The 72,089-nt window shown below is 45.5% G+C and overlaps 1 protein-coding gene across 1 annotated transcript; it reads right to left on the reverse strand.

The window, feature by feature from the left end:
• Positions 1-9,884: 9,884 nt before the first annotated feature.
• CUNH16orf78 (chromosome unknown C16orf78 homolog) lies at positions 9,885-33,968 on the reverse strand. The gene is made up of 5 exons (XM_017885563.1): positions 33,673-33,968; positions 29,882-30,001; positions 29,126-29,255; positions 12,623-12,878; positions 9,885-10,185 (listed from the first exon to the last, which is right to left on the reverse strand). The coding sequence occupies exons 1-5, from the start codon at positions 33,820-33,822 to the stop codon at positions 10,038-10,040; spliced, it is 804 nt and encodes a 267-aa protein (XP_017741052.1). The 5' UTR covers positions 33,823-33,968; the 3' UTR covers positions 9,885-10,037.
• Positions 33,969-72,089: the final 38,121 nt, after the last annotated feature.

Genomic DNA, 72,089 nt, shown 5'->3' on the forward strand with positions numbered 1-72,089 from the left:
GGGTCCGCAGACAGGCTGCCTGCATTGGTTTGGAAGCCCATGCTCCTTGAGCTGAGAACTGGGGTGAGAGGAAGGCATAAGCCTCAGAAGATAGCATGGCAGTGGCGGGGTTAGAGGGTAGAGAAGTGGTTGTTGTGAGCGGAGACTTTTGAGCTTTTGGGCTGTGACCTGCAGTAACTCAGCAGTGACCAGTGTAGGTTGGCACCAGACTCTGGGAATCCTACACACCCCAAGGTATTGCTCTGTCCAGGACCTTGGGGGTATGAGAGAGGGAGCCCCACTAAGGGATGGAAATTGAATTTCCACCAGTCCAGCTCAGCAGGGACCTGAAATCAGATTTTTAGGGATTTGATTTAGGGGGGTGTGCCTTTTCTCCTATACTCAGGTTTGTGGAGTAAGTCTCAAAGTTACTACAAGGGCAGGAATTTCCATTTTTTGGTCTTTGTTCATTACTGTTTTACGAAGCCTGGTACATTGCCTAAAACACAGTAGGCACTCAATAAATATTAGTGCTTAAAGGCACATGTAGAAAATGAAAATTTCCTGGGTGCCTGCTAAGTGCTAGAGACTCTTGAAACTTCACTTGGATTCTTCTTTTCACACCAACACTTGAAACTTGGTATTTTCTTTCACATTTTATTTCTCCTCCTTTCCTTCCTTCATTTCTTCCTTCTTCCCTTCCCAATCCTTTTCCAGTTGTCTGAATGTATTTGCATGTGTTCTTGTAAGCAGTGTATTGTTATATGTGTGTATTTTCCATCTGTGTTAAGACTAGAGTGTCACTTCTCATCCTATTTCCCATCTTTTTCACTCACCTCATTTTGCCATCCACCAGCACCCAGACACTCCTGCCAGTGCTGGGGTCCTTAAATAGATCTCCTGGATTGGAACTTTGGAATATACGTCCAGGAGTGGGGCTGCTTGCTAGGTCCCTGCAGTGTCCTTGTGTAATTTAACCCAGAACGACTCCAGTGGCCCACACTCCCTACCGCAAGGCATGAAGCTTCCTTCTTTTCCACATCTGTGCCAACATTGGCCTTCCCTAGCTTTCTAACATGTTTCAGTTTCATAGAGTGATACTTTGTGGTTATTTTAACTTGCATTTCTTGCCCTGATTTGGAGGAAAAGAATTGAAGTCTCAGAAAAGTGATGTTAGTGAGTAGCTGGGTTTGTGTCCACCTACCCGAGGCTTAGGCTCGTGGGCCTGGATGGGCTGATGGCTCGCCAGCAGCCGGGCCAGACTGTGTGGGCACCGTCAGGAGAGTAGCCTTCTGCTGTGATCGAGCCCCACCTGGTGGCGCGGGAAGGGAAGGGGAAGGGGAAGAGGAGGGAAAGAAATGGAAGGGGAGAAATTTACCCCAGCAGCTGCACAAGGCCACGCCCTGCCAGTCATTGCACACACGGAGGACATGGGCCAGGCCTTAAGGGACTTAGGTTTAGCCTCTGCCTCTGGAAGGTGAAAGGAACTAGAATAGCTTCACCATTGAGGAGCCTATTGTTTTTAGCAAATGAAACCAGAACTTTGTTTTAAACAAAAGCACTTAGTATATTTATTTTAAAATGTACTTTAAAGTAAAATATACACATCTAAAGGGCATAAATCCCAAGTGTACAGCTCAATGAATTTTTTAAGCTAACTGGCCTCCAGTCGGTCACATACCGCCTTTTCCAAGGACAGCCACCATGCTGACTTCCAACACTATAGATTAGGCCTAGGTCTTTTTTTTTGGCCTGTGTTGAAGGTTGTATAAATTGAACTCTACAGGCGTTCTTTTTTGTATTTTGCTGCTTTTGCACAATATGGTGTGTATAATTCATCGATATTGTTTGGTCATTCTTGTTTTTCTGCAGTATTCCATTGTATGATTATACTGCAAGATATGCTTTCTACTGTTGCCTGATGGATATTTGGGTTGATTCTAGTTCCTGGTTATATAGAATAAAGTTGTTGCAAAATTTAGCACATGTCTATTGGTGCACATTTCTATTGGTGCACACATCCACTGGCACACACATCTATTGGTGCACATGTCCATTGGCGCCCACGTCTATTGGTGCACATGTCAATTGGCACACACGTGTGCACACGTCCATTGGTGCATACGTCTATTGGTGCACAAGTTCATTGGTGCTTATGTCCATTGGCACACACGTCCATGGGCGCACACGTTTGTTGGTTCACACGTCTGTTGGTGCACACGTCCATTGGTGCATATGTCTATTGATGCACACGTTCATTGCTGCACACATCCATTGGCGCACATGTCCATTGGTGCATACATCCATTGGTGCACACGTCCTTGGTGCATACGTCTATTGGTGCACACGTCCATTGGTGCACATGTCCATTGGTGCATACGCCCATTGGCGCACAAGTCTATTGGCACACATGCCCATTGGCACACATGTCCATTGGTGCACACCTCTATTGGTGCACAAGTCTATTGGTGCACACGTCCACTGGCGCACACGTTTATTGGTGCACATGTCCATTGATGCACACGTCTATTGGTGCATACATCTATTGGTGCACACGACCATTGGTGCACACGTCTATTGGTGCACACGTCCATTGGTGCATACGTCTATTGTTGCACACATCTATTGGTGCACACGTGCATGCAGTTCTGTTCAGCATGTATGCGTAGGAAATACCAGACCACAGAGCAGTGTATATTCAACTTTACTGGATGCTCCCAGTTTTCCTAAGTGGTTGTGCCAACCTGCAGGGGCAATGGCAGAATGTGAGAGTTCTGATTGCTCTAGATTCTCACCAATGGGCGTTGCCATTGCCAGTCTTTAGCCATTCTAGTGTGGGTAGTGATTCTGCATCGTGTTTTATAACTTGCATGTCCTGATGATTAATGACTTTTTTTATGTTTATTGGTCACTTGGCTATCGTCTTTTGTGAAGTTTCTATAATAATAGAAGACTTCTGCCTATTTTTTTCCACTGAGTGACCTGCCTTTTTCTTACCAATATATAGGAGTTAAAAATATATCACCTGGATAGAAGTCCTTTGTCAGATATGTTGTCAGAAGATGTATCTTCTCTTGCTTGTGTTGATGGCCTTTTCACTCTCTTAGTGATGTCTTGGATAGGCAGAAATTCTTTTCTTTTATTGAGACAGGGTCTTGCTCTGTTGTCTAGGCTGGAGTGCAGTGGCATGATCATGGCTCACTGCAGCCTTAACCTCCTGGGCTCAAGTGATCCTCCCACCTCAGCCTCCTGAGTAGCTGGGACTACAGGCATCCACCACCATCCCTGGCTAATTAAATACAGTTTTCTTTTGTGTAGACAGGATCTCTCTGTGTTGCCCAGGCTGGTCTTGAACTCCTGGCCTCAAGTGCTCCTTCCACTTCAACCTCCTAAAGCGCTGGGATTACAAGTGTGAGTCACCTGGCCAGAAATAATTCTGAATTCTAATATAATACAATTTATTAAATTTTTCTTTTATTATTGGAGCTTGTTGTGTTGTGTTCAAAATCTTTTTGCCTACCCCAAGGTCATGGAGATTGTCATCCACCAGTCTTCTAAAAACTTCCACAGTCTGCATCCATCTGGAATTGATTTTTGCATATGGTGGGAAGCAGAGGGTCAATATTTTTTCCATATGGATATTTAATTGACCAGCCTGATTTATTGGAAAGAACATCATTTCTCCACTGCACCACAGTGTCACCTTTGCCATAAACCAGGGGATAGTACACGCATGAATCTGTTCCTGGTGTATGTGTTTGTCTGTTTCTGTATCTGGTGGTAACTGTTTTAGAGAGTGCAATAGAATTATACTATTCATAAGGCAATTTCAGAGTCTGTAAAACAACCGTTTAGAGTGTGCTGCAGGTGGTGCTGTCTGCTGATGGACGCTGGCTTGGGGTTGTCTGATAAAAATTACTTTCTCAATGTGACCTGTGAATCTTAGGGTTCACTGTGGGCTCGCCTAGCCGGGATGTCAGGAACATGAATCTGAGGCTTCTTATGTTTGTGACGTCCAAGAATGAAAGGACTCTGCACCCACAGAGGGAGCCGTGTAGCCTCAGCTGTTTTGAGTGGGGCAAGGTCTCTTCTCTGCTTTCATTTTCTTTCCCTTTTCCAGTTCATGCCGAATCCCAGAAAAGCCTTCAGTCCGGTGCTACAGGTGCATCTGGCATCTGAGAGGTGGGCTTCCCACAGCAGTTCCTCCTTGGAGGTTCTGGAGGCATCAGTCAGTCTCTTGAGGATGTGGCATTCAGCTCTGCAGGACTGGGCTAGATCTCTTGCTAACATTACTTCATGACCAGGGTTTTCATGTTGATGTACAGGTCCCCAAACAGGGGCCTTGGAGTTGCAGGGGGAGAAGCTCCCCAGGCCTGGCTCTGAATGTACCACTGGAGGGGCAGTGGGATGGGCCTGCCTCGCAGGGCCATCAGCCTGGGGCTCAAGCTCTGGCACTTTCACTGGGCACAGATGAGCAGCAGGGTGTGGCTCTGGGGGCAGGTCGAGGACAGCGTTAAGCATGTGGCTTCCAGCAGCGACTCTACCATGAACTCGGGGAATCACAAGGGATGCTCCACCCTTCTCTGGGCCTCTAACTCCACCTTTGGTCTCTGTATTATGGGTTGGGTTGTGTTCTTCCAATTGATATGTGGAAGTTCTATCCCCTGATACCTGGGAATAATCTTATCTGGAAACAGGGTCTTTACAGATATAATCATGTTAATAGAGTGGGCTCTAGTGTAATAGGACTGGTGCCCTTAAAAAGAGACAGAGGCACATGGAGAAGAGGGCCTTGTGTAGATGGGGGCAGAGACTGGAGTTGTGCTGCCACAAGCCAAGGAATGCTTGGGGCTGCAAGAAGCTAAAAAGATAAGGAAGACTCTCCCTGAGAGCTTTTGGAGGGAGCATAGTCCTGTCAACACCTGGACTTTGGACTTCTACTCTCCAGAACTGTGAGAAAAATGCCTGGGCTGGGGGTGGCAGCTCACACCTGTAATTCCAGCACTTTCAGAGGCCAGAGCTGGAGGATTGCTTGAGTCCAGGGGTTCGAGACCAACCTGGGCAACATGGTGAAACCCTGTCTCTACAAAACATAGCTGGGTGTGGTGGTACATGCCTGTAGTATCAGCTATTTGGGAGGTGGAGGTTGGAGGATTGCATAAACCCAGGAAGTCAAGGCTGCAGTAAGCCATGATAATGCCACTGCACTCCAGCCTGGGTGACAGAGTGAGACCTTATCTCATAAAAAAAAAAAAAAAAAAAAAAAAAAAAAAAAGAAGTATCTGTTGTGTTAAGCCACCCAGTTGTCGTACTTCATTCTAGCAGCTCTGAGAAATGAATGTACCCTGTCTCTGGGCTTGCTTCTCCAATCTGTCCTTCACCACATCAGTTCCTGCTCCAAACCCATTAGTGGTTCTTCACTAATCCCTGGAACATCATGGATGCTGGCAACATCTCCCATCTAACCAATTCTAACCCAAATCCCGACTCATGCCTTTCTCTCTTTTGCTGTTTCCCACCACATCTCATGGCACACCCGACAATCATTCAGGCCAAAGGATGGCTCAAGGGTCATTCTTGAGTCCTTTCCCTCATGTCCACACCCAACCTGGTGACAAATTCTTCCAGCTCTACCTCCAAAATATCTTCTCAGTAATTTGCTTCTACCATGGTCATCCTACTTTAAGCCTCCAACCTTCTCTTTCTTGAACTGCACACTAGCCTCTTGTGGTAGGCTGATTGCAGAATTGCCCACAGTCTTGGACTACTCCCTGCATCCAAGTTATTTGAAACTCTTTTTTTCTATAGGTACCGGTTATTTCTCCATCCTTGAATTTGACCTGACCTTGGGACTTGTGTTGGGCACTGAAGACTAGAGTGAGGTGAGAGTGATTGTGTGCCATTTCTGAGCCTAGTACTCAGGAGACCTTGTGCACTTCTTGGAGTGCTGCTACCATGAGCACAAGCCCAGGCTAGCCTATTAGAGGAAGATCTGCATGGAACAGAGGCCAGCCATCCCAGACAAGGCCACACTAGATCAGCCAGACCCAGTTAACCCACTAGCTGACTGCAGATGTGTAACTCCAGCCTAGCTCAGCTAAGCCTGGCCAACTAAGATCAGCAGAGATGCTCAAACGACCAGTGGAATCACGATAATTTGTGCTGTTTTAAACTATATTTTGGAGGTTATTTGTTACACAGCTGTAGATGACTGATATACCTCCATAATCATCTCCAGGTTTTCTTTTTCTTTCTCACAGAATATTTTCTTCTCTCAGAAGCCAGAGTACTTTTGCCCTCCAACATGATTTTCTGTTGCAACTAGAATTATCTCCAAACTCAGGACCATAGCCTCCAAGGCCTGACCCGATCAGTTCTCCCGACTCTTTCCTTTGTTCACTCTGCTTCCACCACACTGACCTTCCTGCAAGTCCCATGAACATGTCTTGGCTTTTGCCATCCCCTCTGCTGCAGCTGTCCCTTCAGATCTGCTCATAGTGGCTCCTTCTCATCTTTCAGGTACCAACCCAATCACTTCCTCCAGGAGGCCCGGCCTGACTACAATGACTAAAGCCATCCTCTCCTACCCTCCTTCCAGTCACTTTTCTTGCGTCCCACCCTGTTTTCATTTTCTCATTACTTGCTAAAATCTTTGTCATTACTTGCAAAAAAAAAAAAAAAAAAAAAAAAAAAAGCCTTTTGCTGAAGTGCGTATTATTTGTATCCCCAACTAGAATGTCAGCTCAAATCAAAGCACTGCTTTGATTCACTGCTGTGTCCTTAGTAGTTATAACAGTTTCTGGCACATAGTAGGTGTTCAATAAATATTTGCTAAATGAATGGATAACAAATGAATAACAATAACCTTCAGCAGTGAGGGGAGCCTTTGTCGTGAAGCTTGTAAGCCCTTTGAGCATGTTAGCTCCTGCCACTGTGCTTTCTGTTAATCGTCGCTCCATTCAGACTGACCTACCTGCAGTTTTCCCACCATGCCACGCTGTCTCTGGCCTCTGAGCCTTTGTACATTCTGTTCCCTCTGTCTGCTCTTCCCTCCTATACAAAGATCCTGGAAACTCCTATTTACCCGTAAAAGTGTTATGTTAGACATCTCCTCCTTCGAGAAGCTTTTCCATCATCTGCTGCTCCTAGCCCATGGTGAAGGGCCTCCTCCTCCTGTTCTCTGAGGACATTGGATTCCCTTCATCTCACTCATCACATGGTGCTCTTAAATAGCTGGTTATTCCTCTGTCTTCAGGACTATAAACCCCATGTGGGCAGGACCAGGTCTTCTTAATGATGGCATCCCTGGACTACCATAGGGGCAGGGATGACACACCCATAGGTGGGTGCTTAGCAGTTATGTAATGGCTGAGTGTCAGGATTGAGGAATATGACTGGAGGCCAATGGACTAGAGGAGCTCAAGGTTTGCCCTCTTTCTCTGACCGCACATGAATCAAAATCTGTGAAAATTCAGGGACAATGTGGGCCCTGGGTGGATTTGGAGAAGTGGAGAGTGGATGCAGTGTTTGGGATCACATGCATCCTCCTGCTACTACCAACCTCAACACAGTGAGGAGAGTTCCTGATTGAGGCCAGAATGCTGGCATCTCCCTCAGCTTCTCTGTGACATCAGAAGGGCTGGGCTTCCCTTTTTTCTGAATACCTTTCTACACATTGGGGCTCCTAGTGAGTTGTGGAGGAATGGAACTGATGTATGACTCCAGCTCTTCAGGAAATGATCCAAGGGTCTTAGCGGACCATAAGGGAAGTATAGCACATCAGCCATATAATACAGCTGGTGGAGGAGAAAAATGAATACATAAAATCTACATGTCATCTTGAAGTCAGTCCTTATTACAAAAAAGGAATCCAGCCACTGGCTTCATGCCTTATTCTGGCTCCATTTTTGGCTATTGCATTTTTAAAACGGACACACTAAGGATACTGCAGAGATAATCAAACTGAATTGTATCACAGAAAACTGTGGAAAAAACAAATCTGAAGATGAAATGGTTAAATGGTCACTGTCATATTACATTGCTATGGTTAATATATCTGACATTTAACTTTTTAGGGCCATTTTATCTGTTGTTTAATTTGTTCCTCATCACTAGTCCTGCCTGAATGTGAATATTTACCAGACAATCAAGACTAGGGTCCTCAATGCAGGATAGTGGTTGGCATTGCTCTCTCTGGCTGCCAGATCTGTGATACTGAAGTGAAGGCTTCTGAGGATGCTTTCAGGTTTGATTTTGGCTGAGGTAATATTGACGAAGTGCCTGACACTTGTGATGCTCAGAAAATTCGTTTCCTTTCCCCTTTTTGCAGCACATTTCTACCCAAGGGACCAGTATTTGCTGGTGAGAGGGAGTATCTCTTAATCCTTTGCAGCTGTTTCCTTGGATTCTGGCTTGGGTCTCACTGTAGTTCTGTCTAAACATGGCTTGCTGGATCCCAAGTGTCCTACTTAGTAGCTGTGTGACTTTAGGCAAGTTACATGGGCTCACGCTTCTCTGGGCTGCTCGTTCCTTGGAGGGGTGTTGTATTCCTTAGTGGTGACAGCAACCCTAGGGTGGGCTGGCATGGGGTGGGGGAGGATTGGTCTGGCAACCTCCAGGGCCTCTCTCTGAGCCCCAGTGGCAATGACTTTCAGTGGAGAGAACTACTTACCTTCGAGGGATCACTTTAGAACCTCAGAGTAGGATACGGAAATTTAAAAGTACATGGAAGGAAAATCCCTGCTATTTTAGTATATGGAGTCAAGGAGTAACACCTGCTCGCAAGACTGGCTGGAGTAGTGGCTGCCCAGCGGAGATTCTGTATGGGAGTCTCTCTGGGGTGTGTCCTAGCTCTTGGAGACCCAGAGATCATTAGATGTTTAGGTTTGCCATAAGCAGATGTGGATTTGGTATTAGCAGCTTTTCCATGGGGATTGACATGCCTAGTTTTGGGGATCCCTCTCAGAAAAGCAGCGGCTGGAAAATCAGCTCCTCGTCTACCCCAGCGAACTATGAAACAGCCCACATTTGTATGGAGTTCTCGGTTGTCACTGACTGTGCTCCCTGCTTCACATGCAAGCTCTCACGTGCTCTTCACAGCACCCCTGCTCAGCACATACTGTCATTAACCCCATTCTACAGGCAAGGAAACAGGCACAGAAAGGTAAAGGAACTTTCCTAAAGTCACACAGCTATTAAGTAGAACACTTGGGATTCAGACTTGGTTGAAACACTTGCAGGGACTGGAAGGGCCTGAGTTTGTGACCTTGGTTGGCCAGCATACCCAGATGGGAAGGCTCTGTCTCAAAAGATTTCTGCAGGATTGGCCACAATCATGCAAGAGAGCAGGGCAGGAGACTTGGGGAAGATACTGTTTTCATCTCAACCCTGCCGTTTCTCATCTATGTGACTCTGAGCAAGTTTCTTGCCCTCTGCGGCTTCTTTTCTTGAAATGAATAAGGTCCTGGATTTGCTGATATTGAGGCACCTACCAGTTCTGAAAGGTTTCGGGCCCCTTTTGGGGTCTGTGGTTGTACGCACCCAAAGGTCTCCTTCCTTGCCTCCATATGTTGATAGCATTTCCCTCTCTCACTGCCCCTGATCAGTCCCCCACTCTGCACACAAGAAGGCCAGGTCCCCACAAAGCCAAGTCCTGCTCATGGGCGTGGGGCATGTGTGTGTGTTCTCAACCAGCCCCTTTACACTTTGTCCTTTCTAATTTCCCTCTGAGGACCCTGGACCCCACCCCACTTTTTTTTTTTTTTTTTTTTTAAAAAAAAAACTCCTAAGCCTTCCTTCCTAAGAAGCCCTTTCTAAGGATTCTTCTTTTGGTTAGGAGAAAAACTACAGTTTCTCCTAAGCTGGTTCTGACTTGGATGTCAAGGACCAGTCTTACTGCAGCACAATGATCACACAACCGAGGCTTGTTTTCTGATTGCTTATTTTCTAAAGGGATGCACTAGGTTGGAAGGACTACTTGTAGTATGCCAGAGGATGGCATCTGGAGACAAAGGGTCCCATGACAGAAGGAGACTGAAGGTGGTGGCGAGAGGAGCTATTTAGAGTGCCACACTGCGTATTCCGGGGAACACCTTTTTAGCGTCTATGTCCCCTTCGACCATGTGGGGGTGGATATCCACATTCATTCCTGCATCCTTGCACAGCTTAAGCAAGGTCCGAATGTTCTCCTTGGACAACCTCAGGTATCTGTTCAAGAGAAGGCAAAAGAGGTCAGTTGAAGGTGGAGTCACAGCAGCTTCTAACTTTATTGAAAAGAGCTTAGATTTAAGCAGCAGTAAGTGTGGGTGCTCTGCAAGGGGCTGGCTCTCCCAGTCATCCGTGGAGCTGATAGAGACTTTATAAGACAGTGGGACACCCCACAAAGGAGGTGGGAGTTTGCATTGGTGTAACTCTTTTGGCAGTCAGTTGCCTCCAAAGAAAAAAACATTCATTATCTTTGACTCAGTAACCCCACTCAGGTTCTCGATGTATCCTAAGAAGAGAAGTCAATGGAAAGAAAAGCTATATAAATAAAAGATGTTCATTTTGGGATTGTCAACAACAGGAAAATGAGTAAATCCACTAACAGAGAAATAGTCAATCCGATAATGGACTACCTTATGTCAAGGAGCTTAATTAAAAAGCCATAGTTAGAATGGCATAAAGAAGATGGTGCCACATGGCTGTAACAGTACCAAGTGGTGAGAAAAGGCAGAATGTGAATTGTTACGTGATTTGTCACTGTCATGCGCACATACACTGAGAGAGGCCACGGGCCGAGAAAGACACAGACAGTGGAAATAACCGCAGAGCAAAGTTGCAGGCATAGTGGAGAGCATTTGTTTCTTAATAATATCCACACAATTTAAAAATCAGATCATTGATCTAGAATATTAGCTAGAGCCCCAAAATTCTGATTGATACTGAAGAATGGGATCAATCCCACTTATACTGTGTGATCCAGAGAGCTTCTTATTCTACCAGCAACCCTGACCTTGGTCCCAGCTTTAGTATAGAGTGTAGGCCCCTACTCAGGCTGCCTGCTGGTTGCTTACTTTGCCACAGACTATGGGAGAGGCGCTGTGTGTTGATATAATGTGATTTTCTGCCTGTTAGGAATGGCCACTGTTCTTTAAGGTCTTCCCAGAGCCTACCTGTTCTTATGGCCAGCTCAGACTCCCTCACCAGTTCCCACACTTGGACTACTTTTTCCCTGATCAGCCTATGAGGGTCTCATGCATAAGTATATGGGGACACTTGTTAAGATCTCATCCTGGCCAAGCGCTGTGGCTCACACCTGTAATCTAGTGCTTTGGGAGGCCAAGGCAGGCGAACCACTTGAGAACAGGAGTTCAAGACCAGCCTGGGAAACATGGCAAAACTCCATCTCTACTAAAAATACAAAAATTAGCTGGGTTTGTTGGTGCACGCTTATAATCCCAGCTACTCAGGAGGCTGAGGCACGAGAGTTGCTTGAACCTGGGAGCTGGAGGTTGCAGTGAGCCGAGATCGCATCACTGCACTCTAGCCTGGGCGACAGAGAGAGACTGTCTCAATAATAATAAATCTCACTCTGAACCACTCCATTCTTTTCTTGGTTGTTTCTTAAATGGTTTCGTATGCTATCTCTTCAAATATTCTTTCCGTCTCTTTGGAGGGCAGGAGTCCTGTCCAAATCTCTTTTCCCCCACCATGGAACCCAGGTAGGCTGCTTGTTGCCCAGAGTCAATTAGAACCACATGGTCCATCTGAAAGCCATGGCCAAAGTTATCCAGTCATGGAACCAACCAGCAAGGGCAGTCTGCTGAGGTCTCTGCCTGTTCATCTTGAAGCCAGTTAACCTTCTGCCCGTCAGTGAGCAGAGCAGGACTTTGTGATGGGGTTATTAGATCGCTAGACATTTGAGGCCATCTTAAACCCACAGATGAGTTTACTGATGTCAACCCTACAAGGATGATAACAACTACATTACTCTGTTGTCTTGTTTCCTTATTTGCTAAAGTTTCCAAACTTTGTCAGTTACAACTTTACAGTAAAGGAAAACACTGGGCTAGGGAGAAGGATGCTTGTTTTTGGAGGTGGCGGGGAGTCTGGGCTCCACTGCTGAAACCCAGAAAGCCCTGATAAACAGGACAGAGAGCAAGTGAGAAGGGAGACTCTTTGGGAAGAGCAGTAAATAGCAAATGGTTCCACACTTTGTTCATGATCCCTTAGACAGTCTAAAAGCCCAAACATGCAGCAGGTAGGTCACTGGGGATGGTGGCTACCATCACCAGCAACTCAACCCCACAGTGCAAAGGATCGTAGGGAAATCTTCCTGTTAAGACAAAGCCACATTCTTTCCTTTTTGAGTAATATTGAAACAAATGGAAATATTGGGAGGGTTGTTGAAAGGTGTGGCATCAAAATGACAGCACCTAAATGACATGTCTATTCAGGCGATGGTCTACCAGCAGGTGAGCTGCTGAAGACCCACTGGCTTGAGCCCCGGAGCAGTCCTTTGGGACCAAAGGGCAGAGCTCAGCCACGCCAAGCCCCTACTCCTAGATCTTCAGGTTAAGCCAAGGTGTTTGAGCCGGAGACAGGAGTAAGCAAAGCCTGTTCCAGGATCCCACCCCTCTGCCCAGGGGGTGGCAGCTCTCACCGGCAGCTCAGCACCTCCTCTGGCTTCAGCATCCTTATGTTTTCCATCTTAGGCTCGGTGCTTTTCTCCATGAGGCTCTTTAGCTTGCGTTCGTAAGCCGTGTCAGGCATCTTGTTGGACCAGTCTCTCATGAAGGTTGCCCTCCGGCTGCTAAAGGTACCGTCCTGTAACACGGGATCTAAGACAACGCTTTGTCGACGGAATGGGTTTGGCCGCTGAGTAGACTCTGGGTCGACTGCATCCTTGATATCTGTATCTGAAATTGGACAGATGTCATCAAAGAGTTAGATCATGGGAGGCTTGAGAGGTGGGGTAAGCAGGAAGGGGATGAAGGCTGTAGGGATGCATGGACTTCAAACAATACCTGTTCTGAAATATGAGGTCTTTTCATGGCTTTCACAGGTTCTCTACACCCCTTCCCCACTTTCTTTTTTTGAGACTGAGTTTCCTCACTCTGTGGCCCAGGCTGGAATGCAGTAGCACAATCATACCTCACCGCAGCCTCTATCTCACAGGCTCAGTGATCCTCATGCTTCACCCTCCCGTGTAGCTGGACCTATAGGCACATGCCTCCACTCCTGATAAACTTTTATATTTTTGTAGAGATAGGGTTTTGCCATGTTGCCCAGGCTGGTCTTGAACTCCCGGGCTCAAATGGTCCACCTGCTTTAGCCTCCCAAAGTGTTGGGATTACAGGCGTGAGCCACCGCGCCTAACCCAGGTTCTCCTTCTTTGTTTGTTCAATCCTTTTTCCCCTCCCTCCTTTCTCCTTGCCTTGTTCCAACTCCCTTCCTTTCCGTCTTTCCCTCTTTCTGCTTCTTTCTGTCTGTTCTCTCCATCCTCCCCAGTGGGAGTTCCCCTAAGTGGAATGTGCGTAGAGGAGGTAACCTAGAGGATATCTTCTGATATCCCAGGGAAGGTATCAGAAGAGAAAAGTTTTGAGCTGGGTTTGAAAGGGCCAATAGTTGATCAGTTAGAAAAGAAAGGAAAGGATCACAGGCAGAGGAATAGAATGTGTGAAGGCACAAATACACGAAATGAAATGGTGAGTGTCTGATGTGACCCAAATATGGGGTTTGTACCAAACAAAATGTTGTTGGACTTGCAGGGGTGCCCAATATTTTGGCTTCCCTGGGCCACATTAGAAGAATTCTCTTGGGCCACACCTAAAATACACTAACACTAATGATAGCTGATGAGGAAAAAAAAAAAAAAAAACGCAAAAAAAATCTCGTGATGTTTTAAGAAAGTTTACAAATTTATGTTGAGCCACATTCAAATCCATCCTGGGTCCCATGTGGCCAGCGTGAAGGTTGGACTAGAGCTTGGACACCTTAATATTTTTTTCTTGCTAAATTTCCTTCTAAGTGTTTTATGTATTTTTACTCAGGAGGATGTAATATTTTGTACCCATTTCCATTTCTAACTGGTATGACAAGCATATAGAGAAAAGTCTACCGTTTGTTTTTTTTTTCTTGAGATGGGGTCTCGCTCTGTCACCCAGGCTGAAGTGCAGTGGTGCGATCTCAGCTCACTGCAAACTCCACCTCCTGGGTTCACGCCATTCTCCTGCCTCAGCCTCCCCAGCAGCTAGGACCACAGGTGCCCGCCACCACGCCTGGCTAATTTTTTTGTATTTTTAGTACAGATGGGGTTTCACCGTGTTAGCCAGGATGGTCTCGATCTCCTGACCTCATGATCTGCCTGCCTCAACCTCCCAAAGTGCTGGGATTACAGGCGTGAGCCACCATGCCTGGCTAAATATACTGTTTTTTAAAAACTATATTTGTCAGCTGGGCATGCTGGCTCATGTCTATAATTCCAGCACTTTGAGAGACAGAGGCAGGTGGACCATTGGAGCCCAGGAGTTCAAGACTAGCCTGGGCAGCATGGATTGAGGCCAGGAGTTCAAGACTAACCTGAAAAGACTAACAAAGTGAGACTCCATCTCTACCAAAAAAAAAAAAAAAAAAAAAAAAAATTAGGGGTGTGGTGGCACATGCCTGTCATGCTAGCTACTTGTGAGGCTGACTTGGCAGGACTGCTTGAGCCCAGGAGGTCAAGGCTGCGGTGAGCTATGATCACACCACTGCACTTCAGCCTGGGTGACAGAGCGAGAGACCCTGTCCCAAAAACAAACAAACAAACAAACAAACAAAAAACTATACTTGTCTAGTATACCAGCAACCGCAGTAAATTTTATTACTTTTTAAATAGAATTTCATGAGTTTTGCAGATATACAATCATATTAGGGGGAAAAAATGAATGTATCATTCCTCCAATATTTATCAAAATTATATATTCTTTTTAATATATATTACATTTGACAGACCCTCTAAAACATTGCCGATAATGATGATAGGGATTAAGCCTCATTTTGTTCCGGATTTTAAGTAATTTGGGCATTGCATCTTTTAGAATGATATTTGCCCCTATTTGGGGTATATGTTTTATCATATTTTAGTGGTTTATCCCTGGTTAACATAGAGTTTTTACTGGTGATAATTGCTTGATTCTACTCATTGCATTTTTTTTTTTTTTTGCCATCTACTGATATAATCACATTTTTTCCTTTAATATGTTGATGTAATAAATTGTGTTCTTAGACATCCTCATAATGAACCACTTCTTACCTGCTGTAATAAAGCCCACTTGTTCATGGTGGAATTCATTTCAGACATTGTACATGTGATGTATTTTCATACATTGAGTATATTTGCTAAAAATTTCTAGATTTTCACATTTATATTATTGTGAGATTGGCCAACTTTTTTGGTATAAGTTTTAATATTAAAGTTCTGCATTAATTTAATAGCTTGTTAAATTAGTGCAGAAATGTCTATATTTTAGGCAGTCTGTAATAGTTGAACTAACGTTAAAATTATTTGCTCTTTAAATGTTAAAACCTTGCATGAAACCATTTGTCTTAGTGCCATTTTTTAGTGGAAAATGTTAATTATTTTCAACCTTCCCTGCAGAAATTGCCCTATTCAATTTTTCTGCTCTTTATTGTACCAATTTTGATAATATATAGTATAATAGAAAATCATCCATTTCCTTTAGGTTTTAAAATGTATTGTATATTGTATAGAGGTATAGTATTCTATTACAGTTCTTTTATTTTATTTACATCCTTTCTCATATAAAATCTTGTATATTTTTACTCTTCCTTTTAACAAGGCTTATGATTACTTCATAGCAATTGCTTTCATGTCACTTGCTTTTTCAACTTTTGATCTTGATATTATTCATTAACCCCAGCCAGTATTTAATATATTAATTTTCTCTTTTTCATAATTCTTCTACTTACTAAATTAATAAAAGTGTTGGCAATTTCTTTTATTATGTGTTTTATAAAGAATTATTACCTTTAGTTTTTACTGTACATTTTCTTCTGAGCATACATTTTGCCTTTGTCTCATAGGTTTTGATATGAAACAGGCTTATTTCATTAGTTATTTTCTTTGATACAAGCGTAATTTGGATGTATGTTTTTTAATTTCCAATTTTTAAAGTTGAGGGTTATTTCTAATTGTTGGTTTGAGATGATGTAGGTAGCCCTAAAATCTTTACTTTTGTGAATGTTAGTATTTTCTCCGTGATGAAGCACACAGGTGATTTTTGTAAATATTGTTTGGATATAAAAAAATACATGTTCTCTATTCAGATGTAAAGCTATGGTTTGTTAACTGCATAGTTACATTCTTCTATGTATTTCCTGTTATTGTCTATATGATCTTCTATTTGTTTCTGAAGGAGGTGTATTAAAATTTACCCCCATAGTGGGGAGAATGGGAGGGAGATATGGGTTGAAAGGCTACCTATCCAGTTACTATGCTATGTTAGTCTGTTCTCATGCTGCTAATAAAGTTGTACCCAAGACTGGGTAATTTATAAAGGAAAGAGGTTTCATTGACTCACAGTTCCACATGGCTGGGGAGGCCTCACAATCGTGGCAGAAGAGCAAGAGAGGTCTTACACGGCAGCAGGCAGGAAGAACTTGTGCAGGGGAACTTCCAGTTATAAAACCATTAGATCTCATAAGACTTATTCACTATCACAAGAACATCATGGGAAAGACCCAATCCCATGATTCAATTACCTCCCACCAGTTTCTCCCACAACACTTGGGAACTGTGGGAACCACAATTCAAGATGAGATTTGCGTGGGGACACAGCCAAACCACATCACATGCTCACTACTTGGGTGATAGGATCATTTATACACCAGGCGTCAGCGACACAGAATTTACCCATGTAACAAACCCGCACATGTACTCCTAGAACCTAAAAGTCAAAAAATAAAAATAAAATAAAATGGACCACCATAACTATATCTTTAACAGGTTCTCCCTGCATTTCTAAATGTCTTGCTTTATTTATTTAGCTTCTACATTTTTTGATGCATGTAGGTTTATGGTTATTACTTATTCTAACATTTAAAAAGGTCCCTCTTTTACTCTATGTGTTTCTTTTAGCCTCAGTTCTAACTCATCTACTTGCACTTCCTTGTGGTTTCTTTGCTTTTCCTTTTGTCGTCAACCTTTCTATCTCACCTGGTTTTAAATGTTTATCTAGATTTTGATTTTAAATTACTTGCCAATATGTTGTTTCTAGTCTCTCCTAGAGAATTTTCTGCAGATGAAAGACTGTATGGCTTATAAAAATCCCTAAATATTTCTGAATCTACAAATATAATTCATTTGTTTGATAGTGACTTATGTGAATTGGGGCAGTATTATGGGGGTTTTCATTCTTTGCAATGCATATGTGCTATTCCACGTTGATGGCAGGTTGATTTTTTTTTCCCCTTATAAGTAAATTATTCTGTCTGTAAGCTTGTAAGATTTCATCAACAAAGTTTGGGAATTTTATCAGGATATTCCTAGTCGAAATGCATCTAGACCTCCTACAATTACATAAATGTGGAGACAGTGGCCTGAGGAGTGGGTGTGACCTGCCCAAGATGTCGCAATGAGTTAGTGGCTGAATTAGGACTTTTTATGGCACATGGTGTTCTGGCATCATAGCTGGTCCTTGACAGGGTGATAAGGTCAGGTGGCCTCAGCAGTCCGTTTGCACGTGCAGAAAATTGGCGCTATGCTATGGGAGGATCATGAGCTGCACATTCTCTTTTACACAAATAAGGAAATTCCTTGGAGAAAGGGCAATTGCCTTTCCTGAAACATCTGATCCTCTTCCGTGCAAGGTGGATCTCATGAAGGAAAGAGCAGTAGCAATATAAAAAGTAATGACAATTACACAGATTAGCTGACATGTGTTGAGTGACTCACATACCAGACAGCGTTCAAGGGCTTTCTGGCAGTGGGGGCACATCAGTCTCACAACCACGTCATGTCCATTTGACAAAGGAGAACACTAGGATCAGAGGGATTAGGTAATGTGCTTAAGATGCCACAGATTATCAGTGGTGAACTGAGGACCTGAGCCCACATTGTCAGAGCCTTTTTCTGGAAGCCTGTCCTGGCCACTCTTTTGGACAAAAATGACCCACATTCCTGGGTTTGTGGCTGAAGAGATAGGTTATATTTCTAGTGAGCCATGTTCGGGACACCAGAAGCTCACTCTGCGCTCGTGGAGACAAAAGGGGGTGTGGCCTTCTAGCCCTGTGCATTAGGGGATGTATCCTTGGCCTGGTGTCTACACAATATCCTGGACATAGGTGCCCATGGAGGGAATTCCCTTTCCCAGTCTAGCTACTCACACTTTACTAAGATTTACTTTGGCAAGGTGTTACAGTTGTTTTCCCAGGATCTTTCCCTGGCTCATAGCCAGAGCAAACTTTCTAAAATTTAAATTCAACTTAGTAATTTCCTTCGTAAAACTTTTCAGTGACTTGTTATTGCATTCAATAAGGTTTAAGTTTTGGAAAGGCCAATTTGAGACTTCTGCTTTCAGTCAAGATGGGGTAGCAGGGATTGGATTTATCCTTCCACCTTAAGCAATTAAAAAACTGGGCATGTTATATGAAATAGCAGTTTTTAGACATTGGACAACACGCAACATAGGGCAGTGATCCTTGAGTGAGGGGAAAGAAATGAGGGGAGCCTCATGATTGCCCCAGCCTTCAGTTGGGAGATGCTTCCAGGTTGCAGCATGGGGTTGCAGAGAAGCCTAGACAGAGCCTAGGAGTCCCCTTGAGTTGAGGAGAGAGACCAGATAATTTAGGTAAACTGTAAGAGCTAGAACAACAGGAAAAAGCTGCACCAAGAACTGCAGAGTTATGCAGATTCCCCTCAGCTGAGGACTAGCCAGAACAAGCCAGAAAAGAAAGTACTCCAGTGAAAGAATTGGTAGACAAGAATACGACAACAGCTAGTATGGCATACTCCTGTTATGCCCTCCAAGGCAAGGTCACATTAAGAAGAGACACAGAAGATTTAAAATGACCCAAATTGAAATTCTAGAGATGAAAATGACAGTGTTTGAAATGAAAAATTCTATTGGATGGGATTAACAGCAGATTCGGTATTGAAGAAGAAAGGATTAGTGGACTTGAAAGTATAGCACAAGAAACTGTACGAGATGAAACACAAAGAGAAAAGACTGAAAGATGAAGAAAAACACAAGATGAATTTTGGGACTTTAAATATGTGTAATTTGGGTGCCTGAAAGAGAGGGGAGAGAATGGAGAAATGAAATAAATTTGTGAAGAAATAATGGCCAGCAAATTGGTAAAATTTGATGAAAACTGTAAACCAAGAATTTCAACAAACCTCAAATACAAACACAAGAAACATTAAGCAAATGACATTAAGGCACATCATAAGCTCCTTTCTTACAAGAAAATCTTAGAAGCCAGAGGAAAAAAACACTTTACAGAGGAACAAAAATTAGGAAGAGAGTCAGCTTCCCATTGCAAACAAGCCAGAGGATGGTAGACCAAACTTTAAAGTATTGGATGAAGAAAGGTTGACAATCTAAAATTCTACACTCAGCAAAAGTGTCTCTCAGAAACAAAAGTGAAATAAAGACCCTTCTGGATATACAAAAGCTATACAAATTTATTACCAACAAAGCCACACCACAAGATACATTAAAGGAAAATCTTCAGGTAGAAGGAAAATTATTCCAGACAGAAATCTGGATCCAATGAAGAGCACTGGAAATGTTAAATGCGTGAGTAAACACAAAAGTCGCTTGGAAACGTAATTGCTTAGGGCAAAAATCATAACACTTGTGGGATTTATAATATGGAAAAATACAATGTGTGGCAACAACAGCATGTAGAAGGGGAGAGGAGAAATGGAAGTATACTCTCGTAAGGTTCTTATGCTTTACATAAAATGAAGATAGACTGTGCTGGTTTAAAGATGTATACTATATACATTAACATCATCACTAAAATGATTTTGTGTTTTTTAATATGGAGTCTTGCCCTGTCTCCCATGCTGGAGTGCAGTGGGGTGCAATCTTGATTCACTGCAATTTCCGCTTCCCAGGTCTAAGCGATTTTCCTGCCTCAGCCTCCTGAGTAGCTGGGATTACAGATGTGCGTCACCACACTTGGCTAGTTTTTGTATTTTTTTTTTTTTTGAGATGGAGTCTCACTCTGTTGCCCAGGCTAGAGCACAGTGTCACGACCTCGGCTCATTGCAACCTCTGCCTCCTGGATTCAAGTGATTCTCCTGCCTCAGCCTCCTGTAGCTGGGACTACAGGCACGCACCACCATGCCTGCCTAATTTTTGTATTTTTAGTAGAGACAGGGTTTTGCCATGTTGGCCAGGCTGGTCTCGAACTCCTAACCTCAGGTGATCCACCCACCTCCATCTCCCAAAGTGCTAGGATTACAGGCGTGAGCCACCGCACCCGGCTGCAACAAAGAGTTATAACTAGGAAGCTAATGAAGGAGATAAAATGGAATCATAAACAATATTTGGTCTAAAAGAGGGCAGGAAAAGAAGAAAGAAAAAGCAAAGAATAGATGGAACAAGCTAGAAACACATGCGAAGATATGTGTTGTTTAATTTCCACATATTTTTTAATTTTCTAATTGTTCTCATTTTACTGACTTGTTTTATACCTTTGTGGTAAGAAAAGATAGTTAATATAATTTTAGTCTTCTTGAATTTGTTAAGATGTGTTTTGTGCAGTGCAATAAAATTAGAAATCAAGACCAAGAAAATCACTCAAAACCATACAATTTCGCTGAGCACAAGGGGTATGCCTATAATTCTAGCACTTTGGAAGGCCAAGTAAGGCAGATCACTTGAGCTCAGGAGTTTAAGACCACCCTGGGTAACATGTCAAAACCTCATCTCTACAAAAAAATACAAAAATTAGCTGGTCATGGTGGTGTGCACCTGTAATCCCAGCTACTTGAGGGGCTGAAGTGGGAGGACTGCTTGAGCATGAGATGTCTAGGTTGTAGTGAGCCACGATCCTGCCACTTCACTCCAGCCTGGGTAACAAAGTGAGACCTTATCTTAGGAAGAAAAACCCCATACGATTTCATGGAAATTAAATAGCCTGCTCCTGAATGACTTTTGGGTAAATAATGAAATTAAGGCAGAAATCAAGAAGTTATTTCAAACAAATGAAAATAAAAATAGAATATACCAGAATCTCTGGGACACAGCTAAGGTAGTATTTAGAGGGAAATTTATATCACTGATCACTCACATCAAAAAGTTAGAGAAATCTCAATTTACCAACCTAACATCACATCTAAAAGAACTAGAGAACCAAGAGCAAACCAACCCCAAAACTAGCAAAAAACAAGAAATAACCAAAATCAGAGCTGAACTGAAGGAGACTGAGACACACACACACAAAAACATTTATAAGATCAAGGAATCCAGGAGTTGTGGTTTTTTTTTTCTTTTTAATTTTTTTCTTAATACAGATAGGATCTCACTATGTTGCCCAGGCTGGTCTTGAACTCCTGGGCTCAAGGCATCCGCCCCTCTCGGCCTCCCAAACTGCTGGGATTATGGGTGTGAGCCACCACAGCCGGCCTGGTATTTTGAAAGAATTAATAAAACACATAGACTGCTAGCTAGACTAATAAAGAAGAAAAGAGACAGGATCCGAATAAACGTAATTAAAAACTACAAAGGAGATATTACCACTGACCCCCCAGAAATACAAATAACCATCAGAGAATATTATGAAAACCTCTCTGTACACAAGCTAGAAAATCTAGAAGAAATGGATAAATTACTGGACACATACACCCTCTCGAGACTGAACTGAACCAGGAAGAAACTGAATCCCTGAACAGACTAATAATGAGCTCCAAAATTGAATCAGTAATTAACCTACCAACAACAACAACAAAAGAAGCCCAGGACCAGATAGATTCACAGCCAAATTCTACAAGATGTACAATGAAGAGCTGGTACAATTCCTACTGAAACAATTTCAAAAAATTGAGAAGGAGGGACTCCTTCCTAACTCTTTCTATGAGGCCAGCATCATGCTGATACCAAAATATGGCAGGGACACAACAAAAAAAGAAAACATCAGGTCAATTCCTTGAACATTAATGCAAAAAGCCTCAACAAAATACTGACAAACCAAATCTGCACAAGAAAAGAAACTGTCAACAGAGTAAACAGACAACCTACAGAATAGAAGAAAAAAATTAAACTATCGAGTCTAACAAAGGTCTAATATCCAGCACCTACAAAGAACTTTAACAAACTTACAAGAAAGATAAAACAAAAAAAAAAGTGGGCAAAGGACACGAAAAGACACTTTTCAAAAGAAGACATACATGCAGCCAACAAGCATATGGAAAAAAACCTCAACATCACTGATCATTAGAAAAATGCAAATCAAAACCACAATGAGATACCATCTCACATCAGTCAGAGTGGCTTTTATTAAAAAGTCAAAAAATAACAGATGATGGTGAGGTTGTGGAGAAAAGGGAATACTTAGGTACTGCTGATGAGAGTGTAAACTGGTTCAACCATTGTGGAAAGCAGTGTGGTGATTCCTCAAAGAATTAAAAATAGAACTACCATTTGACTGAGCAATCGCATTACTAGGTATATACCCAAAGGAATATAAATCAGTTTACCATAAAGACACATGCACACATACGTTCACTGCAGCATTATTCACAAAAGCAAAGCATGGAATTGACTTAAATGTCCACATATGGTAGGCTGAATAAAGAAAATATGGTACATATACAGCACGGAATACTATGCAGCCATAAAAAGAACAAAACCATATTTTTTGGAAGAACAGGGATGGAGCAGCAGGCCATTATCCTTAGCAAACTGATGCAGAAACAGAAAACCAAAGACTGCATGTTCTCACTAATAAGTGGGAGCCAAATGATGAGAACACATGGCCACATAGAGGGGAACAAAGGAAACTGGGGCATACCTGAGGGTGGAGGGTGGGAGGAGGAAGAGGATCAGGGAAAATAACTAATGGGTACATCACCTGGGTGATGAATAATCTCTACAACAAACCCCCATGACACAATTTACCTATGTAACAAATCTGCACATGTACTGCTGCACTTAAAAAAAAATGACTTGTGGTCCAACATATGACCACTTCTGGAGAATATTCTACATACATTTGAGAAGAATGTGTATTATGACGGGATGTATAAACATATGTTAGGTCCATTTGGTCTACAGTTTTGTTCAAATCTGCTGTTTTCCTTATTAATTTTCTGCCCGCATGACCTACCCATTGTTGAGAGTGAAGTGTTAAAGCCCCCACTATTATTGTGTTGCTGTTTATTTCTCCTTTCAGTTCTGTTAATTTTTAAAATATATTTAGGTACTCTGATGTTGAGTGAATAAATATTTCAATTGTTATGTCTCCTTGATGAATCAATCCCCTGTTACATGACAACCTTCTTTTTTTCTTGTGACAGTTTCTGACTTAAAATCTGATATTAGTATAGCTACTGATGCTCTCCTTAGGTTACCATTTGCATGGAATATCTTTTCCAATTCCTTCTTTTTCAGGCCGTGTGTGTCCTTAAAGCTAAAGTGAGTCTCTCATGGGCAGCATATAATTGGATCTTGTTTTTATTAAATTCATTCAGCCAGTCTATGTCTTTCAATTGGAGCATTTAATCCATTTATATTTAAAGTAATTATCAATAGGTAGAAACTTACTGTCATTTTGGTCATTGTTTTTTGACTGCTTTGTAGTTTATTTCTTTCTTTTTTTCCTCTCTTGATGTCTTCTTTTGTGATTTAATGAGTTTTTGGAGCAGTATGTTTTTATTTATTTTTCTTTCATTTATTTACTACAGGTTTGTTTTTTGTGGTTACCGTAAGGCTTGTACAAAACATTTTTTTATTTTGAGATGGAGTCTCACTCCGTCGCCCAGGTTGGAGTGCAATGGCATGATCTCAGCTCACTGCAACCTCTGCCTCCCAGGTTCAAGCAGTTCTCCTGCCTCAGCCTCCTGAGTAGCTGAGGCGCATGCCACCACATCTGGCTAAATTTTGTATTATTAGTAGAGATGAGGTTTCATCGTATTGGCCAGGCTGGTCCTGACCTCGTGATCCACCCCCTCAGCCTCCCAAAGTGTAGGAATTACAGGCGTGAGCCACCGTGTCTGGCCATAAGACATTTTATAGTTATAACATTCTATTTTAAACTGGTAACAACTTAACTTAGATCATATACAAAAACTATACTTTTACGCTCCACCTGTCATTTTAGGTTATTGATATAACAGTATACATATATTTTGTATTGTGTATCCATTAACAAATTATTATAGTTATAGTTAATTTTAATACATTTGTTTTTTAGCTTTTATACTAGAGTTGAAAGTCATTCATATATCACCATTATGATATTAGAGAATTTGAAATTTGACTATATATGTATCTTTACTAGTTAATTTTATACGTTCATGTGTTTTACATTGTTAATTAGTGTCCTTTTATTTCAGTTTGAGGAACTCACTTTATGATTTCTTATAAGGCAGGTTCAATGGTGATGAAAACTCTCACTCTTTGGGAAAGTCCTTTCCTTTTATTTCTAAAAAACAGCTTTATCAGGTACAATATCCTTGGTTGGCAGCTATTTTCTTTCAATATTTTAAATATTTCATTCCATTCTCTCCTGACCTGCAAGGTTTCTCCTGAGAAATCTACTCATAGTCTTGTGGGGGTTTCCTTGTGTATGACAAGTAGCTTTTTTTCTGCTGCTTTCAAAATTCTTTCATTGTCTTTGACTTTTGACAATTTAGTTATAATATGTCTTGGTGCAGACCTTTTGGTGTTCAACATATTTGGGGATGACTGGGCCTCATGAATCTTAATGTACATCTCTTTCCTCAAATTTGGAAACTTTACAGCCATTATTTCTTTCAATACATTTTATTATGCTATTCTCCTTCTTAGACGTCCATAATATGTATTGTTTCACTTGCTAGTGTATCATAAGTCTGTTGGCTTCCTTTATTCTTTTTCAGTCCTTTTTTTTTTTTTTTTTTACTCCTCTGACTGAATAATTTCAAATGACATGTCTTTAAATTCACTGATTCTTCTGTTTGATTGAGTCTGCCATTGAAGCGCTCTATTGGGTTTTTCAATTCAGACATCTTGGTCTTCAGCTCCAGGAACTGTTTTTTGGCTTTTTTTTTCTGATGGAGTTATGCTCTTGTTGCCCAGGCTGGAGTGCAATGGTGCGATCTCGGCTCACTGCAACCTTTGCCTCCTGGGTTCGAGCAATTCTCCTGCCTCAGCCTCCTGAGTAGCTGGGATTACAGGCACGCACCACCACACCTGGCTAACTTTGTATTTTTAGTAGAGATGGGGTTTCTCCATGTTGTTCAGGCTGGTCTTGAACTCCCAGCCTCAGATGATCTGCCTGCTTGGCCTCCCAAAGTGCTGGCCTTTTTTGGCTTTTAAAAAATGGTTTCTATTCCATTGCTGAACTCATTTTGCCCAAGTATTGTTTTCCTATTGCATTTAGTTGTTGGTTTCCTTGTAGCTCGGTGAATGTCCTTAAGAGCATTACTCTGAATTATTTGTCAGTCAGTTCATGGAGCTGCATTGCTGTAGAATTAGTTATTGGAGCTTTATTAATTTATTTTAGTGGTGTAATGAAGAAACTCTACTTATTTGTTTATTTGTAGAGATGGGGGTCTCACTATGTTGCCTAGGCTGTTCTCAAACTTCTGGCCTCAAGTGATCCTCTTGCCTTGCCCTCCAAAAGTTCTGCGATTACAAGCATGAGCCATGCTGCCTGACTCAAAACTCACTTTAAATATAAAGGCATAAATAACTGAGGAAGGTCAATGTGGCAGTCATAGAGGTTGAAAGCAATTGGTGATTCTTATAGTGGATGAGGATCATGGTTAAGCTAAGATATTGGTTGTGAAAATGGAGAAGAAGAGAAGGAGATTAAAGATATTAAGGAGGCAGAAGCTACAGGACCCAGTCACTGGTCATGAAGGGAGAGTGAGGCAGAAGTGATAGGATAGACTCTGACATCCAACTTCCACATTGAGATAGTAACATTTCCTGGGAAGGTGCATGTAATGTAATGTAATCAGGATGTGCTTTGCCTATGGCAACCCAAGCTAACATCAGGCATGGTGTATGTGACTATCTCTAGGCCCTTCCTAGGGGCTGCTTTGTTTTGAACTTGTCTGCCAATTCAGATCATACCCATTCATTTTAGTCCTCTTGCCAGTCTACACCAGAGGCTCTCCTTACCGTGCCTAGGCTCAGCCCTGACTAGGTTCTGGGTGCCACATCTTGAGGCCCAGACTGTTCCAGATGCTGCTGAGCACTTTTTGCACTTGGGCTTGCCCATTTGCAACCAGTGGTCATTTGTAACCCACTGGCCATTGGTCTTATTACATCAGGAGAGACAAGGCTTCTTCATTCTCCCATAGAGTGGATTCGACTTGAATGGTGGAAAGAAGGGAACTGCAGGGAACCAAATGGGTGTCAAGTCAACCTGACCTGCTGGCATCCTTGTGCAGTGAGATGGAAATAATTATTTAATCAGCTGGTATGGGTTTCTTTCAGGGAGTGAATTGTTTAAGAAAATGTCTTAATAGACTACTTTGAGTGTGGAACAAGACAAATGAAACATGGTTCTCTTCAAGTAAAAAGCCAATGGGAAAGTGTTAGGTGGAGAAGGAAGAGCAGGGAGGAAAGAGAAGAGGAAAGAGAGAGGAAGAGGGAGAACTGAGCAGTACCAGGACTCGGGCGAGGAAAGCAAGGTGCCCAGGGTGCAAAATTTAAGGAGGCATTCACTCTGAGACTCACACTAGTGCATGATTGGCATCTGAGAGTGAGTGCTTCCTTAAATTTGGCGGCCTCAACTCCTGGCTTGCCTCGCCTTACCCAGTCTTGGAGTTGAGAAAAACATCAGGGGGCTACTTCCTGCAAAGACATGTAGCTAGGGAAAAATCTCCTGGTGGCAGGGTTGGATAAAGGACTTTGAAGAACAAGGGAGTCTAATCTTCAACCTCTAATTTGTTTGCTGTATGATTCTGTGATGTAATTCTTTCCCTCTGTTGGCCCCAAGCCTTCAATAGAATGTATTTATATACAATGACTTCCATGTAAGAGGTTTCAGGAGAAATCAAAGAGACAAAATAGCAGCCACTGGAAGCAATATTTACAGAAGCTCCAGGGTCCAGCAGGACCAGGATTTTGTGGCCAGACATTACACTGGTAGTCACAGAAAGTTTGGGGAAGGTATGGGGCTTCCCATAAGGCATAAGGCAATCTAGTTTATTTTTTAAATAAACTTCAAATATTTTAGAATAATTGTGGTGTATTAGTCAAGTTTCCATCGAGGGTCAGAACTAATAGGATAGATGTATATATGAAGAGGAGTTTATTAAGGAGTATTAACTCACACGATCACAAGGTGAAGTCCCACAATAGGCAGTCTGCCAGCTGAGGAGCAAGGAAGCCAGTCCGTGTCCCAAAACCTCAAAAGTAGGGAAGCCAACAGTGCAGCCTTCAGTCTGTGGCCAAAGGCCTGAGAGCCCCTGGCAAACCACTGGTATAGATTCAAGTGTCCAAAAGCTGAAGAACTTGGAGTCTGATGTTCAAGGGCAGGAAGCAGCCAGCACAGGAGAAAGATGAAGGCCAGATGACTCAGCAAGTCTGATCCTTCCAACTTCTGCCTGCTTTATTCTAGCTGTGCGGGCAACTGATTAGATGGTGCCCACTCAGCTTGAGGGTGAGTTGGCCTCTCCCAGTCCACTGACTCAAGTGTTAATCTGCTCTGGCAATACCCTCACAGACACACCCAGGAACAATACTTTGCATTCTTCAATCCAATCAAGTTGACACTCAATATTAACCATCACATATGGATTTACAGAAATGTTGCAAAGAAAATAAAGAGGATTCCTGTATATCCTTCATCCATTTTCCCTTAATGGTAACATCTTACGTCCATGACATGTTTGTCAAGACTAAGAAATTAAGATTTTTTTGTATATTATAGAACGTCTTCAGATTTCACCAGTAATGCCCCTAAAGTGCTGTTCTAGGATTTAATCTGGGATTCTAAACTTCACTGAAAGCCGACTGCATTTAAATCTTAAAGGGAAGTGACTGCAATTTGGTCACAATGGCTTTGGTATATTAAATGAAAAGGGGAAAAAAAGATTTTGTCGTTTTGTTGGGCACAATGGGGCAATTTTATGTATGAGAATTGACAGCCTCTGCTTGGAGGCTCCTGTGTACTTTTCTCCTGGGCTAGTTGGAATCCCTTCCAGATTTCTCTTCTACCCTACACCTCTGTCCCAAGGGGCCTGACATAACAAATGCATCTGTTTTTCCAATACCACAATAAAGACCACCTGAAACTTTAGCAAAATTTTTACTTAGAAAAAAACCACTAATATTCATTCAGCACCTCCTCTTGGTCAGGCTAGTTACTTTTCATGCCTCATCTTGCTTAAACCTCACAACCATACTATGAGGCAGGTATTATTATCATCCCATTTTACAGATGAAAAACCAGACTCCGGAGGTGGAATAAGTTGTCCAGGATTATACAACTCTGAGTTCCTTATAAAGTGGTAGAGCCAGGGTCAGGACCCAGGCAGTCTTTGAAATTGGGGATCTGGCACAGCCTAAACTCATTCCTTCCTAGAGGTGAGCAACTCCTGGCAAGTTTCAGGCCAGCAGGAGTGGTACCTTCTATAGTTGATATTGTCACAGTATCTGAATTAATTAGATGATTTGTAACTCATGAAGTTGATGTCACCAAAATGGCTTCAGGAACCTGGACACATGACGTTGGTTTCCTGAGAAGGGAACACTCAGGAGCGCCAGGGCCTTGACAGACATTCACCTCCTGTTCACGTCACATCCCGCTTGCCAAGAGCGACCCCAGTAGTGGTCCCTCCCAAGCCTCCATGCGGGCTTCTGACTCCTGTGTGCACAATGGTTGGATTGCGGTGGATGCTACTGCTCTAAGGATGGCGTGAGCTTTCGGTTGCTCCTAAAGGAAGAGATTATGGAGGAGGATTCTGACGGCTGGGCCAAGGTTTTTCTCTTACCAGATTTCTTGGGGCCATCCTTGACATAGCTGCCAGGGACCATGCTGAGGCGTTTTCCCTTTTGCTCCACTCCATAGAGCCTTCGGTAGGAGACCGCGTCCCTGTCCTTCCTGAACCTCTTTCCTAAGGCCTTGGAGGGAACAGGTGAGAAGTCACACCCCAGTTACAGAACCTGGCTCACCCTCCCCACCTCCATCCCAAGCAAACAAACAGTGATTTCAAGGGTTTGCTGAAAGGCAGGCAAAGGCAACCAAGGAGAGAGCTTCCCCGGGCCCTGGCAGAGGTCGGAGGGGCAAGGTCTGCCCATGGGTGCTTGCTCACCAACGCCTCCGTCTTTTTCCCACCATATATCAGAGGGGTCCCTGGGGGCCTTGGAAACACAGGCCCTTGGAGGCTATTAGGTCTGGGTGGGTCTGCCCTGTTAGCCGCCTGGCCAGAAAGCTCCTGTCCCTCACTGAGCCATGGTGTTCTCATCTTCCAAGTGGTCTTCCTGAATGGCTTCAGGGGATAAATATGGGTGAGGGAGGATGTGCCACTAGTGAAGAATGAAACTACAGGGAGGCAGCAATTGAGTAGCACAGCTGGACAGGGTAGGGAAGGGTGGAGATTTTATATGAGTGTTAATGTGGGGCCAGAGTGAATTTCAGAGCCTTAAAATTTAGAAAGCAGGCAGACATTATGCAGGAGAGAAGCGGGGACCCCCTCCTTCATTTGGAGACCCAGTGCGGGTGAGGGGAGGATGGGGGGCCGCATTACCTTCTGGGAAGTCTCCGTGGCCTTGTGGTTCCCTCCCCGTGCCGTCACGAGGCCTTTGCCTTTCTTCTCTTCCTTCTTCTCATTTCCTTTAAGGACTATCACCACTTTGGGCTTTTGCTTCTGAAAAGCCAAGGGAAGAGAGCCCTGCAGCCACCCCTGTGGGGACAGCGTCCCTTCCCTTTCCCCGAGGAGAAGGCTCCCAGGTGAGGGGCTGCCCCTCCCCTCCACAGGCTTCAGTGCACACACTGTAGGTCTGGTTGTCACTGTTCCTCTGCTTCTGGATGCACCCTGGTATACATGTTGCTGCCCACAGAGTGACGTTGTAAGCTCCAGGCCTGGTCCTGTTCCTCTCAACCTCAGAATCCATGAGGGGCTCCCCATCACATCCTCCCCCCCTCATAAGGGCCTCACTCCCTAGCCTGGTAAGAAGCCCCTCCAGCCTCCACGTGGCCTTACCAGCTGTGACCTTCCTGCCCCTGCCTCCAGTCTGGAGCCACAGGAAGGCTGCCCTGACTTTGAGCAGGTGCTGCTGATCCAGACCTCTGGGCCTTTGCTCAGCCCGGCCTCTTCCTTGGTCCCGGAGCACCCCAGGCACCCACCCCATCTAGTCTTCCTGGAGGGGTGGTCACCACTGACCTTGCCTTTCTCTTTCCCCAGGTATTCCTTACCACCCACCCAAGAGCTGAGCACACCCTGCCGTGAATGGAGTTCCTTGTGCATGGCACATTCCTGGTCCTCCTGTTCTTACAGGGGATGCAGGGAGGGTAGGGTCATTAGGAATCTCCAGGGTCCCACAGTCCAGGAGCCCAGCAGAAGCACATAAAGGGCAGGCCACCCAGGAAGCATCCCGCCTAGTCTATAAGGAGTAGGGGTGGGTGCCAGAGTATCATGGGAAAAACTAAATAGACTGGGTCTCCTCTGGGAATGTACTGCTTATGGTTACGGGGAGACAGTGGCCTGGACTGCAGTCTCCAAGTCAGATTGCCCGGATTCCTGCTCTATCCACGGCTGAGAGCTGAGTGACCTTGGCAAGTTTCTGCTCTCTCTGTGGCTTAGTTTCCTTGTCTGAAAGGTGGGGATAATAGTAGGACCTACTTCATAAAGTTACTGAGAGCAATAACTGAATTTTGACATGCATGTGCAATGCCCTCCATGAATTATCGGGGGTAGGTTATTATGCGGAGTGGGTGGAAGGGAAGTTTCCATAAGCCGTTTGGGAGTGTGGAAGGAAGCTGTCCAAGGCCCTGCTTCATGTTGCAAGTTGCTTTCTAAGGAAGGTAATGCTGGTTAGCTTTGGGGTTTTGTTTGGCTTAGTGGAGAAACAGTGCAACTCAGAACCAAGGCTGCATTTTCAGGCTATGAGGAGCTAGGCTGACCCATCTCCTCCAGGGCAGCCCTTTCCACCATCCCCAGCTCAATCCTCAGCCTCCCCAGAAGAGTCACCTGAGTAGCTTCCCACACAGCTCCCATTTTGGGGAAGCCTGAGCAGATCGACATGGCAATGCCTTAGACTTAAGGAAACTGCAACATTCACGGATTCAGCATCCTCCATGGCTGAGACTTCAGACCTCAGGGGTCTTCGCTGATGCCAAATGGATCACAAGGGGAAATACCATGAGCAGTCTGTCGTGGGGAGATCTGGATGGCCAGGCCAGACCCCAGGAGGGGAGGCCACAGAAGGCCCTGAGTGGTAAAGATAGACCCCAACCTTCTCACTAGAGGGTCCCCTGTCACCTGCTGCTGTCGGAGACCTGTCAGGACATGTCATCTTCCTCTTAGAAGCTTCTTTAAAAACCCAGATGCTTCTGGGAAAGGTAATGATGCTTGATGACTTAATTATATTTCCCATGTAAACTTTCTCCCTCTCTAGGTCCAAAGTTATTTACAATAAAAGCCACATTTAAGGTAAAGCTGTTAAAATGTGATTATTAGAATCTTATCCTGGTAAAAGGAGATAGACCTGAACATATTAACCATGGAAGTGAATGTAATTCCTGTGATCGATATTAAATTGAGTTTAGAGAGACCCAGAAGTCAAGCTTCCCCTTTGCCCCCAAATCAAGGCAGTGGGTAAGCTATCTGTAAATCATTAGCACCTTAGAGTAAAATATGTTTGTCAGATGAGTCTGATGGAATTGGCACTCGAGATCTTTCTGACTATAAATGGTAAGTGGTATGGTTTGGATCTGTGTCTCTCCCCAAATCTCACGTCAAGTTGTAATCTCCAGTGTTGGAGGTGGGGGCCTGGTGGGAGGTGATTAGATCACGGGGGCAGTTTCTCATGGCTTAACATGATTCCCCTTGGTAATGTCATGAAGGAGAGAGTTCTCGTGAGATCCAGTGATTTAAAAGTGTGTGTGGCACCTCATCCTCCCACTTCTTGCTCTGGCCATGTGAAGTGCCTGCTCCTCTTTTGCCTTCTGCCATGATTGTAAGCTTCCTGAGGCCTCCCCAGAAGCAGAACCCCCTATGCTTCTTGTACAGCCATGAGCCAATTAAACTTTTTTTTTTTTTTTAATAAATTACCCAGTCTCAGGTATTTCTTTGTAGCAGTGTGAGAATGGACTAATATAGTAAGTAAGTACATGAACAGAATGGAAGCTTTCCCCAAAGGCAGGTGCTGACCTGGATAAAGCAGAGGAAGTGGAGGCAGTTATGGGGAGTCGGCCCAGCAAAGCCCATGCATTTGGGAATTGGATAAATCTCAGTTTGAGCCCTGACTCTGCCCTTTATTACTTCTGTGAGTGCAATAAAAAGACTTATTTTCACTTTCCTTATCCTTCAACTGGGGGTAAAAATAGCGCCTCCCTGGTAGCCTGACTGGGAGCAGTTGACCACATAACCCAGGTACAAATCTAAACACAGGGCCTTCACCACAATAAACATTAAAAGTTAGTGATGTGATGAGCATTGTCATTAGTAATGGCATTTTTTACTCATTTTGCTCTAGGGTCGGGAGATTCAAGACCAGGTGGCATCTTCTGCAGAGGACACCACTTTCCAAAGACATGGCTTGGTTCTTCATAGATAACGGGTCTTGGGGTAGCTCTGGGAAAAACTGAGGCAAACTTGGTTGCTATACTTCTTGGAGAAAGAGGAAAGGGCAGGTTAGAACTAGCTCAATGTAGGGTAGAAAAGAGGAGGTATGTTAGCTGGAGTCGCAGTTGCAGTAATGGCAGTGAGGAACGAATGTTCTTTGATTCTGAAGGCATCACAAGGAGGGAAGAGCTGAGGGCAGTAGGAAGATCCCATCCTGCAACACGGAGACCCAGAAGCCACTACCCCTTGGCTCTTCTAGAATTCTGACCGATACTAACATTTGCCCAGCTTGACTAAACTTTAGACAGGTTTCTTCCTGATGATAGGTCTTTGGCCTCCTTTTCCGTAGAACCTTTCCTCTAGAAAACTTGCATTTGTAAATTTTTTCTCTGCCCCTTTGAGATGTAAATTTCTCACTCTATTGCTAGTTTTACAATCCAGAAATGTTTTTCTCAAGGACCTGGGAGGACCCTTTGAAATATAATCATCAAGAAAGATTGTACCCTGTCTCTCAGTCTCTGTGAGAGGATGGGAGCCTAACATTGATAAGCGCAAATTAGCAACACAGACAGCCTAATCATATTAACTAATTCCCCCACCCCATTGATGTCCTTGGGTACTTCTCACTAGCTTATCCCAGCACTTCAAAATTATCCCGCCTTTTGTTTCAGGAGAGTCAAGTCCAATCTCTCTCCCCTACTGCAACTATCTTGAGTAAAGTCTTCCTGCCATTTCTCTTGGATGGTACCCACCTCGGGAGCTTGTTTCTTCTTCCCCTGCCTCCGCTCCAGCCACTCCAGCACACGGGTGAGGTCAGACATGCGCCTCTCTTCGGCAGTCTTCCACATGGATTTCCTCTTTGTGGGCATTAAATCCTTCAGGTACACTGGTTGCTCTAACATTGTGGAGTCTTGCTAGTGGCTTGGGTGGGAGGTGGCTGGCACTCTCTCACTCTCTTGATCCCTTTATCTGGACTCGATGGCCTGGTGATTCAGAAGGTAAGGTGTGGCCTCCAGATGTGAACATAAAGGGCAGAGTGAGCCAAGACGCTGGGATATTGGCCTTAAAGGGTAGAAGGCCTGGGGAGTGATTGTGAGGTCATTGCCAGGCTTGGTAGCTGGCTCTGGGGTCAGAGTAGAGGTGGGACATTGGCCACCTCCCACTGTTCCCCATGTGGCCACTACCCCTCTTCAGGCCATTATGTCTCCTCTGGACTCTGCCACAGCCTCCTTGCAGCCTTTTCACCTCCATCTCCACACAGATCTTACTAAAATAAAGGTCAGCCCATGCATCTTCCTTTCTCAAAAACCTTCAATGGCTCCTTGTTGCCTATCTAAAAAAAGTCTAAATTCTTTAGTTTGGCATCCTGTCTTTCTACAGTGTACTCTAATTAGAAGAAAGTTTTTTATAAGTCCAATTTCTCTATGTTCATTGATTCATCCAACATGTGGTTATCAGGCACCTACTAAGTATTGGGAATGGTGCTGGGGATACTAATGCAGGAGAAAAACATAGGCGGACTTCCTAAGACATATGGGCTAGTGGAAAAGCAGGGCAGATAATTACCGTATGAATCCATAATGACAAGTGAAGATGAGTGCTCTCAAAGAAAGGAATGTAGTTCTAAGAAAGGCCATAGCAATGGTACTAGACTTGGATGGGGTGGTGGGTAGGCCACCTTTGAGCTCTGAGCTAAAGGATAAATAGACTTCAACAGGTCTGGACATTTGTGTCCCTCTTGATGGCATTAAAACGTGGGGCCTTGGGAGGTAATTAGGTCATGAGGGCGGTTCTCTCATGATTGGAATTGGTGCCCTTGCAGAAGAGACTAGAGAGAGCTCCACCATGTGGAGATGTAGTAAGAAGGTGTCACCTATGAACCAGGAAATGGGTTCAGCAGACATAGAATCTGTCAGAGCCTTAATTTTGGATTTCCTAGGCTTCAAAATGGTGATAAATGAATGTTTGTTGTTTATAAGCTACCCACTTTGTGCTATTTTGTCATAGGCCTGAGTGGATTAAGACAAGGGCTTTGGAGCAGAGACATATGCCTGTGCAAAGGCTTTGGACCAGAGACATATGCCTGTGCAAAGTGGGAGGCATGGCACTAACAGCAGAAGGCAAGAGTGGCTGGAGTACCGGGGGAAAGAGGCAATGGTACAGAGGTGGCCAGAGGCCAGGCCATCCAGGAACTTGGTGGCCACAGGTTCTGCTCAGACTGGGAAGAGAAAGGGAGCAAAAGGAAAATAATAAAGGAATTCAAAAAAAGTGGGGAGGGAGTGGCATGGTCAGGCTTCCCTTTCTTGCTCTAGTAAACTTCTACTGAAGGAAATTAAGTATACAGAAATGTGCCAGAATCACAAACGAAGACATCTATGTAACCAGTACCCCAGAATCTCCCCTACAGCCCCTGGTAGTTATTAGCACCCTCCAAGGGTAAACATCATCTTATCATCCAATTTCTGCTTTTTTTTTTTTTTTGAGACAGAGTCTTTCTCTGTCACCCAGGCTGGAGTGCAGTGGCGGGATCTCAGCTCACTGCAAACTCCACCCCCCAGGTTCAAGCGATTCTCCTGCCTCAGCCTCCCGAGTAACTGGGATTACAGGCACTCTGTAATTTTTGTACTTTTAGTAGAGATGGGGTTTCACCATGTTGGCCAGGCTGGTCCTGAACTCCTGACCCTGATCACGTATCTTGGCCTCCCAAAGTCTGGGATTATAGGCGTGAGCCACCGCGTCCGGCCTTATCATCCAGTTTCAAACTTCTTCCTGTTATTGAGTTTTATATAAACAAAATAATATACATGTGATATTTTACATCTGGATTTATTAATTTTGCAATATATTTGTAAGATTTTGAAATAGTGAATTATTTTGTCTTTGTTTATGTGGTAATATGTTTATTTTACCTTCATTCTTGAAGAAAGATTTTCTGGATAATGGAACTCATGGTTAACAGTCTTTTCAACACTTTGTATATGTCATTTGATTGCTTTTTGCCCTCTATTGTTTTATTTGGGAAGTCAGCTGTTAATTGCATTGTTGCCTCTTGTAGTAATAAGTCATTTTTCTCTTTCTTGTTTTCTCTTTGTTTCTGTCTTCTGACTGCTTGCCTATGATTTGTCTAGGTGTGGATCTCTACATTTTTACCCTACTTGAAGTTTATTGAATATTTTGGATATGTATTTAATTTTTTTAAGTCAAATTCTGAAAGTTTTGGCCACTGGTTTTTCCATATGTTTTCTGCTCCTTCCTTTTTATTTTCTACTTCTGGTTTTCTCATTATACATCTGTTGGCTTGTTGTTGTCCCACTGGCCCCTATGGTTCTGTTCATTTTACTTCAATCATTTTTTTTTTCTCTCTGTTCCTTAGATAGATACTTTCTATCACTCTGTCTTCAAGTTCATTGATCCCTTCCTGTGCCATATATAATCTGTTGTAATAGGTCTTCACAGTAAAATTGTAATTTATGCTTTTCAACACCAGAATTTCCATTTCTTTCCTTATACTTTCTATCTCCTTATTTAGAATCTTTCTCTGCTGATTCTTTATTATCATAATTTTATTTACAAATTTAAACCGTTCTTTGAACATATTTAGAATAGCTATTTGAAATCTTTGTTTGCTAAATACAGAATCTAGGGAAACTCAGAGACAGGTTCTACTATCTGCTATTTTCCTCAGTATGTGTCACACTTTCCTATTTCTTTGCATATCTTGTAATTTTCTGTTGAAAACTGGGCATCGAAAATATTGCAATGGATATGTTAACTAATATGTAATGGGTATGTTAATTATCTTGACATAGCCATTCCATAATGTATCATTATGTTGTACACCATTAACATATGCAACTTTATTTGCCAATTAAAAAAATTGCAACAACTTTGGATTCTGATTTCCCCTACTCCATGTTTTATTGTGAATCATGGAATTGCTATCTGGGAATCTTGTCTTCTCTGTTGTGTGAAGCTGCTGAAATTTCTGATGACATTTCTTACATTCTTGCTTTTTAAAAATATTTAAGGCTAGCTTCCTAAGCATTATCTCTGTGTCTGCATATCTAATTGGACGGAAATTGTGCTCAAACACCTTAAATGAGTAACGCTATCTGAGATCTGCTGATGAATCTACATGTGGGTATGGGAGCTGCATCAGTTATCTTATTGCTGTTTAATGTTATCTCAAAGTTTAGTGGCTTAAAACAAGAGAAAGATTTTACAGTTTTTGTGGGTTGGGAATCTGGGTATGCCTTAGCTGGGTTCTCTGGCTCAGGCAACAATCAAGGTGGTGGCCACGTTACAGTCATCTGAAGGTTTGACTGGGGAAGGATCTGCTTCCACACCCCTCATGTGATTGATGGCAGGATTGGGTTACTTGCAGGCCATTGGACAGAGAACATCACTTCTTTGTCACAAGAAACCCTTTGTTCCTTGTGACATGTGCCTCTTCATAGGATAGCTCATGACATGCAACTTGCTTCATCAGCACAGGAAGGGGGGAAGAACCAGAGAGAGAGTGAGAGCAAGGCAGAAGTCAGTCTAACCTTGGAAATGACATCCACCATTTTTGCCATATTAGAATATGATTTATTGGAAGCAAGTACCTATGTCAGCTGCACCCAAAATGAGGGGATTACACAGAGTGCTAATACTGAGGACAGCGTTTGTGGGAGCCATTTTAGAAGCAGCCTACCACAGGAATACATTCAAACTTCAGTCCATTTTCATGCTTTCCTCTATTTTTTGCTTTCTACTGGGCTCTTTTTCATCTCCTCTGTATATCTGTGTAGCCTCAGAGTTGGCCAGCAGAGTCTGGCTAGACTGGGCCTTTTCTGGTTTCTGCTATGCAAGCATGCAGCTTTAGCTAGAAACATTTGCCCCAGTCATGACTAAAGTGATGTTCTCAGTATAAAGGACCTTTTGGCCCTCCTGCTTTTCTGCCTTGGCAACTTTTACTTAAACCAACATGGCTGCCAAGAGTGGATGTGGCCCAGTGCTCTAAGTCAAGTAAGCTCCCTTTACAGCAGAGAAACTGTCTCTCCTCCCAGTCTGCCCCACCCTGGAGGAGCCTCCCTATTGACTTAGCTAGGAGCAGGAGATGGGAGCAGCCTTAGGCTAGAGTGCCAAAGATTCTCACTGTTGTTACCCAGACTTCTGCAGTTCTCAAGCATAAATGTTGCTCCAACTGTTGTATGCTTCCAGTTGATTTCTGGAGTGCTGTATGATGGTTTTGATCAATGTTTTTGAGCTTTATAGTTGCTTTTTGGGAAGAGGATTTATTATCTCTTCACTTGGCCATAGACAATTTCCCTTGCTAATGCCCTTTTAATACATTTTGTAATACCCTCTTTGCTATTTGGAAATGAAATCCATATAAAACTTATTTGCATACATACATTTAAAAAAATTGCTATAATCCTCTAAACTAATATAAAAAAGAAAATTTTAAACAATATAGTCTCCCTTTGGGTACATTTCAGTATTATAATATCTAGTCACAACTAAAATAATTGATAATAATTTAATCATTCCACAATATACCATCATGTTGTTTATTATTAATGTATACAACTTTATTTGCCAATTTAAAAATATTGTAGCAAATTTGGATTATGATTTTCCCCTAACTAGAGTCTTAGGATCTCTATTTTAATGTTAATGCTGGTCAGTTGTGTTGACAAAAAAAAGAAAACTCTGTAGTAAAAAGAGATTTATTCTGAGACAGTATGAGTGACCATGGCCCAGGGAACAGTCTCAAAAGATCCTTAGAACATGTGCTTGAGGTGGTTGGGTTACAGTTTGGTTTTATACATTTTAGGAAGACAGAAGCTATAGGCAAAGGCATAAATCAACATATGTGAGACATATAATGGTTCAGCCCAGAAAGTTGGCATATTTTTATACACACACACACACATATATATATACACATATATATTTTTTGTTTGTTTGTTTGTTTTGTTTGAGACAGAGCCTTGCTCAGTCACCCAGGCTGGAGTAAAGTAGTGTGATCTCAGCTCAGTGCAACCTCTGCCTCCTGGGTTCAAGCAATTCTCCTGCCTCAGCCTCCTGAATAGCTGGGACTACATGTGCATGCCACCATGCCTAGCTAATTTTCTGTATTTTTAGTAGAGACAGGGTTTCATCATGCTGGTCTTGAACTCCTGACCTCATGATCTGCCTGCCTCAGCCTCCCATAGTGCTGAGATTACAGGTGTGAGCTACCAGGCAAGTGGGACATCTTGAAGCGGAGTGGGGTGGTGCTTACAGGTCACAGGTGGATTCAAAGATTTTCTGATTAGTGATAGGTTGAAAGAGTTAAGCTAAAGACTTGAAGTCAGTAGAAATAAATGCTTAAATTAAGATAAAGGGGGTTGTGGAAACCAAGGTTCTTGTTATGTAGATGAAGTCTCCAGGTGGCAGGCTTCAGAGAGAATAGATGGTAAATGTCTCTTTGTAGACCTTAAAAGGTATCTGACTCTTAGCTAATTTCTTCTAGATCAGGGATAGGCCTGGCTGCATTAACAGAGGTTCCTTACAGATGCAAACCTCTGCTACAAAAAATGGCTTTGCAGGGCCATTTCAAAATATGTCAAAGAAAAATCTCTTGGGATAAAATAGTTTCATTTCCTTCAGGGTCTTCTATCTGTCATGTGATGTTATACCAGTGTCAGGTTGGAATTTGGTATCTTATTGCCAAAGAGTCTGTTTTGTGAAACTTGGGATCTCTATTTTTTTTTTTTTTTTTTTTTTTTTTTTGAGGCAGAGTCTTGCTCTGTTGCCCAGGCTGGAGTGTAGTGGCATGATCTCGATTCACTGCAAGCTCCGCCTCCTGGGTTCACGCCATTCTCCTGCCTCAGCCTCTCGAGTAGCTGGGACTATAGGCGTCTGCCACCATGTCCGGCTAATTTTTTTGTATTTTTAGTAGAGACGAGGTTTCACCATGTTAGCCAGGATGGTCTCGATCTCCTGACCTCGTGATCCACCTGCCTTGGCCTCCCAAAGTGCTGGGATTACAGGCGTGAGCCACCGCACCCCGCAGGGATCTCTATTTTAATGTTAATTCTGTTCTTTTGTGCCTAAACTCCGTAAGGGAGGGACCATACTGAGGCATATTCAGTCTTCCTTCTTATCAAGACCAGGAATTCAATTTTTCATGTTTCTCTTGTCCCAGAGAGGTCTGTGCAGTCAATTAGGGTGACTTAGGATTTTATTTTTGGCTTACAAAGGTAATCCCCCAAATTTCCTAAATGTCTCTTAGAGAATGGTACAACACCACTGAAAACTAACAGCATAATCAAAACTGTCTAGACTCTATTTCTGCAGTTTTTGTGGGGAGCAAGTTCTGTTTTGAAAGTTTTCCATGGATGAAAGTTTATCTTCCAAGGTCTATTTTTTCCCTGAACATTCATGCAAACAAATCGACTTTGAAAAAGAAATGCACTTTCCTCAAAGGATATTAACCTTGGGCTAAAAAGCTTTATTACGTTTTTTTCTGACTGGAACACCTCAGAAACATTGGTGGTAGAAGGGAAACAGAAGCCCAGGTTAGTTTCCCAATGGGATGGAGAGGCAGAGTGGGTCTGGAGTGACTTGGCCCAGGGACTAGAAGGCACTTTTGGTGGGCTCCTGGCCTCGTGGGATAAGGGTGTATTTAGAAGGCATCAAAGTCAAGCCATGACGTTAGTTATGTCTCCAAGAGTAGAAACTTTCTTCCAATGATCTGGGCTCTTTAATCTCTCAGATACCCTCTCATTTCACAAATGGCTGCTACTATTAAACTTGAGAAACATCACTGGCTTTTCTTATTTTCCCTTCTTTCTAATTTCCAAATTCAAACTGAAGTAGAAGCTCTTTTATGGCCTAGTCTCTCCAAGAAACCTTTTCTGATTTTTATCCTGAAATCCTTTCTTTCTACTGAATGTACAATGCACGTTGATACAAGAAAATTTCAGCGGAATTAAATTTAAGAGTTTAATTGAGCAATGAATGATTTGTGAATCAGGCAGCCTCCCAGGCCAGAGTAGGCTCTGAGAAGTGAAATACAGAAACAGCTGGATTGGTTACAGGTTGGCATTTGCCTTATTTGAATATCGTTTGAACAGTTGGCTACATTTGATTGCCAAAACTCAGTAACTGGCACAAGTGTAGGCTATGGTCTGTTTACACTTCCATTTGTTACAGTTCATGATATACAGAAAAACCTTTAGGCCAAAACTTAAAATATGTAAGGAGGGAGCTTTAGGCTAAACTTGACTTACCAACATTGATATTTAGTAATGTCTACCTTATACTTAATTGCATTCCATCCATGTTATTATTCATGAGACTTTGAGAGTAAAGACCACACCTGGTTCATTTCCACATCACCTGGGGTGTCAAGCACAGGGTCTGCCACATAGCAGGTGCTTGACAACTATTTTTTGCTATAATAAATAGCAAATCAATGTGTAAATGAATGACTGAATTGTTCAAATGAAACATTGAGTAGATAAAACCAGTGAGGGCATCAATCAATGAGTTAAGGTTAGAATGAATCACTGTGTCAATATCTGTACTAGTCAAAGCATTTTTAGATGCAGAGAACAGAAACCTACTCAGACTAGCCCAGGTAATAATAGCACTAGGAGAGGGCAGGCTATTGCTTAACAACTTAACACAGTGTTTCTCTGTTGAGAAGGAAGGAAGTTTCCACAAGAACATAGAAGTAATGATACCGTGTGAACTGAGATGGAAAGCTCACACCCAAAATGTCCACTTGAAAATTTTACTGATAATCTTAGAACCCAAGGCTCCAGGGTACCCAGCTGGGCCTCAGGGTACTGGAACCAGAAACAGAGTAGATGGGAGCCAAGGCTGAGGGCTCCACCTCCCTCTCATTCCTGTCCATCTGTCTGTCTAGCTGTTGTGCCTTCTCTCCTTTTATTCTGGCTTTCTGATTCTGTTCCTATCACAATTAGTGTCTTCTAGATCATTTTACCTACATCCTTTTTTTACAAGACATTTCAGCGTAGGTGCCTACCACTGTAACAGTGAAAAGGAGGTCTAGCATCACAAACTCTATTTTGATTCTAATCTCCCGCCTCATGTAATGATTATCTTTTAGGTTAACTGCTTTTGCTTACCTCTGTACGTAGGCCAAGCCAAGTAGGAGAGGAATTTTAGCTTATAGTTTACCTTTAAAGCAAGGACGACAATAGCCCCTTCCCAAAATTAACCCCTGAGAAGATAAGGAGGGTGTATACATGGTTAATAGTGTTGTGTTAAAGGTTTATAGGAGCATCGTGACCTAACCAAGGCCAAAGAAAGTTACCCTTGCGGGCGCACAGATGTCTGTCATCATCAGTCACCTTTTGACCACCACCCTTTCCCTCCTCCCTTCCTATAATATTAAAGGAATCCCAAATTCCTATGAGCGTAAGATGTCTTTAGGACACTAGTCCATCATCTTCTTGGTTTGCTGCCTCTCTGAAATAAAGTCACTTTCCTTGCCCCAAGACCTTGTCTCTTGACTTATTGGCTATTGTGCTGCAAGTGGTGTGAGCTTTGGACTTGATGACACCAAAAATTGCATTTTTTCTTGGTTCAAATCCTCCCCCAACAACCCCCTGAAAAGAAAGAAATCTAAAGGACTCAGTCCACTCTCTTTGGCTCAGATCTGATTTTCCTTGGGTCAACTGTTATCCCACTCTTATCAAGGGTGGTGTGGGTGGGCACAGGCTGGCAGGCCACAGTTACATTGTCTGCTCCCATTCAGCAGATCTGTAGGTAGGGGAGGCGATGATAAACAGGCACAAATACAGCCAGCGAGTGAATGAATGAGTGAATGGACAAGACGTGGGGGTGACTCTCAGGCTTCTTCACCCAAAGTTTCTCTTTCCCAAATCTGTAGTAGAGACCAGCAGCTACATGTTTTGGAAGCCCTGCCCTTGTCTCCACAGAAGGCAGCTGGAGGCCTTGTCGGGGGCTGGGTTGGGGATTGGGTTACCAGAATTCTACTCTTGCAAATACAAAGTATTAGCTCTCTCTTTGATCTTTTAGAGACAGGGTCTTGCTCTGTCTCCCAGATTGGAGTTCAGTGGTGCAATGATAATTCACTGCATCCTTGAACTCCTGGGCTCAGGAGATCCTCCCACCTTAGCCTCCTGAGTAGCTGGGTCTGCAAGCATGTGCTACCATGCTCAGCTAATTTGTTTACTCCTGGCCTCAAATGATCCACTGATCCACCCACCTCAGCCTCCCAAAGTGCTGGGATTACCGGGGTGAGCCACTGTACTTGGCCTTTCTCTGTTATTTTAAAAGACACCAAAGGCCAGGCCCACCGTGCTCCAGATGGTCATCTGGTACTGTTAGACATAGTCAGACAGGTATGAGGTGGGCAGGAACAGGCTCTCTTTCATGCACTAGGGATGTTGGGTGATGGTTTGGTAGTCATCACATTGCCTCTCTGAAAGTGATAAATTGGCAGCTGGCACTAGGGAGAGGCCATTTCTTGATGGCCCAAACCTGTTGCACGAAAGTGTTAATTGAATGCAGGTACCAGGGAGAAGCAACTTCCTGGGCACATGCCTTAGGAGATAAAATGGTGGAGTATAACCTTCCAGGGCACACCACAGGAAAAGGGAAGAAAGCCTCAGATGGGCATGCATACAACTTCCTAGACACACTGCGTGTGCTCACCTCCCAAAGGTAAGGAGGGCACAGCACTCGTGGGCAGCCCATCCTAAGGGAAGAATCATGGGAAAGGGGTATAAGATGACAGAGGTGGGCAATAGGAAGACTTTTCATATCTATTGTGCTAGGTCATGGGTCTCAAATTCAGGTGTCACGCAGGTGACATAGAGGAGTGAAGCTGGCTGAGTATAAAGCAGTAGGAAGTGTGTGGAGTGAACTGTCAATCACATGCCCTTCCTAAAAGAGTGGCTGTCACTTGGTGTCAGGTGGTCGTGGCCATGTAAGAAGGTGAGCCCAGTGTGGTCAGATCTTCTAATTTTTTTTTTGGGGGGAAGCTAGAAATTTTGATTTGTATGTGACACTAGTTGGAAACTGTCTTGGTTCATTTTGTGTTGTTATGAAGGATACCTGAGGTGGAGTAACTTATGAAAAGGTTTATTTGGCTCACAGTTCTGCAGGCTATACAAGAAGCATGGCACTGGCATCTGCTTGGCTTCTGGTAAGTCCTCAGGAAGCTTGTATTCGTGGTAGAAGGAGAAGGGGAAACCAGTGTGTCATATGGTGAGAGAAGGAGGATCAGAGAGGAGGAGTTGTCAGGCTCTTTTAAACATCCAGCTGTCATGTGAATTAATAGAGGGAGAACATACTCATTAACTCGGGTGGCACGAAACCATTCAGGAGAGATCCAACCCCATGACCCAAACACCTTTCACCAGGTGAAACATTGGAAATCACATTTCAACATGAGATTTGGAGGGGACAAAAGTCCAAACTGTAACAGAAACCAATTTGAAAAGAAATGTTGGCAGAGATCAATGACATATGCCTATAGTACCAGCACTCTGGGAGGCCGAGGTGGGAGAATTGCTTGAGGCCAGGAGTTTTGAGGCCAGCCTGGGCAACATAATGAAACCCTTATATCTACAAACAAACAAACAAACAAACAAACAAAAAATTAAAAATTAACTGGGTGTGATGGTGTGCACCGATAGTCCCAGCTACACAGGAAGCTGAAGTAGGAGGCTGAACCCAGGAGTTCAAGGTTATAGTGAGCTATGATTGTGACACTGCACTCCAGCCTGGGCAATGGTGAGATTTTGTCTCTAAAAAAAAAAAAGGGCATGCTAATTTATTGTTATTATTATTTGGACAAAACTCATGTGATCGTGCTCAGACTGATCTGCAGTTTCTGCCTCGTTCAACCCTTACCACAGCTAGGAGGCACATCAGGCCAAGTGACTGCAGAGGAAATTGAAGCACAGAGATGGGAAGGCTACTTGTTCAAGTCTACTCGGCTGGGAATAAGAACAGTCAGGACTCAAACCCAGTTCTCCTGGCCCCCAGTCTAGTGGGGTTCCACAAGAGAAGAGTCTGAGAAACAGGACTCAGGCAGCAGTCATCCCTCAAGGATGAGGGGGCCTTGAAAGTGGAGAAAGGTCTGAACACATCTCCAGCCCTGGGGTGTTCATGAGGGTGAAATCCACAGGATTTTTCACCTTGGTGCTGCACAGTTCCGAAAAGATGGGGCAGTTGTCTTGTTTTTATTTTGTACTACTTTCTGCTGTTTTAATATCCAGTATCATTGCAATAAACAAAAGGCATCTAAAGAATATATAATCTTATTAATGAGAACTGGCTTCTCTGTTGCTGGTCTAAGTTCCGGAGAAAAGCCATTGGTCCCCCTGTCTCAGCAGGGCATCTCAGGTGAGTGGCTCTGACTCTTGGAATGTCACATTTGCCCTATTTTCTAGGACATTACAAGCAAATGTCTCAATTAGGCCGCAGGATGGATGTGCTGTGGAGTGCACTGTGATTTACATACTCAGAGCCCTGCAGTCTCTTTGGCTCTGGAAATGTCCTTCCTTGGCTCTGCAGGGCCCTTGAGGAGACTACTGGCTTCCCAAGAGGCACAGGCCTTGGAGCTGGATGCCTTTGAGGGTGATGTTAAAGACCAGGCAAGGAACAGCATGTAACTGTGGAGATCAGGCTGATCCAGGAGCCAGAGATATGCTATGAGGCCTATGGGGCTCTGTGTCCATTCGCTGGATGACCTTGGGCTTACTACGTGGCCTCTTTAGTCTTGCCCTTCTGCTATGAAGTGAAAAGGATACGTTTAGGGGTTGCAAACTGGTGCAAGTTGTATTAGTTTGTTTTCACGTTGCTAATAAAGACATGACCAAGACTGGGTAATTCATAAGGGAAAGAGGTTTAATTGACTCACAGTTCCACATAGCTGGGGAGGCCTCACAGTCATGGCAGAACACAAATGAGGAGCAAAGTCACGTCTTACATGGATGGTGGCAGGCAAGAGAGCTGGTGCAGGGGAACTCCCACTTGCAAAAACATCAGATCTCGTGAGAATTAGTCACTACCACGAAAATAGTATGGGGGAAACCGCTCCCATAATTCAATTATCTCCATCTGGCCCCACCCTTGACACATGGGGATTATTACAATTCAAGCTGAGATTTGGGTGGGGACACAGCCAAACCATATTAAAGTGATATTTAGTCCACACATGTATTTTATTCAACCAGCAAAGTGTTTTAGAAATCAGAGAATAAAACACACACACACACACACACACACACACACACACACACACACACTCAGATTTCTGATTTAAGTAAATAAATAGTCTGATATGATGGCCTGGATAGCACTGGCCCCCTTGAGCAGTGGGGGTGCCACCTGTTGCTATAATCCCTCCTGGCCAGCTTCACCCATCTATGGAACCTGCTTATCCCTTGAAGACATATGTGTTTGTGACCCCTGGATTAGGTAATAATCCCACCCACTTTACTGTTACAAAGACAAAGTTGTATCTCCCTATCTTTGATCTGGAGAAGTAGAGATTCTTATCCATTTTATAGGTTTGGAGCCTAAGGCTCCAAGACATGTGTTCACTCAGGCTGTCAGTTACTATACGGTGCAGCTGTACTCACACCTGTCTGAGCTCAAGCACCACCTCCTTCCAAGCTCTCATTAGGTGGCAGATTTATCTCCAGTGCATACCTGAGCTGACTGAGGCTAAGGGTCCTTGTAGGTCTCATTGCCAGTGAAACCCTGACACTTCACTGCTTGCCACTGGGAGGAGAGAGGGAAAGGCTAAGGGGTTGGGAACACATGTAAAGTTCTCTGGTGCACTTGTTTTTGCATGTCATAGGGGAACTAGAAGGGAGAGGGAGGCCTTTGGGATGAGGGATGTATAGAGAGGCTGGGCAGGGTAGTGGGCAGAATGCAGGGCTCGGCTTCAGGGGATTCACTGACTCTGTTCCTTTCCTTGGGGCCTCCTGATATCATGACTATAGGGAGGCCAGTTTTTCACAGACCTCATTTTCCTCATCTGTAAAATGGCATTAACATCACCCTTGCTTCCTTGTGGAGGTGCTCATGAGACAACCGAGGGCTTTGCAAAGTTGCAGAAACTCAGGGCACGTGACAGCATGATGATGATAGCATCAGAGTTAAGAGCATAGGCTCTGTAGGCAAATCCACCATGTGCTGGCTGTGTGCCCTCAGGCAGATTGCTTAATCTTTCTGGTCCAAGTTTTGTGTTCTGCAAAATAAAGTCAATAATAATCCCTATTCCGAGCAACTGTGGCATCCAATGAGATATCTCTACCAAGTGCCCGGCTTCCAGTAGGTTCTCCATATAGAATATGGACAAACACATGGGCCTATGATGACCAAGGGTGGGAGTGATGCTGAAATGCACAGAATGAAGGCCCTAGGAAGGCCAAACCAGGGGGACCAGTGCAGGGGGATAAGCACAGAAACACCTTCAGCAAAGTCCAGGCAATGGCCTTGCCCTTGTTCCTCCTCCTGCAGGTCATCAGCACCACAGCTGGAGCAGGGAGGCAAGAATCCATGAGGAGGTACTTTGGGGCTGGGTGTAGGCTCTCGGAGAGTTTGTCCTGCTGTCCAGGATGATAACTCAGGGCTCATTTCCCTCTGTTACCAGTCTCCTAGAGAAAGCCCAGCCTGGTAGCCTAGAAGTCTGGCCCAGTGGGTAGACAGAGGGTGACTGACCCCAGATTCTGGGCAAATTAATCAAGCCGGGGTGGTTTAGCCTGGCCACCTTAAGCTAGTCCTGCTCCATACTGGTGGCCTGGTTGGCAAGTCCCAGCCCGGTTATAATCATTGTAATTTAAGTAGTAATAACCCCCCACCCTCTGCTGCCCTGAGGGGAGTGGCCACTTACAGCCGCGCACACTGCAGGAAGGGATGCCGGTGACTGCCTTTCTGTTTTATAGGAAGCCATCTTGTGGAACCAATCTTGCAATTCTCTCCTTGAGAAAAAAAGCCCTGGGTGTGAAGTTTTTGTGCATAGGGGTGGGGAGAGGAGGCTGAGCGGACCCCTGCTCATAGGTGTCCCAGCTTTCTTGTTTGACCCTAGGATATTGGGTTGGGAGTGAGGCTTGGGGCTGGGGTTAAGGCTGCCAGGCCCTGGAGGAAACATCTGGGGTGTGAAACGAGGCTGATACTGGTTCTGGGGTGGTCTCATTCACTGCCAACCAGGTGCTGTGCTAGACGTTTCCATGTATTCTCTCATTTAATTCTCCCAGCGAACTGGCAAAAGAGGTACTATAATCCCTACTTGATAGCTGGAGAAATCAAGTGTCATGGAGGTGAAGCTGCTGACTGAGGTCCCACCAGTGGCAGGGAGTGGAGTCCCCATTCCTCTTGCTTCTCAGGAAACTGGAATTCTTTTCCTCATTGCATAGATGAAGAGACTGCAGCCCAGGAAGGGAAGCAACAGTGCCATAGCTGATCAGTGGAGGGTCAAGAATTTAAGCAAGCTCCCAGGTCTCGAATCCACAGCCGTTTCTAGTTAGCCCAATGGGGAAGGCCCTCACGATGGAACTGCCAGCCCCTTTCAAAAGCTTCACACGGGTGTTTTGCCACTTCTTGTCCCCAGAGACATCTCCTCTATGCAGTCCTGCAAAAAAGAGGCCAGATTTCTGTCCTCTGGCAGCGGCTAATGGAGTGTAACAGGCACGTGAATGAACCTGGGGGCCAGGTCACTGAGATTCGAATCCTAGCTCTGCCACTGGACATCTTTGACAAGTACAGAAACAACAACAACAAAACCCTTTCTGCCTCCCTCTCCTCCTCTGCAAAATGGGACAAAACCATATAACAAACCTCATAGATCACTGTTTAGAGTTCTGAAATCAGGCCATAGGTGTGAAGTGCTTACAGCAATGCCTGGCATATGGAATTGCCGGCCGCCATTGTTTTGGTGCATGTGAACAGTGGTGTGGAGCTGCAGGGAGAACATGGGGAGCTGGGTTCCCATCCCCAAGACTCTCCACTCCCTGAGTCTGAGTTTCCCTGCTGCCGCTCAGTTTCTTAGCACCCACTCGCCTCCAATTCCGAGTCTGCGATTTTGCTGTGCCACAGGAGTTTCTCAGTGACCCAGCACAAGAATTCATCTTTTCAGGGCACGGGACACACAGCATCACATAGGTCTCCCTCTGTATCGCGTGAGCCCACGTGCTTGGCTCCCCCTGGCATTCTCATGGCTGCACTTATTTCACCTCCTCCCTCTCACCTTTGCCCACAAAGCATCACTGAAACCCTGTGGGTGTCAGGCCCTGCACCAGAGATAGACGCTGCCCTGCAGGAGCTCTCATGAGGGGGTGATTTTGCCCCCTCCAACCTCCAGCAGACAGTTAGCAATGTCTGGAAACATTTTTGGTTTGGTGGGTGCTACTGGCATCTGTGGAGCTCTGCTTACTTAGAATGCGAACTTGGAGGGAGCGCCTACCTGTCTTTTCTTGCTGCCCCAGCCCTCCCTACCCCAAGGCTCTGTGGCTCTCAGTCCCCAGCTTTCTTCACCTAGAAAGATCACCTGGGACATGGGAGCCTAAGTCACAGCTCACGTTTATGGCCCTTCCTTTCTTTCCTGTGAAGAAGTGTCTCTCTGCTTTGCAAGCTAATAGTGCTATTAACAGTTCCCACATGCTTATTGTGTTCAAAATCTTTACGTGGAGTAATCCTCACCACCACCCTGGGAGGTAGGTGTTATGATTAACCCAAATTTTGCAGGTAAGGTCATTGAGGAAGAGAAGTTAAAAATTGTGTCTCTGGTCACATGGGCAATAAGGGAGCCATGGTGTGCACTCCAGCCAGAGATGCCGCTAAACACGCTGCCAGGCATGGGGCAGCCTCCATGACAAAAAATTGTTCAGCCAAAATTGTCCATAGTGCTGAAATTGGGAAATTCTAGTCTGTTAGACAACACAGACATGTGGCCGAATGGTTAAATTAAATGTGAGAAGGCTACGCAGAAGCAGGGACAGAATTATTTCAAGGTCCAGAAGTGAGGGGAATAACCGCATCAGAGGAAAGCAAAGGCAGCGCCCATGGGGGAAGTGACAATATCCTTGTCTCCTCTGTGTCTCAAATATGTTCCTGAGCTTCAGTTGATTTTGTCAAGCCTGCAAATACAGCCCTTCTGACAGTTCAAGCCCCATCTGCTCTGGTAATTTCATTTGTACTCCTGGAGCCAGCCATACCTGAATCTTGTACTCTCTGGTCATGTGGCACCTCTAGGTTTCTTTATTCCTTAGACTTGTTTGAGTTTAGTTCTAATAAATAGATAAACATTATGCTAGAAACACACTCACATATCTTGAGCAGAGTTTGCTTCTCCCCTGTGCACCTGATGGCCCACCAACTCATAGCTGCTCTCTTCCTCCATACAGAATATGGTGTATTCTTTATCCTATGGTTGGTGGCTTCCATTGCGGCTGCAGAAGTGGCAGCTGCCATCCCTGCAGCATCAAAATATCCAAGCATCAATTGTGTGATTGAAGTGTTCTATTAGCCCGGACTGGGGATGCCATGATCAGATGTGGTTCGTGGAACAGCTGCCCGTGCAGAGCTGGCAGTTAATTAAAAGCTCCATGCACTTAGTGATTAACTAATCACAGCATGGTGGCAGTCGGTGATGAGGCGGTGACTTCTCTGCTGGAGTCAGCTGAGAAGCTCCAAATGTCTGCCTTCCGGCGGCCAGCCCCAGCAGGGGGCTTTGGGAGCCCCAGTGTAGGCGTCCCAGCAGTTTGCTGAGCAGATTCCCAGCTGTGCCTCTTGTTTAAAGCTTACAGGAGAGAGTGAAAGGGGACTCTGGTGGGAGGAGGAAGGTGTGGCCATCGCTGCAAGGGCTGGGCAGGGTGGGGCTGGAGAGGAAGGGAGGGGACGCTGTCAGCATCTAGTGACCACCGTGCAGGGGGAGGCTGAGCCTGATGAGATGTCAGGAAGGTGGCAAGAAGGGAGGGAGTTGGCCATAGGTCCTGGGTGGAGTCTCAGGTTGAGCTCAGGGTTGGGAGAGAGGGCACAGCCCTCTTTATCTCAGGGCAGTGTGGTCTAAAGGTTAGGGGGTGTGCTAGAACCAGATTGCCAGACTGTACAATACGGCTCTGCCTCTTGCTGCCCATATGACCATGGACACAATTTTTAACCTCTCTTCCTCTGTTTCCTTACCTGCAACATTTGGGTTAATAATAACACCTAGCTCCCAGGTGGTGGTGAGGATTAATCCACATAAAGGTTTTGAACACAGTAAACATGTGGGAAATAGTAATGATGCTATTAGCTTGCAAAGCAGAGAGACACTTCTGCCCAGGAAAGAAAGGAAGGGCCATAAGCCTGAGCTGTGATTTTGGCTCCAATGTCTCAGGGGCTCCTTTCAGATGAAGGAAGCTGGGGACTGAGAGCCATGGGACCTTGAGGCAGGGAGGGCTGGGGGGCCTGAAAGGCAGGTGGGAGCTGCCCCCATGTTGCATTCTAGGCAGAGCTGCAGGGAGCAGCTCAGGCATTGCGTCTGCATGGAGGATCCTGGGCTGGCACCCCTGGAGCCGTGCGGGCTGTCCTGCCCTCGAACCCAGTTCCCTGGCTCCTGATTCTGATTAAGTGCACCCTACATGATTGGGAGTAACTGTGACTTCAGCATCATGAATGCTGCTCCTACCCTGCCCCCCCACCAAGTCCCCATGGTCCAACAGGAAGAATTCATACAAGGCTTGTGGCCCTGTGGCCCGCTGGGTCTGAACTCCTCCACGTCTCCCTTTGCTGGGCCTGGCTGGGCCATTGGGCAGGCACTGGGGTTGCAAGCCGCAGCCACTGGCCCTGACTCACTTGGACCAAACACATTTGTTGGAAGGAGCTGGAGTAGCTCTCAGAGCAGCAGGAAAAGTTGGAAATCTGGGTCTTGGGAAGCCCGAGCTGGGGACAGAGCCACGTGCCATCTGCCTCTGCTGGCTGTGCCACCTGTGTGTCCCTCTGCTCGAATTTTGGTGGAGGACACAGTTGGTCAGCTTGGCTGCTGGTCACAGGATACCCCTCTTGTCAGGGGAGGGCAGGACCTTTGACAAGGGACTCAGAGTGTATCCCATAAGGAGGGATGGTTCCCCAAATCAGGACTGGGGTGCTAGCATCAGAAGAGGGGAGTGGATATTGAGGCATCCCCTCAACTGAGCTAGGTCCAGGTTTTTGGGAGGGGCATGTGGTGGGGCCTGGAGCCCCAGAAAGATGCCCTCCCTCTGCCTCTACATCTGTTCAGGCCCTTCTTTAAGGGGCTGGGTCACAGCAGGGAAATGGTCAGCAGGTGCATGTCCTTTCCTGTCCTTCCTACGTCTACCACCAAGGGCCCGAGTATCTGGACCATTTTCCACATTCTGAGGAATGTTGAAGGTGGGTGGACACAGTGCCCTGCAATCAGAAGACGAGGAGAGACACCACCATTCTCACTGCTGTGTGACCTTGGCACGCCCTCTGAAGTATCTGAACCCTTGTCTCCTCACTGGGGATAAGGAGACCGTGTAGACAGGGAGTGCTTTGAAAAGTGTGAAGTGTGTGGGTTTTGTGACACCTTAGCAGGGAGTTGCTGGTGTCAACCCCACTCCCCACAGTGTCCTCCCTCTCCTTCCTTTCCAGCCCTTTGCGCTGGGGGCAGGACCCCGTCCCTGCGTTCCTGCTGAGGAGGCTGCTCTGGGAGCTGCCCCAGCACCTTGTCACTTCATTGCCCAGTGGGGAGACCTGGCTGAGAAGTCAGCAGAACTGGCAGCACGCAGGGTGCCTGCAGATGGAGGCCAGGTGGCCACGGGTGAGGGTGTGGGGGCATCTGGGGAATGGCTGATGTGATGATGACTGTGGAGGGCAGGCAGGTCCTCAGCACCTCGGACAAGCCGGTCCCCACAGTCTTGGTGCTGCACAGAGGACATTCAGGGCACGTTCCCCATAGTAGAGTCTGAGGGATGGATCTCTCAGCCAGAATTGCTGGAAATAAATACACACCCTGGGCTCAGAGACCGTCACTGATTTGGTGGAGAGCTGTTGGTTTTAAAGACTGGTCACTTACCAGATCATACAAATAAGTACCTCATCTTAACCACTTTGGGCTGCTGCAATGAAAATGCCATAGGCAAGGTGGTTTACACAACAAACATATTTCTTACAGTTCTGGAGGCTGGAAGTCTGAGATCAGGGTTCCAGTGTGGTCGGTTCTGGTAAGGGCTGTCTTCCTGGGGTGCAGATGGCCACCTTCTCCCTGTGTCCTCACCTGGCAGAGAAAGGACGAATGCTCTCTGTGTCTCTCTCTTTTTTTTTTTTGAGATGGAGTCTTGCTCTGTCACCCCGGCTGGAGTGCAGTGGCGTGATCTCTGCTCACTGCAACCTCTGCCTCCGGGGGTTCAAGTGATTCTCCTGCCTCAGCCTCCTGAGTAGCTGGCACTACAGGCACCTACCACCACACCCAGCTAATTTTTGTATTTTTAGAAGAGAAGGGATTTCACCATGTTGGCCAGGATGGTCTCGATCTTCTGACCCCGTGATCCACCTGCCTTAGCCTCCCAACGTGCTAGGATTATAGGCGTGAGCCACTGCACCCAGCCTCTGTGTCTTTTTTTATAAGGACACTAATCCCACTCACAAGGGCTCCACACTCATGACCTCATCCCCTTCCACAGGCCCCACTTCCTAATCACATTGTGGGATTAGGATTTCAGCATAGATTTTTCGGGAACAAACATTCAGTCCGTGACATGACTCTACATTTTACTTAATGTGTTCATGCCAACTTTCTCATTTGGCTTTATCTGCATTTCACAGGTGAGAAACTTAAAGCCACTGAGGCCAAGAGGCTTGCCCAAGGGCACACAGCAATGACTTACACTTGGTAGAAGTTTCTGTCTTCACTTACAGGGTAGGGTGATCCAGAGCTGGCCCTCAGCGGTACTGGACACCATGTAGTCTATGAAATACCAGTTGGGAAGGGGAGGGAAGTCTTATGTTGGGCTTCCAGAAATCCATCCAAGGAGGACTTGTGTGAAAGTGATTCACTGGGAAGTGTTCCAGGAAAGACCAGCAGGGGCTGGAGAATGATCTACATACTGTCTCCGTGAGACAGGCCTTGCCCTATGGAGAGGAAAGCTATAGTGGCTGCTGTCATGGGGCTTATGGTCTTGTGCCCTTCTGAGATCCAAAACTCAAACAGAAGAGAGCAGGTCGGTGGTGCAGGGCTGGCCCAAGCCCCCTTTATCCTGGGCTCCGCTGTCCTCAGTACATGGCTTCCTCCTATGTGGCAGCACGTGCACTGGCCATCATACCTGCTTTCCCAGACAGCAGGAATGAGGGAGGGAGAGGAAAGGGGGCGCTGCTCTTTATAAGGACACTTTTCTGAAGTTGTACATATGTTTTGACTCTGGGTTTTTGACCAGATCTAAGGTCGCAGGCAGCCACAGCCAGCAAAGGAAGCTAGGAAATGTGGGCTTTGTTCCCAACAGCTTGTGTCTAGCTAGAAAACATGGATTCTGTTAGTGAAGGAGGAAAAGAGAAGGATGAAGGATGAAGGGGCATAAGTCACAGCCATTGTCACAGTCAGGGAATGCAAAAATTGGACTTGACCCAGTTTGATTTCCCCATTTGTCCAGCAACCCTGCATCTGCCCAGATATTTCTCTGTGGGGTTGATGTGGAGACCATCTTCAAAAGGGGTGGGCACAGCTGGACCATAGGAGTTCTGGATCCAGTGAGGCCCTGTCCTGTGGAGTCAGTCTCCCCTCTAGGAGCAGCAAAGGATGGTGGTGTAGACAGAGCTCCTTGGAAGCTTCTTGGGGGTGGGCAGCAGGGGGAGCTGTACTGCCTAAGCCCTTAGCTGGGAGCTTGACTTTTGAGTTCCTGGTTCACCTCTGGTTTGCTTGATGGCCTTGGGCAGGCCTCTTAACTTCTCACATTCCTCAGGCTCAGCCCTATCCTCTGTAAAACGAAGACGATATGGGGAATTCAAGGCCAGACATGGATGAGACAGGAAGCTCTCAACTCATGCATAAAATTCAAGAGGGCAACAAAAAAACTTGGTAATGAAGATAAATAATCAAGATGAAGAAATCACGCAGTATTTTTTATTGTGGTAAAGTACACATAACATAAAATTAGTCATTGTGACCATTTTAAAGTGAACAGTTGAGTGGCAGTAAGTGCATTTCCATTGTGCAACCATCACCACTACTCATCTCCCCAGCTCTTTCTCTTCCCCATTAAACAAAAACTCCGCATTCCCCCTCCTGCCCAGCAACCACCATTCTACTTTCTGTTTCTATGACTTTTATGACTCTAGGTACCTCATAGCAGTGGAATCATACAGGATTTGTCTTTTCGTGACTGGCTTATTTCATTTAGCATAATGTCCTCAAGGTCCAGCCGTGTTGTAGCCTGTGTTAGGACGTCCTTCCTTTTTAAGGCTGCATATTATTCCATTGTGTGGATAGACCAGATTTTGTTGATCCTTTCGTCTGATGATGGGCACTTAGGTTGCTGACACCTCTCGGCTGTCGTGAATAACATTGCCAGGAACATAGGTGAACGTGTATCTGTTTGAGTACTCACTTTTTTTAATGTAATTTTTTTAAAAAATCAAAATTTGTGCAAAATATCCACAATGAATAACATATCATTTTTTTTGAGAAAGGGTATTGCTTTGTTACCCAGGCTACTGTGCAGTAGCACAAATATAGCTCACTGTAGCCTCAACCTCCCAAGTTCAAGTGATTCTCTCGCCTCAGCCTCCCAAGTAGCTGGGACTACAAGTGTGTGCCACTACACCCAGCTAATTTTTGTATTTTTTTTTTTTTGTAGAAATGAGATTTCATTATGTTGCCCAGGATGGTCGTCTTGAACGCCTGGGCTCAAGTGATCTGCTGGCCTCGGCCTCGCAAAATGCTGGGATTACACACATAAGCCACGGTGCCTGGCCTCAAAATTTTAAATAAAGACAAGATCAGTAACCGTGGTCACTGTACTGAGCCATATCAGAGCACAGGCAGTGGAGGATGGGCAGTGCTCGTTGGGCACGATCCTGTTATTATGCCCCTTTCTAGGCTGAGCCTGAGGTGGGCCTTCCTCTCCTTACCCTCCGCCTGGCCCTCCCTCCAGAGATTGAAGTGAGACTGTGCTGAGCATTCCAGGCCTGGGAGCCTCATCTTCCCCAGCCTCACTGGGCTGATTTAGGAACTAGGGCCATGGAGGAGGCTCCAGGTTGCACAGTGAAGCTGGATAGATCCACCTTCATTAGCCCATCAGATAACAGCACCTCCCAGGCAGCTGAACTGTGGAGACAGCCACTGTGTCTTCCTTCCCTTTGAGTTGCTTTGCCAAGTGACAAAGCAAGAGATGTGTGTCCCGGCTCAGAGTTGATTTGCAGAGATTGGTTGGGGCTATTCTAATGAGACAGGAGACAATGTTCTTGTCAGTTACTCCTTAGGTGGCCTAGGGCTGTGTGCAGGGGCTCGAGTATGGGGACACCTGCCTGTGAGCCTGGGCTCCAACCAGGAGGAATATGCCCACTTCTGAGCTCAGAGACCCAAAGAGATGAAAACCAATTCAACCCCCCCAAAGAGAACTGCCTCCTTTAGTCACTGAACACTCAGTGCACTTTTACTGCGTTCTAGGCACTCAGCGGGTGGCAATGAGGGTTGATAAGGAGAGGAGCTGGCCATGGTCCTGACTTTAAGAAACTTGTGGCTTAATAAAAGGAGTTTTGCTCATTCCTCAGGAATTGAGATGTGTGGGGAAAAGTGTGCGGAGGGCAAACTAGGGGGTGGCGAGAAGCCAGCTTGGTGCATCCTTGGCTGGGTGTGTGTGTGTGTCATAGGTGAGTGGGGTGGGTGGTAGGTGTGTGTGGAATGCATGTATGTTAGTGTGTGTGCACATGTATGAGTGTGTTTGCATGTGTGAATGTGTATGTGTGAGAATGTGCATGTGTGTGTGCGAGTACATGATTTGTGTTCACATGTGCCAGAATGTGCAGGTGTGTGTGAGTGTAATTGTGTGTGGGCATGTGTATGAGTGTGCACGTGCACTTGTGTGTGCATGTGTCTGTATGCATGTAAGTGGGCAAGTGTGCATTGTGTGTGTGCCTGTCTGCATGTATGAGTGTGCGCGTTTGTGCTCTTGCATGTGTGTGTATGTGTGTGTGTGCATGTGCGTGTGTGTATGAGTGTGTGCGTTGGCGGGGAGTGCTGGCTGTGAAAGGGCCACCCTTGGCTTGGGCTGCCCTAGAGGAGACAGAGGGGCTCCGAGGCACAGATCTTGCCTGCTATCTTCAGACGGACCGGCAGATGGCGGAATTGCAACGGGAAAGTCCGGGACCTCTGGTGCAGGGGAGTCGGTGGAAGGAATGAATGAGAGGGAGGAGGGAGAGCATCTGAATCTGTCGGAGCTGCCATGACAAAATACCATAAACTGGGGGGCGTGGTGGGGGGGCTTAAGCAACCGAAATTTATCACAATTCTGGAGGCTAGGAGTCAAGATCAAGGTGCCAGTGAAGCAAACTTCCCTCTGAGTCCTCTTCTCTGGTGTGTAGGTGACTGTTGCCTGGCTGTGGTGGTCCCAGCGTGGGGAGGGACCGCTTTTCCTCCTCTCATAAGGACTCCAGTCCCATCTGATCAGGGCCCCATCTTTATAACCTCATTTAACCCCAGTTACCTCCTAAAGACCCTGTCTCCAAACAGTCACTTTGGGGGTTAGGAATGCATTTGAGGGGAATGCAAATATTCAGTCAATAGCATGGAGAGAGGAGAAAGAGACAGGGAGAGGGAGAGCGAAGGAAAGGGAAGAGAAGGTGGGGCAGAGCCCGTGGCACTGGTGCAGGTCCGGACGCCTGGTGTGGGCAGCCTGGCTGTGACTCCACTGTGACGCTGAGTAGCTCCTTCTCCCTTTGGGTAGCTCATCCTCACCTCTAAAGGAGGTGAGGGCTCACCTGCACCTGCTGAAGTAGCGACAAACTTGCAGACAGCAGCTCTCCAGTGCCTCCCCGCTTTTACACTGAGTGACGCAGCAGCCTGGGAGGGGCACTGCTGCTGTCTCCACCTGCAGACAAGGTCGGCCAAGTGAAGTGGCTGCCCACGGCCCCACGACTTTGTGTGGTCTAAGCCGTAGGGCGGGAGCTCTGAGGGGGTGGAAGATACAATACAGACCTGAAGGAAACTCAGAACTCCTTGGCACAACCCATGTTGACAAGCTGGGCCCCCACTGGGGGTCCTTCCTGAAGCCTCCCCAAGACCTCTGAGAAAGGGCTAGCTTGATGAGTGTCCCTTGCAGTGAGCACAGGCCCTGGAAGCCGATCCAGAGATGGAGGGTGCAAGAAAGCACACTCCCTGGGCACTTGGTTACCCAACAAAGCTGCCTGAGATGGGGGCCTCTGTCCAACCTGGGTGTGCTGGAAGGAGAAGCCCATCCAGCTCTTGGCTCTCACTGTCGGGTGTGCAGGGCCAAATGCAGGGAGGAGAATCTACTCCTCCTCTCTCAGAGACACACGAGGGATGCCTAAATCTAATAAGTTAATCTAGACTCCTAGAAACAAGATTAAATTTTCAAATAAAGGCAGGCTCTGACAGCTAAGGCATAAATCTTTTATTTAAAATAGAGACTAAACCCATTCAAATGCGATCAGCGATGACAGATGCAGATAGAAATAAGCTCTGATGGGACAGACACACTGCGGGTTTGTCTGCTCCTGGTGACAGATCGCCAAGGGTGACCTTAAGGACAGTGTATGATTGTCAGCAAACAGTGGTGTCTCTGTATCCATTTCCATGTGGCTTGCTGGCCCTAGGTGGTACAGGGGGCAAGAATGTCCTAAGGAAAGTGCCCGTGCAGGTGGGAAGGAGCCCGCCTTGGACGTCTTGGTCCCATTCCTGCCAGGTCAGCTGCCACAAGAGGGCAAGGGAGAGGGTCTTGCCACGTTTGGAGGTGCCTAGAGCACCAGCAAAGGAGCTGGAGATGTAGGGAGCTGTCAGGAACCGGTCGAATGTGGTTAAGGCAATAGGAGCTACACGGCAGCATTTCCTGGAGCCGCCAGGGCAGGGGGTAAACTCTGCACGGACCAAACCCAGATGGGCCATCTACTGCCTTGGCTGTTTATGGTGGACACTTCCAAGTGCCAGACACTGTGTTCCCTGCATGATCTCATTCAATCCTCACATCAAGCCATTTTTACAGATGGCAGGCTGGGGCTCAGAAGGGTTAAGGGCCATGCCCAGAGATGCACAGTCAGTTAGCAACAGGGCTGAGATGCAGCGCCAGGCTGCTGGTTCCAGTGTGCACACTCCTCCCTCTGACACTTCAGGGCTACCAGGCACCAAGAGACACTAGCGGCTGCGTTTGTTCTAACTCAGGCTGAGCGATTTCTCCTAAATATCGCCCCCTTTTGGAAGTGTTCAGATGCTTGCTGCCAGAATGCTTCACAACGGCACAAACTGGAAGACACTACCATGAACATATATCCTATGAGGACGAGGGTTCCCCAACGGATAGTCTATGAATCTGCATTCAGGAAACATGTAATAAGATGCTGCGAACCAAATGAAACTCCCACAGAAACAATGCTTTTATTAAGTAAATCTGGGAAACCCTGCCTACTCTAGCCCCTTCTAGAGAGTCACAAAGCATGTTAGAATATTAAAGGCTCTGGGAAGTCCTGCAGAAAGAAGAATCCCATCAAACCTTATTTAGTCCAGCATTTCCCCAACTAATGTGAACATGAATATGTTTTTGTTTCCCTCACTGGGCATCATATCACGTCAACCTGTATTCCAAGGAATACACTTGGGAAGATGCTGATGTGAGATTTTCATCTCAAGTCGGCCTGTAGCTTCCTGCTTCTCCAGAATGTGTATTATGGTACATGACATTTCACCTTTAAAGTCTTGAAGCTATTTACAGATGCCTATAGGAGCCAAAATTGATGTTAGTGGTTTTCAGTCTCTTTAGAATAAGTCTCCCTGAGTAATTTGATGAAAGTTGTGGATTTTTTCCTGTGGGGAAAGGAGAGGCACTCACATTCATATACACAGACTGATGAATTCAGATTCAGGTGTGCCTGGGTTACCCTGAGGTCATGAACCCCTGCTTCAAGTCACTGTCAGCTAATGTCCTTGGCATCCTTGGCAGCCAAGCACTGGGCCCTGCTGGGGCAAGCCTGTGGGGGCAGGGCTGCTAAGAGGGTCTGGGTAAAGGGGTCAAATCCACTCCTTGCCTTCTGACAAAGGAAGACAGGAGATTCATGCCAATCACACATGTTCAGTGAACTGGCACCTTCCAGTTGCCCACGGTGTGGGCAGGTTGGTGAGCAGGGACCCCCATGAAGGTCTGAAAGACCATCCCACACCTTGTGGGGACATCAGGGCTCCCATGCCTCTCTGAGCCCCCACAGTCTAGTGCATAAGAATTCTGCTGCTGATGCTGGCCCAGCACCCATTCCCTGCCCCCCTTCTTCTAGGAAGGGCACCCCAGTTGTCCTTGGGGAACCACCATGCCCTGCACCTAGCTCATGTGCATTGCATGGACTGGACCTCATATCAGACTCAGGGGTGGGCTCATGACTCAGGCCTGGACAATCAGAGGATACCATGATTTTGGCCACAGTGGTTGGTTCAGGATAGGAATGGGACCAAGCCAGGACAATTAGTGTCAAAAAATACATTGTGGGATTTTACTGAGAAGGAGAAGTTCTCCTGGGGTTGTTGATTAAAAGATGTATCTGGAGCTACTGGTGGCCACCCTGACCCATGAAGGGAGCCTGCCTGGGATGGTCAGAGGTGGGAGGAGTGGGTGGGTGTCCCAGTGAGACTGTTGGAGTCTGCATCCAGCTGTGCCTGACAATGGACCTAGACCCTGGCGCACTTACAGGAGTCAATACATTTCCTTTCTTGCTTAAGACCGTGTGAGATAGATTTCTGTCACTTGCAGCTGAAACAATACTAATACCCCTGTGTCAAAAACACATTCCCAGGCCTGTGAAGGTAGCTGAATTAGAATCTCCAGTAATGTGACATTTACCTGTATCTGTATTTTTCTGGGGAATCTCATGATCTAACAGCTCTCGCTTGAAAAAATTTCCTCTGACGTTCTACCATGGAGTGTGCAAGAAGCCCAGCTGGCAAATCCAAGAGTATCCACAGGTAAAGATGGCTCAGGCTGAATGCATGGGCAAGCCCAGGAGTCCAGGTGTTTTACATGATTTGTTCTTAATCTATTCCTGCTCTTAAACTCTCAGATGGGACTCACACTTTCTGATTGTGGCAATTTATCAGCTTTGGACAATAGGGAGACACAGTTCTGTGGTTCTGTGTTCAGTAAGACCCATTTCCTCATCTTTCTGCACTCCCAGTCCTCCATGTGTGAGCCAAAGTGATGTGTGCTAATTTCAGACTTGGCTCATACAAATCTCCCTGGGTTTATTTATTCATGATTTTTTTCCTGTGGTTTGACACAGATAAATACAGTGACCTTAGAAGCCAAGTCAGAGGTGGCAGAGCAACAAGGAGCAAGGGGCCTGGGCGCCAGAGTGTGCCTCATGACAAGTACCAGGCAAGCCTTTTGACAGGCAGCAATCCCTGTTTGGGGCTTTACACAAGTCAGAAAAAAATGTCTATTGTGTTAAACCACTGATTTTGGGATTTGTCCGTGACAGTCTTCTCCTTAACAGTGAATTTTTATAGATTTCAGATAACTTTCCCACCTATTGATTCATCTGTGCCTTTTATGAACTCTGGGTGGCAGTCTGGGAGTGGCACTTTACAGATGACAGTGCTTGTCCTGTCTTACGTCCTTGGTGGGAGGCTAGAAAATGGTTCTAAACAGAACAAAATTTGATACAGATGTAAAGAGATGACCATGATGTGTCCTTCCTCAGCTCTGACTTCCCTCTTATCATTCAGGCATTTTGATGGATACATATCTTGCCTGGGATTCAGCACCCATCTTCCCACCGTCTGCTCCCATCCCACCTACAGGGAAGACTGAGGGCTCTGCCTCTGTCTGCGGTGCTGAAATGGGTGATACTTAACAAAGCAGAGTAGCTGAATGGGCCAGGACTTAAACACTAGACAGAACTGGGCTTTCTGTCTACACATGTGTTCCCTTGCATGGTCTTTCCACCTCTCCAAATGTTAATTTTTTGGTCTGTAGAAAGGGAGTATTATACCTTCTTCATGGGACTGTTCTGAACATCAAATAACGTGGGTAAACTATTGATGTAATTGTGTTCTTTTCCATCCTCTGTCCTCCTTTTTAATCCTGAACCTCCTCCTCTACCAAAAGCAGCCTTCAAGGACTAGACCTGTCATTCCCAGAGGTTTGAGTGAATTAAGAGAAAAACCAAATTGACTCTAGAGAGATTGTCTCTCATGAATCTAGTTGCCATAGGCCACAGGGGGTTATAGGATATCCTAAGAGTTTAAAGGGAATCTGAAGCTTGAGGGAAAATATGGATTTATTTGTTCCAAATAATGGGTAGTTGGTTGTGGCTTAGGGGCTTCCAACCCTGCAGAACGAGAACATCTTTTAGTATTCTTGCAATCCACTGATCCCCATCTTTGTAAAAATGTTGTCAGTTAAACACACTGCACTTATTAAAGAATAACAAATTCATTTCCCCAATTTTATTAATAAAAGGCATTAAGAAATGATTGTGCAGTAAAAACAGGATTAAGCTTTCCAGTTTAATGAGGTGGCTGATGCTTTAGTTAGTCTGTGTGGCCTCATTATCGGCTAATGCATGGATTCCCTTAGGTTTTCTGAATTTTTGCCAAGAATTCACAGACCCCAGTGCTACTCCTGTGAACCTCAGCACAGCAGTCATTACTTCAGTGGGCTCTCAGGATCCTTCCAGCTTTGACCTGATCCTGTTGATCTCTGATGTACTAAGCGGGGTAGATTGCAACCACAGAAACCTCCCCTGGTATGCAGTTTAATCCACACCTGGGAGATGGAATTCATAATGCCCATGATTGCCTTCACAGTGAATGGAGGATCTGGAGTAGCAAGAGGCATTTTGAGTGTGTATGTGTGTCTGGAGAGTTAGTTTATTAGTGAAAAATATGACAGCCAAGGGAAATAGTCAATTGGTCCCATTTCTGTCCACACACTCTCTCCCAGTTGAACATGGCATGCGAAACCAATTTGAAATCAAAAAGATGCTTGGTGGGCACAAAACTGGAGTTAGGAAGTTACCTGGGTGGTCTTTTTTTTCTGTTAACATTTTTTTTTTTATTATGCTTTAAGTTCTAGGATACATGTGCACAACATGCAGGTTTGTTACATATGTACACGTGTCATGTTGGTGTGCTGCACCCATTAACTCGTCATTTATATTAGGTGTATCTCCTAATTCTATCCCCCCTCCCCCCACCCCACGACAGGCCCAGATGTGTGATGTTCCTCATCCTGTGTCCAAGTGTTCTCATTGTTCAATTCCCACCTATGAGTGAGAACATGCTGTGTTTGGTCTTTTGTCCTTGTGATAGTTTGCTGAGAATGATGGTTTCCAGCTTCATCCATGTCCCTACAAAGGACAGGAACTCATACTTTTTTATGGCTGCATAGTATTCTATGGTGTATATGTGCCACATTTTCTTAATCCAGTCTATCATTGACGGACATTTGGGTTGGTTCCAAGTCTTTGCTATTGTGAATAGTGCCGCAATAAACACACATGTGCATGCATCTTTAGAGCAGCATGATTTATAATCCTTTGGGTATGTACCCAGTGATGGAATGGCTGGATCAAATGGTATTTCTAGTTCTAGATCCTTGAGGAATCTCCACACTGTCTTCCACAATGGTTGAACTAGTTTACAGTCCCACCAACAGTGTAAAAGTGTTCCTATTTCTCCACATCTTCTCCAGCACCTGTTGTTTTCTGACTTTTTAATGATTGCCATTCTAACTGGTGTGAGATAGTATCTCACTGTGGTTTTGATTTGCATTTCTCTGACAGCCAGTGACTCAAAAGAAGACATTTATGCAGCCAACAGACACATGGATGGTCTTAATGACATTGTCTGCAAACTATGATGGCTGTTGGGATCTAACTTCCTAGAGTTAGATCCATTCAGGCCCATTGAGGAACCAAGATCCCACTGTGCCCCAGATGATGCTGGAAGCAATCTGCTAACTCTCTTGCTCTGTGCTCTGAGATGCTCAGGCTGCTGCCCTTGTTACCTGCATTTGGGTTCGGGGACAGCTGAGTCTGCTCCCACAGTGGGGTGGGCACTTGGGTTGGTCTTCCCACACTGGCACAGGGGACAGCAAGCCCCTTCCTCATGCTGCCAGCCTCCTTTTAGGATAGCTTGTTGGTTTGTTTTGGCCTCACAAGTGCCTCCCTGAAGTTTGGATGACAGCCATGGACAACTAAACTATATCAGTCCTAGTGCAGTGACAGAGGTCAGGAATTTACAGTGAAGGGCTGATCAAGCCTGTGCATCCCATCCCCACCCGAGCAGAGGGGGAGGTTGCCATGAGAGAAGTGAGGATCCAGGGAGGGGGACATCAAGGCTGACTGAGAGGATACTGCCTGTTGCCAGCAGGTGATGTCTGCATCTTTTTTCTTTTTTGAGATGGATGGAGTCTCACTCTGTTGCCCAGGCTGGAGTGCAGTGGCATGATCTCAGTTCACTGCAAGCTCTGCCTCACGGGTTCACATCATTCTCCTGCCTCAGCCTCCCAAGTAGCTGGGACTACAGGTACCCGCCACCACGCCTGGCCAATTTTTTTGTATTTTTAGTAGAGACGGGGTTTCACCGTGTTAGCCAGGCTGGTCTCGATCTCCTTGACCTCGTGATCCGCCCGCCTTGGCCTCCCACCGCGATAGGATTATAGGCGCAACCACCGTGCGCGGCCAATGTCTGTGTCTTAAACTCAGGTTATCTCACCATGCCCTGGACCTTCAGCGAGGACATGCTTCACGCCACCTCATTTCACAAAGGATGTGTGATAATTTACACAAGGAACACACAAAACAGGACAAGCAAATAGATGAGTAAACCAGGGCAAGAATAAATTAAGAGTCTTCACAGTGGCCTGAAAATTTGGGTCTGAGCCTCCCAGTAGCCAAAGCGTAGATGAAAACATGATTGGTTCCAGAATGACAATGCAGTGTGGTAGAGGATTACAAAGAACCTTTCTGTGGGCACACGGAGAAAAGCTCCTGACTTGGTCAAGAAGGCTCAGGAAGACTCCCTGGAGGAGGTGATACCCAAACAGGATGCAGTCTCTTTCAGGGATCTTTGGCACAAAAATAACTGACTTTTACTGGGCTGGACAGAGCCTGAAGGCTGGGGCTGCCTAATGAGTGGCCACTTCCTAGTGAGAAATTTTCAGTATAATAATTGTATTAATTATTGATTCATGACAAATCACCCCAATACTTAATGGCTTCAATAAAAAAACCAAACATTTGTGATCTCGCACTGTTTCTGCAGGTCAGGAATTCAGGAGCTTAGCTGGGTGGTTCTGGCTCAGACTCCCTCATGAGCTTGCAGAGAAGATGTTGGTGGGAGCTGCTGTCATTTAGGGGTTATCTGGGGTCGGGGGGGTCTTCCTCCAAGCTGCCTTGCTCACAGAGCAGGTAAGTTAATGCTGGCTGTGGGCAGGAGGTCTTGGGTGCTCACCACGCAGACTTTTCCATGGGGCTGCCTCAGTGTCCTCATGACATGACAGCAGCCCTCCCCCAGAGCGAGTGACCCAAGAGACTCAAGCGAAAGTCACAGTGTCTTTCAAGACCTAACCTTGGAAGTCATATTCTGCCATCCCCACAATCTTCTATCAGTACACAGATCAACCCTATTCCGGTTGAATGACAGGCATGAATAGCAGGAGGAAGGGGTTACAGGGGTCATTTTGGAGGCTGGTACAATTAAAGTGTTAATAATAATGAATGATTTAAATGATAAAGATAGCAACCACAGCCAATATGCAGTGGGAACCTAGGCATTGATCTAACTCTTTTACTTGTATGATCCTCATTGAATCCTCTCAATGGCTTATGGTTTGGGTACTGTTATCAGCCCTACAATATGGAGGTGAAACGACGGCTCAGAGAGGTTGTGTGAGTGGCCCAGGATCACACAGCAAATACGTGGTGAAGTCTGAATTTGAACTGATGTTTTTATGAGTCCAGAGCCCATTCTTTTGGCTGCAACCCCACACTCCCTCCCTAAGGTATCTTTCCTTTCAACTCTAGAGGCACAGCTCCTCTAGCCCACTCTGTCTTCAGAAAGCCAAACCAGAGGGCCCTGGGAACTAGAGCAGGAGAAGCTACTCCCCTAGACTGGCCGGCCCCGAGCCTAGCTTTGCAGGCCTTGGCAAGGCAGAAGATCTACTCTCCTCCTGAGGAAGTCTCAGGCTTTGCTTCCTTTACTGACTTTTGAGCTCTGTAAGTGAAGTGTGTGTCTGACCTTTTCAGTTACTTCTCCTCATGATCACTATGGCTGCTGCAGAGAAATGAACTTCCTTCATGCTTTCTCAACTACTGGGACGGGACCCCACCTTCCGGCATCCTGATGGCTGCCATGGCCCGGGTGCTCAGCAGAGACAGGACAAGACCGCCCAGGCTTAGGACTCAGGATCTCCCAGGAGGGTCAAAACTGACAGGGCAACATGGGCTCCATGGAGGCCACTTAACTTTAAATCTGCTCCCAAGACCCCACTCTTCTTTCCAACTCCCACCCCCAGCCCCTGGTCCAGGTCTTCCCCGGGGAACCTACCCCACCACCGTCCCAAGCCGCTCTCTCCCAGAGAAGGCACATCTCCCCTGCCTCGGGCAGTCAGCACCCCCTGTGTCCTCCCACCTCCTCACGTCCCTCTGCTCAGAATGAATGCTCCCTCCTTGCTGTTCACATTGTGTGGTATTGTTCCCTCCTCTGCTGTGGCCCCCTTTAGTTTCGGCTGTACTTATCTGTAGGCTTTCTTCTTCAAAAACAAATAAACAAACAAACAAACAAAAAAACAAATTGCTATGGTATGTATCTGGAGAAACTGTAGAGCCCTCCTCATCTTCTTTGTGCACTGCTCGGTACATTTCTAGTCTCTACCCAATTATCTGTTAAGGTGAGAATGTTAATTTATCCTGGTGGGAGTATACCAACATCACCCCAAGATAAAGGTGCCGGCACTCTGAGATGCACTTAGAATAAAACCCCAAATCCTTGCCATGGCTGACAAAGCACTGCAGGGTTTGGCCCTGGCCCACCTTGACCTTGCCTTCCATCCCTCTCCTGCTGGACCGCTGAGCTCCAACCACACAGCCGTGACCCTGACCCTGACCCTGACCCTGCCCCTGCCCAGGGCCTTTGCCCCACCACTCCCTCTGCCAGAGCACATGCCCTGCTTCTCTGCAGGCTGGTTCCTTCCGGCCACTTTCTTTCAGGGAGAGAAGCCCTCCCTGACTTCTCTGTCTTGCTACACACACTGCCCAGCATCTCTCCATTGTAATATCCCACTGTCTTTCCTCACTGCACTAATTAATTTCAGAAATCACTCTTTTAAAAATGAGTTTCATTTTATTATCTTTTTTTTCTTTAGAGATAGGGTCTCATTCTTTCTCGCAGGCTAAGTGTAGTGGCATGATCACTACATCCTCGAGTTTCTGGGCTCAAGTGGTCCTCCCGCCTCAACCTCCAGAATAGCTGGGACTATAGGTGCACACCACCATGCCTGGCTAATTTATTTCTAACTTTTTTTTTGTATGTGTGTATAGACAGGGTCTTGCTATGTTGCCCAGGCTGGCCTAGAACTCCTGAGTTCCTGAGCTTAGGGGGCCCAGGCTTGCCTCGAACTTCTGAGCTCAAGCGATCCTCCTGCCTTGGTCTCCCAAAATGCTAGGATTACAGGTGTGAGCCACCTCGCCTGGCCTATTATCTTTATCCTCCAGCCGGACATAAGCTCTATGTGGACTGGGATCTTGTCCATCTTGCTGGCTGCTGTGTCCTTAGAGCCTCAAAGAGTGCAGGGCATGCAGGAAGTTCTTACTTCATGTTTGCTGAATGAATAACAAGTGGTCACACACAAAGTACTCACATGCAAACTTCTGTCTTTCCTCTGTTTGGGGAGTCTTCATCCTAGCCCCTAGTGTCTTGCCTTTAGCATGGAACACATAGTGAATGGAATGAATTAAGTCACTTGCCCACTGGGTTATCTTCTTTTTAAGGGGACAGACCAAATCATGTGTTTGTCCAATCCCCTAGCATCTTGAAGAGACACTGCTTACAGTGCTTGTTGAATTGAATAGAATCCTTTGAAACTGTTGTGTTACCAACTTTGGTAATTGAAGGAAAGGGGTCTGCCTGGTCCTTCCAATGTGACTTGTTGGAGAAGCTAACACCTGGAGTTCTCATTCTCAGGTGTGGGTTCCGGATCCTGTGAGTGCAAAGGCCACACCTTACACAGCAGACGTGTTGATAGAAAACGGGGCGCATCTGCCTAAGATGCCAGGTGTCAGAGGAGCGGCACAATATCCTTCTGACACTCGAAAATTGCAAATTTGAAAGGCTCCTTCTCACTTGTCAGCTATCCAGGCCTTCCCTGCACAGATGGATTCCAGGCCTTGCCCTCTAAGGCTGAGCGTCCCACTGCCCAGGACCAGCCAGCAGGCATTGTGAAGATCCCACAGTGGGCACAGAAGCTCAGGTGTCCCAGGCACTCAAGTCTCAGTGTTTTGTCAGTATTATTTCAGTTACAAGTGGTTTAAAAAAGGAATTAAATCACCTTAAGCACTGAAAAAATGTTGGGTAGAAGTTGCTTGAGGAATAGCTGGATCAGAGCAAGAGACTGGATCTGTCTCTACTTAGTTTATTCTTATGGGGAGAGGCTGGTTGGGGGGCAAGGTGGCCCCTGAAAGCCTCAGACTCACTTGTTTAATTGTCCAGTCATCATCCACTCATTCCATTCCAGTCATTCCTTTTTCTTTTTTCCCCTGAGATGGAGTCTCACTCTGTCACCCAGGCTGGAGTGTAGTGGCATGATCTCGGCTCACTGAGACCTCCACCTCCCGGGTTCAAGCGATTCTCCTGCCTCAGCCTTCCGAGTAGCTGGGACTACAGCCATGTGCCAACATGCCTAGCTAATATTTGTATTTTTAGTAGAGATGGGGTTTTGCCATGTTGGCCAGGTTGGTCTCGAACTCCTGACCTCAGGAGATCTGTCCACCTCGACCTCCAAAAGGGCTGGGGTTACAGGCGTGAGCCACTGCGCTCGGCCTCCAGCCATTCCTTTTATTTCTGGTCCTCAAATAAAGCAGGCACACTCCTACCTTAGGATGTTTGCACTAGCCAGTCTATGTGTCTGGAAATTCCTAACGCCCATCCCTGCATAGCTATATACCTCATTCCCTGACCTCCTGCACAGCTTTGCTCATACTTACCTTCTCAGTGAGGCTGATCCTGACCCCATTTAAAATTAGAACTCCTCTCCTCAGCCCACCCAATCCTTCTTACCATGATTGCTTTCCACTCCCTCATAGCAATTATTGCCTTTCTTTTCTTTGAGATGGAGTCTCGCTCTTATTGCCCAAGCTGGAGTGCAATGGTGCGACTTTGGCTCACTGCAACCTCTGCCTCCAGGGTTCAAGTGATTCTCCTGCCTCAGTCTTCTGAGTAGCTGGGACTACAGGTGCCCGCCACTACACCTGGCTAATTTTTTGTATTTTTAGTAGAAACGGGGTTTTACCATGTTGGTCAGGCTGGTCTTGAACTCCTGACATCAGGTGATCCGCCCACCTCAGCCTCCCAAAGTGCTGGGATTACAGGCGTAAGCCACCGCACCCAGCCGCAACTATTGCCTTCTAATGTTCTCCATATGGCACTTATCTCTATTGCCCTATCATCCACTAGAATGTCTGTTGTATTCACTGATGTATCCTAAGAACCTGGAGGGCCCTGTCACATAGTAGTCACTCAATTTGTTAGATGAATGAATGAAGCAGAAAGAAATTAATTCAACATCCAGACATTGGAAATTCAGCAGTGAACAAAAAGTACCCCACGCCCCACAAAAAAAAAAAAGGACAATAATAATAATAATAAAAAACACCTCTGTGCTTTTGGACCTTACATTTTGGTGGGGATGGAAGACAATAAACTAGATTTTAAAGAAGCACTAAATATAGGGCGTTGCAGGTGGCAGTGGGGGCTGGGCAGGAAACACAGCAGATGCACAGTCAAGATAAGCCCAGTCCCTGCTGTATGCCGAGAACCCAGCAAGAATGGAGACCACTCTTCTTCTGTCATTTTAAGTTTATTCTTTTTGGAAGCAGCAGAGGACAAGCACACTGCTAATGATGGTAATAAAGCTTCTCCCAGATTTGTTGACAAGTTGCGTTTGCTTTATTTTCATTCCCTTCTCAATTTGGGAGTGGGCGTGGGCAGCCCCCTGCCAACCCACCATTCCCTTGCCACTTCCTACTCTCATGATTTAAATAAAGAAATATGCAGATTGGCCGGGAGCTGCTGGTGTTTGGAAACCCCTCTTGGAGCCAGCTGCTGCGTGGAGAAGAAGCAACCCAAACCAGTAAGCGTGTATTGATTCACATTGGCATTAATGTCTTTTTGTATTGACACAAGTATCTTATCAAAATGTGCTTGGGGGGAACATCCATCTTCATATTGACTTAAAATAGAAGATACTACAGGGTGGGAATTCTATCTATATAGTATAGACCTCTACATACAAATGCATAATCAATATTTCATCATCAAATTATGATCTGGCTTTCAACGTTTTGCAGAGAGAACCTGGAGATGAGTCATAAAGTGCAATAATAGATTGAAATGCAAAGGCTTTTTTTCCCCCATTTTAATAAGAGTTGGGGATGCTCTATGGCCATTCTGTGTAGGCAGCAGGAAAAGACCCACCCGGCCGCAGGAGAGATACCGTGGAAACGTTTGTAGACAAGAAGCTGCCTACACTTTGCCATTGCTTGAGAATTAACAATATGAATTCATATACTTATTATTCAGCCACTTTGCTGTGCCCCACCTGGACCCTCTCTGATCTCTTCTGTCGTTTCACTGTACCAGTGCCTCCAGCGATCAGCAGGTGCCGCTCTTGGGGAAGTGCTTGGGTGATTAAGTCCTCTGGGGACAGCGCTTAGCCAGAGACTGAGGAGTGGGGGATTGGGAAAACCCAGCTCCCTTGCCTCAGAGACAATGCTGAGCCATCACTGACATCCTAGATTTCCCCTGGGGATCAGGTGGAAGCTACTCCTAGGTGAAACAAAAACCAGGGGGCTCTGTTTAGACCATTGATTCCCTGTGCTTGGCTCCCTGGCCTCCTTGTCCTATTTCCATCACTCTGTTATTGTCTCCTGGGAGCATTTCCTTAATACAACATATGCACTTGAAGCCTTGTCTCCAGGTCTGCCTCTGGAAAATCCCACTCAATATGCACCATTCATTCTTCAAGTGTTTATTGGCTCTCTACCATGCGCCATGCACTGTGGTTGGAGCTAGGGATGGAGCAGTAAGAGGAGTAGGTAATGGCTCACATCTCTGTGTCAATTTTGGTGCATTTGGCTATAAAAAGAGAGAAATTAAACAGTATCTTATCATCTCACTTTGGCGGGAAGTCAGAGGGCTCTGGGACTGGTTGCTATAGCTGCTCAGTGGTGTAATTAGGGTCCTAGTTCTTTCCATCTCTCTGCTTGGCTGTGTTTGGGGTTGGTTTCATCTTCAGGCTGGGCGTGAGTGGCTGTAGCACTTCCAGGCATCACATCCAGACATGGTGACACCCTGAGGAAGGAGAGAGGCCTCTTCCGGTGGCTCTCCCTTTCAAGCAAGGACACTTTGCTTGAAGCCCCTGTCTCCCCAGCAGGATTACCTTTGTCTCATTGGCCTCATTGAAATGGGTCCCGTGTCCCTGCCCAAGCCATCCTGGCAAGGGGATGGAATTACCTTGGGCTAGTCAGGTCTTCTCTGGACCTGGGAGTCAGGGTGGTTTCTCCTGAGGCTCAAGGGAGGTTCGAGGAGGGCAACAACTGAGTGCAACTGAGATTCTGTTGGAAGGAGGACGGGGACTTCGTCCCGTGCTTTCTCCCTCACCCTGCCCTCTTGGTGTCCTTCATGGCACTCCCGTCGGGCTACAATCAGACGTGCATTCCTTTGTGTGATTCTGTCTCCTTTACTACATGGTAACTCCCTGAGGGCGGCACCCTG

The sequence above is a fragment of the Rhinopithecus bieti genome, unplaced genomic scaffold (assembly GCF_001698545.2).
Source record: "Rhinopithecus bieti isolate Rb0 unplaced genomic scaffold, ASM169854v2 scaffold_15185, whole genome shotgun sequence".
Taxonomy (NCBI): Eukaryota; Metazoa; Chordata; class Mammalia; order Primates; family Cercopithecidae; genus Rhinopithecus; species Rhinopithecus bieti.

Bases quoted from the DNA above. Each gene is read 5' to 3' on its own strand.
- CUNH16orf78 (XM_017885563.1), bottom strand. From the start codon at position 33,822: ATGTTAGAGCAACCAGTGTACCTGAAGGATTTAATGCCCACAAAGAGG. The intron at 30,002-33,672 runs GTGGGTACCATC...TTGGCTTTTCAG, and splicing joins AGAAGAAACAAGCTCCCGAG to AAGCAAAAGCCCAAAGTGGT. The intron at 29,256-29,881 runs GTAATGCGGCCC...GTTCCCTCCAAG, and splicing joins CCACGGAGACTTCCCAGAAG to GCCTTAGGAAAGAGGTTCAG.